The sequence below is a fragment of the Seriola lalandi genome, unplaced genomic scaffold (genome assembly GCF_002814215.2).
Source record: "Seriola lalandi dorsalis isolate HSWRI2012SDOR001 ecotype SW California unplaced genomic scaffold, Sedor1 jcf7180002054972, whole genome shotgun sequence".
Lineage (NCBI taxonomy): Eukaryota > Metazoa > Chordata > Actinopteri > Carangiformes > Carangidae > Seriola > Seriola lalandi.
In genome coordinates, this window is record NW_019525660.1 from 2,698,497 (window position 1) to 2,753,224 (window position 54,728).

General features: G+C 40.6%; 2 protein-coding genes across 2 annotated transcripts in view; both read right to left on the minus strand.

Annotated features, from left to right (window-relative positions):
- The window catches only part of spon2b (spondin 2b, extracellular matrix protein), a 7,512-nt gene extending 862 nt beyond the window's left edge, over positions 1 to 6,650 (minus strand). Inside the window, exons 1-5 of the mRNA XM_023397959.2 lie at positions 6,519 to 6,650; positions 4,969 to 5,238; positions 4,332 to 4,555; positions 2,554 to 2,745; positions 1,913 to 2,099 (exon numbers count right to left, since the gene is read on the minus strand). Of these exons, the coding sequence (XP_023253727.1) occupies positions 1,913 to 2,099; positions 2,554 to 2,745; positions 4,332 to 4,555; positions 4,969 to 5,203 (838 nt within the window). The 5' untranslated portion in view covers positions 5,204 to 5,238; positions 6,519 to 6,650. The remainder of the gene's footprint in view (positions 1 to 1,912; positions 2,100 to 2,553; positions 2,746 to 4,331; positions 4,556 to 4,968; positions 5,239 to 6,518) is intronic.
- Positions 6,651 to 30,164: 23,514 nt separating this feature from the next.
- Positions 30,165 to 54,005, minus strand: LOC111648237 (C-terminal-binding protein 1). The gene is made up of 11 exons (XM_023398072.2): positions 53,790 to 54,005; positions 41,844 to 41,998; positions 39,574 to 39,718; positions 38,254 to 38,357; positions 37,715 to 37,817; positions 37,124 to 37,248; positions 36,183 to 36,272; positions 35,512 to 35,642; positions 35,056 to 35,183; positions 34,468 to 34,582; positions 30,165 to 33,249 (listed from the first exon to the last, which is right to left on the minus strand). The coding sequence occupies exons 1-11, from the start codon at positions 53,827 to 53,829 to the stop codon at positions 33,054 to 33,056; spliced, it is 1,332 nt and encodes a 443-aa protein (XP_023253840.1). The 5' UTR covers positions 53,830 to 54,005; the 3' UTR covers positions 30,165 to 33,053.
- Positions 54,006 to 54,728: the final 723 nt, after the last annotated feature.

The window sequence follows — 54,728 nt, forward strand, 5'->3', positions numbered from 1 at the left end:
ATTCAAGGAAAGGCAGCTGCCTTTTTCGTTCACTTTTCAGGTAACCTGTTATGCAATCATTGAAATCTTATGTTATATCATGTTTTTTTCTTTATTGCTTTCACTCTCCCTTTCCAACATCGTGAACTTGCCGGGCTACCTCAAACAACCTTGTTGTGACCTTGTGTACAACTGATATGTTTCACAGACTTCACTGTGGGTTAAAGAGTAGAAAAGCAGAAGGATGGGAGGCGATACGGAAGCTGCATGGATGGACGGATGGAGGGGTAGGACATGCACGTCAAGTAAAGGCTGATTTTGACGTCTCTGTTCAGCTTGTGTGTCCATTAAGGACAGACAGAAGGATAACTTGATAAGATGCTGCATGAAGTAATGCTAATTCATCTTATTTTATATCAGTGCTGTGTTTCACAGATAAAATCTAAAGCAGGTGAATGCTAATCTGTAATGAAAATTTTTGTACAACCCCTGGGGAGAAGGCATAAAAGAAATGAAGGTTTTAATGGAGCGAGGGAAGGATAAACAGTTGGAGGGGTAGAATGGAGCACTGGGAGTAGGGCAGGAAACCCCAACAGATTCTTGGCCCCTCTCTGCTGTTTGTTGATGGGTAGTCAGGGGAACGGACTTGTAGTCTGTGATGCTGAGTCAAACCTTTACAGTCACTCTCAACACTGAATCTGATTACCGCACTGTCAGCTCTACTGCCAGGCTGACACGCTATCTGTTCCTTTTTTCCCCCCTAATGAAACTTTTTCCTGGTCGAGTCATCTATTTAGACTTTTTGTGGTGAATTGTGTTTTTATAAAAGGTTATTTTCCCTTCCTGTCACATTTAAGAACATCAGTCACACAGACAGGTTGTTTGACTACTGCATTGTTGGCCTTACTTGTAGTTTGACACACTCTTCATCTTTATTTTTCCAAGCTGTCTTCCTATTCGTCCTCACAGTTAGTCTGTTTTACTGTTACCACTAATCTGTACAACAGGGAGTCTTAAAATTTAACAGTCTGGGAACTAACATTAAGTAAATCCAGATTCAACTTATGGATGCAGGTCTTGTTAAAACATATGTGTCTGTATCCCATTTTGAGTCACGACCTAAACGCTGCTGTACCTAATTTTGACGCAGTTTTCTTAAAATGCTCTTTCACTTTCTCCGTCTCTCATCTTTAGACTTTTCCACTGGATGCCAGATGTGCCCCTGGCATTTTTTGATGCCCTCCACTCGCTTGGCTTCTCTGGTTTCTGGTTGGAAGTAATTAAGTTTGTGTGTGGCCTATAATGGTTTGCAAATGCTTTCATCTGAGTCAGCAAAAGAAACAAGTTCCTAGTATTGTGCACAACATAAAACGTATATCTTTTTTCCATTTAAATGTGTAAAGCAGAATGGAGAAAGGCACCTTAGGGTAGAAATGGTGGAATATTGCATGTATATTGTTTAACTGTTGATCTCACTAATCTATATTTCAGCATATTTTGCTGACTATGTATAAGAGCTTGTATTCATTTTTAGTTTTCTGTTTATACCTGAAAAATAGTATTTTAGTTTTGCAATTGAGCGTTTTGGTCTTTTCCTTAAAGGTGTCCTATATAGTATTAGCGGACAGTTATAGCTTGCTGTCTTCACTGCCTATGTTTGTGCGTTGCAATACTTCTTTGCACGTTATTGCCCCCAACTATTGAGTGCAATAGCATTAAACTGGTAACATACATCGCATTGCCCAAAGGCTTGTGCATCCTTTTGCCTATGCACAGTAAAGGCAAATGGGGACCCGCTCTTTGAGACATTGCTCCATAGCACAGCACATTAAGGCACCCACAGGGTGAGTCAGGCTTTGACTTTTTTCAATCAGTATCTAATCAATCACATACAAAGTTAGAGATTCAGAGTATTTGTGTTCTTCAGACTTACTTATGAGCTTGTCTTCAATCTCATTTCCTGTTGGCAGTTGGTTGGACTGGGTGGGCTCCACTGGCAGGCTCATGATCTGATTGGTTTTCTTTATCTTGGTAAGCGTTACCTTGGCGATGGGTGGGAGTTGCTTGAGGCGGGGGGAGGAAAAAGAGTTGGCAGGGTGGCTAGGGAAGGAAGCGGTGATCTATGGAAGGGGAAAATGGATGATGAATTACAGTTGATGATAAATGGAGATGTATTGGTAGAGATCATAAGGGGCTATCACACTTTATAGCACAGTGGCAATAGCAGTTAATAAGTTGATCCATTATAATGAAAGTGTTTTTTGATGTATGAGTAGTGTGCTGCAGTGCTTCTGCTGTTTATTTGTTATGTCCACAACACAAAGGGTGTGCTAACGGAGTGTTCTAATCTTTATTTAATCTTCTGTGATTAAACTTGATTGTCAAATTTCCCGAGTGACTTAAAGCAGCTGGCAGTTGAATATTGCATAATCTAGGTGATTTTAAAATCCTATAATAATCTGTAGGCAACATAATGTGTATGCACAATTTCAAGCTCATTTCTGTGTTCACAGTTGGTTTATGATTTGTGGGTTTTGATTCATGCAATGTTGTTCTTGGCTTAGATTGACCCACCTGTGTGATTTTGTCCTGCGGGATGGTCTCAAAGTTTGGAGAGGAGAAGGTAAATCCGCTGTCAGTTCCTGCATCATATGGGAAAAGCTCCAGCGACACATTGTCTTTCCAGTGGTCGCCATCACACAGGTCAACAGTGTCTACACCCACAAACCAGTCTGGGCTTGGAACGATACGCACGATAAATGAGAGCTGCAGATGGAGGAAGTAAAGCATGGGGAGGAAGATGGAGCGTAAAGAGAAAGAGGAGGAAATAAGGGGGTGGGTGAGATTGGAGATAAGGAGAGAGAAGAAAAGAAAGACATGGGAAAGAGAATGGAAAAGGGTTATTTTTATGTTGCCATATATGATTTGTTTGTCAGGACTGTGGGTTAACAAATAATTGTTGGATTCACGATGGAAAGTTAAAATATATTGATTTCGATGCAGACAGACCAGAGATATTATCTTTAAATATTATCATTCATTCTTCTCCCTTGTGAAAACCTGGTATCTATATTACCTACATTTCATCTCAACAGCTGAAAGTTTTGTCCAACATGTGGAAGTTTTATGTTAGCAGCGGCTAATATAGCTTTGAGATGCTAGCCTCAAGCAGAGCAATGCTACAGAGGTCTGGTGAGCTTGCTTCTTTCTAACGACACAACTGCAGATTATTACATTTTTTCTTGTAGTCTTACTTGAGGGGATCTGTCATACTTTGCACAGCTTCCTCTGGAGCCACAAAAGAGTTCTTACAACTTTTTTCACATATGATGTGTAAAATTTGTGGATTTACCAATTAAATCAACCATATGTGATGTGTATATCACATGACTAAGTATTTCACTGTGCTATAATGTTTTTAATTGGAAGCAAATATCATCCTTGGTTATTCGTAGTCCAATACGTCACCCATCCCCTTACACGCATGCTGTTATTTCAGTGCTAAAGAATAGTTTGTTTTGAGCTGGTGAACATCTTCAGTCTCCAACTGGACTTTTTCCATTTCTCTCACCTCCAAACCAAACCTCCGTTCCCTCTCTTTTCTCCCAACTCTGTCTCGTCCCTTGTCCAAGCCTAACATAGTGTCAAATGTGTCCCCAGTTTTATGACCTAGCCAGGGACTCATCAGCAGGAAGTTTAACAGCCAACTCCTACAGAGTTTTATATAAATTGTAGAGACATAAATTAGGCCTGCTACGTTTTGGAAGCTCTCTTTAAGCTGCAGCATATGGTAAAAACAGTCTGGAGCTGGTTTTATGGTAGTGTTAACAATTTTGCTGCACCAACCTAGTTAAAAAAGTATAATGTGCTCTTTCTCATAATATTACTCTTTTTATAACCTTCAAGTAGCGGTATTATAAATTATTGCCTGGCTAAAAAGAGACTTGTCCTTGGTCCAATTTTAATAGTTTTGGCTGTCATTACTATTGGTAATGATAATCATTTATTCAGTTATATTGTTGTGACACAGCAACGCAACATCCTCAATGGAAATAACCTCACCACACAGTTCACAAGGGCAAACACACAAGCAATCAAGCATATTTTAAACATATCTAGTTAAATCCACTTGTATAGAAAACTTATTTGAAGGGGAAAACTGAAATGAAGGCGCTCAAAATGTTGTTACTGTTGTAGATTGCGGAAGTATAGTAAATATGGAAGGATTCACAAGAAAACTTGTGACCCAGAGCATCAGACGACCTTATCACGCATACTGACCAAGCAAAAGGTGTCCGATGTACTTAATGCCCTGACTCAGACTGAAGGATTCCAGGTGTTGAGTGACTTACATAGGAGTGCCTGGCGAAGACCTCAAACTCAGTGTTCATCTGGCCTGTTCCTCCCACAACAGCGGGAGCGGAGAGGATCCCATAAACGCTCTGGATGCGTTCGCCGGCCGTCTCGACTTCCTTCATGATCGTCCAGGCCTCGCCTTTCTCAGCAAACTCCCTCACTCCGTTACTGGCAAACTCATTACGCTGCCACATGTGGTAGTCAGAGCTGTGGGTCACCCCTAAGAGCAGAGAGAGAGAGAGAGGGATAGGAGAGGATCATAGATAGATGTTGCAATTAGCAGTTTATGTATAGCTCTGCAGAGGGATATTAAAGGAAGGTTTTTTGATAATAACTAAGCCTTATGACTATATTTGTCCTAATGTTACTTGCATTATTGAGAAGATTTCCTTTGTAGCCTCAAAGCAATCTGATGTATCTTTTGTAAATTTACTAAAGGAAAGGAGATTTAATCTTATGCTCTTTTATCTCTTCAATGGCTTCTTCTGCTTTTAGTAATCAGTTTCAAGAACTGGGCAATGGGTCAGTAGGAGAAATATTTAGCTTTCTGTTACGCAACCAATCAGAATACTGTTCCACATCTGCTCCTAATAAAAATAATCTGTACAAAAAGCAGTTCAACTCTGCACTTACCAATGAGGTTTGACCACTGTGCAGGGGGACGGTAGACTGGATACTGCTTAGGGAAAGCTGCCTGATTCCACTTGCCGGTAAACGTTAGCCTGTACTGGGCAGTTTCTGAGGCCGTGCACATGGGGATATCAGTAGGAACAGGCATTGAATGAAAGCCTTGGCCCAGTGTCAGCATCATGACGATCAGATGGTAAAGTGCCTCAGAGATGGAGAGGATGTTCTTTGTGGTGTCCATGATAATGGGGGCTGATTTGGGGAAGGATGAAGGACCTGGATGAGATATATTTAAGAGAATACAAAGAAAGGAGAGAAGTAAGTAGTAACATCAAACTGAGTCCTCCAGCTGCTAATGTGTACAGTTGTAATCACCACATACAGTACCACATACTTATTGTTATTTGCTCTGCTGTTGCTGTGTCCCAAGGTGATCTGATGTAGAGCATTTTTACCAATATTTGCCATAAATGTCTTTATTCTAAAGATTCAACTAATAATATTTTGCTGAAGAGGTTTTTTTAACTCTTTTTTGTGCACATTCACTTCCTCCGTGCCTGTGCATGTAAAAGCTTTGCACTATTCTGATGTGCAGTTACCATTTTTCTTGTTATTTGACATCTGTGCTTGGGGTTGTCCTTTTCCTGTAAGATCTGGTATATGGCAAGAATTGGAGAAAAGGTCAAAGTGTCTGGCTGCAGCATCACTGCTGGGTTTAACAAGTGGGGCATGTGAGTCAGAGGGAATGTGTTTCACAGAAGTCTTTTGCACTGTTTATATTCCACTGTTTAAACTTGTAAACTCAAATTTAAGCAATGCAGGATTGGCAGAGGGAGATCTGACATCAGTTAAAATACAAATTGTGAAATGTTGTTGCTGCAGCCTTGTGAGCTCTACATTCCTGTCTCGATGATATTATTTAACAGAATAAAGCTATGCCATCTGAATTTTCTAACTTTGGATATCTCATCATATCTTCCTCACTATCCTGTATTTTCCTCTCCAGAGAGGGAGCTGTAACTTGGCATTCGTCTTGCCACCTTCTTGAACTCTTTCAATAACTCTTAAGTGATGTGGGTCTTCTCACTCAGTCCCTCACTTAGCAGTATTATCTTGACACTAATATGTGTCCTTGACCAATAAAGAGCCCCGATGTTAAAGGTTCCCCTGAGGGAAATGTACTATTTTAATGTGGAGCACACCCTTGCATGCTGACATATTAACACAAAAGTAGAGCCAGATGTGTTTAACATTTATCAGCAGATGTTTGCATTTTACTGCCACACTAATTCTTCCAAACTATAATACATGACATCCATATAAACTCTGTTATATCTGCACTTCACTGTCACATGTTTGTTTTCTCTGTTTGAATCTCTTGTCACTTACATGCGGTATGATTGCGTAAAGCGCTGTTACATGCAAGTTTGGTAACCTTCCGTAATATAACTGTCAACAGCCATCAATTTGTGCAGAGTGATGCAGTCTTCTAAATGGTAGTATATCTGTACTGTTGTGTAGCAAAGACATGATGGTGTGGTGCAGTAACTACTCACTGGTTTTGCTCAGGGTTCCAGATGAATGAAGGGTTGCAGCAGATGATTGGAGAGGAGGGCTGGAGGTGAGGAGAAGGGGAGAGGAGAACAGTGGATGTGGCTGTCGGGAAGAGTGACTGCGAGGCTCCAAGTCCTCTTTCGCCTATTTATGTCTTTCAGGAGGTTCACCCCTCGCTTTCCTCTCCCTCTTTCCCTCCTTTCCCCCGGTCTCTCCCCCCTTTCCCCCTCTTGCTCCATTCCCCTCCTCAACTTGCTAAACGCTTTCTCTCAGCCTCTCTATCTGCTCGTCAATGACTTCCCTGCCCCCTTCATGCCCTTTGACTTTGGCTATCCCTCTGCCACTCTCCTCCTCCTCTCTCCTGCTCTTTATAAGTACCCCATTAACTTGCTAATGTGTTCAGCAGTTCTGGATACACCGCCAGAGGTCCTGTGCAGCTCCATAGGTAGAGTGTCATTTCACAGTGTGATACTGTAGCTCTCTATACCTACAAATATGACTAATGAGGCTTATAATGTATTTCTAGAACTCTCTAAATGTCTCTTGGTGAGGTTTTTGAATTACAGCTGAGCAGCTAGATCCAGTCCCAGTGCTGTTTTTTAACTCATGTAGGAAGTTATATTGCCTATGACACAGTCGATTTGCATAACTCCTTTGATGTGTTTTTCAGGGGCTTATAAAGTCAGGCAAATTGAGGCATTATCCAACAAAATGTTGAGGAAGTATAGACTTTAAGATAGAAAGAAATGTTATGTTTGATGACACTGAGTCAGATTTTTGCAGAAAATGTAATGAACTTGGATTCTTACAGTACCTAAGCCTGTATGGGCAGTAGCAGCGGTGGGAGGCACCCCTATTTCCTGGAGCTTTTGAATATTTATTTTGGGTGTTGGGTTCAATCCTGAGTCTGCAGTGAATTTTGAAGTCCAAGACCTCAAGACTCCAGAGCAGTCATCTTACTTTTTTATGAGGCTCAGTGAATATTGAAGTCAAACACAGAGAGACAAAGGGAAGACTCAAAGGCTCCAAAAAATATAGCTTATAGCTGTCTGATCAAATGGCTCAGAGTGTTACAGGGCTGTTTTGAAATTTTGAGGTTGTGGGCTCAAACCTCAGGTAACTTAGTGAAGTTTGAAGTCCAGCTTCCAAAGGAAGGACACAAAAAGTCACCCTGCTCCAATGGCCATGGTCAAGAAAGAAGACTTTTGAGAAGTTTTGAGGTCAAGGATTTGATGATAGATGACTTGGTGAATTTTGAAATTCAACGACCAGATGAACTTTCAGAAAGGGTGGTCAAGTATCTCTGACCAAATATGTCCATATGTTAGAGAACTGCTTGGAACGTCTGAGGATGTGTGTGTGATCCTTATAAGGCTCAGTAAATTTTGAAGTCCAATAACTAAAGCTCTCAGCGCAATCAGTAGCGTAGTGGGTTCGTTTGTGACTGCAAGGAGTCAGTGGTTCAGTGTGAGTCACAAATCCCGCCCATTTTCTGTGCCACAGTGTCAAAACCAACCCTGTTGTGCAGTGCCCCTCTCCAAGAGAGTTAGAAGCAATTGGTTATGGATGATGATCCATTTATGAAAGGCATGAAGATAGCTTTGTGTCCCAGTCTGTGTTCACCACTGACTGGGACACAAGTACATACGAAGATAACAGATACAGATAATTCCACTACAGCTAATAGAGGTCCCCTCTTCAGGAGTTGGACATTGGCCAGGGTTGCAAGTCCCTTCTGGACAACTTACGCAAGCAGTTTTGTACTTCTATAACTAATAATTGGTCAGTATAGTATTGTGTGTGTGTGTGTGTGTGTGTGTGTGTGTGTCTCGGGGGGGTTGTGGGTGTGGTGTTTGACTTACTGAACCTGGAGGTGGTGGCAGTCAACATTCTACATGCTCACGTGCAAACACACAAATATGCCAGCATGCTGAATCAGCCCACATCTAATGATTTCCATATGGTCACGTTTCTTACAAACACAAACTAATACAAACACACACACACACACAGACCAGTTGCCCTCACTCAACTTCTTTCAGTTTCCAGGATTTATTGTTTGGACTTACAGTCTGCTTTCAGTCAGTGACATTTGAAAAAGGAAAGTTAACTCGTCACTGCCTTCACAACTCTTGCACACTGAACAGTGCTACACTGTGTTCAGTTTTTTTTATCGAGGGTAGTAGAGCAAAAGTGAGTGGTTTTCAGTTTTGCTCCCTATGGCACAGAAGACTGCTGACTTAATTCATGAAGTGGATTCACAGGTACCAAATGTACCTGGTATGCACATTAGCACATTGCATTATGACTTCATCCCTATATGCATATCACACCTTAAAAGGATGCACGGTGCCATGGTCAATAGAGAGATCCTTTATATCCCTGTGGCTACAGACATCCACACTGCTGCAGTGTCATGGATTAAGCCTCTGAATCTCAACCAACTCCTAGTCTGTTGTTTGTCTTTGACCTCTGGCCCTCATCCTCCCCAGAGAGCTGAACTGCCCCACAGGGATCAATAAAGTATAAGTAAAGTTATTACAAGTAGTAGCAGTAGTAAATATCTTAATTACATGTACAAAGATAGACCTGACAGTACACATAACAATCTACACTCAAGGTCCAGTTACACACTGCTTCTGGAGCTTTCAACTAGATGAAGTCTGCTCACTTGTCATGGAATTATAAATGTTTCAACTTTCTATTATTCTGAGCACCTTCAGGATTGTTTCTGTCATGTTGACTTTTTACTTTTGACCATATCACATACTCTTCATCTGTATATTCATCGGAAGTCCATATTTATTTTATCCCGTTTTCCTGTACAGTATCATTTCTGTACCTTTTTATAGAAATATTTAATATTTTGTAGTTTGACTATTGGTGAATGCTGCACTGGAGTGACACTTCAATACAGTTTTCTGCCTTGTCCCCTGTTATTGTTTGGGAATTCTTGGTGATGTAGCAACAGATGTGACACTCACACGCATACACTGTCCACAGCCTCAGCTTATGTTATTATATTATTCACTCTTGTGTTGCTGTGGAGATGAACCAATATCACACGTGCACACTGGCCTATTTTGCCTTATTTTTTCAGCACATGACTGACTGATGGTCTTGATTTAAAAACAAGGAGGTACCAGTTTGAGCTGATAATGTTTGTGTAGGAAAACGTTCAGTCATGTGTTTGAAAGGAAGCTGTAAATACCAAGGGAGAGGAGAGTCTAAGAGAATATAGGTCAGGAAACACCATGCGGGACTGGGGCCAAAGAGGCAAGTCTGGCACATGTCTGCCGCAACTGTGGTGGGAGTTGAGGATATGGGTACTTATTGTTGGACGGAGGTGGTAATACTGTCAGCATCCTGTATATTATCCTATATATTTCAGTTGTAATAACGACTGTGTGAGCAGAGTAAATCTCAGAAGAAAGAGGTCATATTACTTTAGTCATTATTCATCGATGTATCTGGCTTGTTTACAAACCGGTTTCCCAGTGTCTTTCAACCATGTGTTTATATGGGACATGACCAATTCTAGAAAATGGTTTTATGTTTTGTGTTTTTGAGGCATTCCAAGAAAATCAGACACTTGCGTCTTCACACCAAGAGACCAAAGACTGAACTAGCCCACTTGTCACAGTTCATTTATTTGTTGATCAACTAATTGATATATAAACTAACTGTTGCACCACAAAAGCAAATATGTCTGTTTTTTTCCACGTATGAGAAGACTTGTGAGTTTGTCAGTTCGGGAGCCAAGTCCCATCCTGCAGATTAGTTTTTGGTGATGGGTCAACACTTCTGTTTACATCACACATCCAGCCAACAAAGATTTAATCAGAGGTGATTGGCTGGTACTAAGATTGTGCCGATGGGCGATGTGATCGATGATTATGAGAGTGATTGCCGATAGCCTGTGCCTTTGCTAGTGTCAGGCTTGTTTTCCCATTAATGTATATATTTATTATTATTAATTATTATTATTATTATTAGTAGTAGTAGTAGTAATAGTAGTAGTAGTAAATTAATATTAAATTTAATATGCCCTGCCATAGTTTTACATCGGTATCCCCGTCGGTACACACACACACACACACACACACACACAGACACAGACACACACATGTTGAAGCAATGTTTGTTGTGTGTAAATGCTGCGCTGTGACGGAGGACAGAGATCGATAGACTGACAGAACACGTCACTTACTTCAGTTTGTGAATCTAATGCTTTTCATGGTTGTAAATAGAAGAGAGGGAGAGAACTGCAAACCATAAACATGTCATTTCTCTGCACCCACCCCTGCTGATTTTTGGGTGATTATTGTGAATGATTTACATTACATGTAAATAATTCATGTTTTGTATCTGATGACAATTTTGTTTAGTTTTAACATCAAATGTATCTGTCATCCTACTATCATCGCTCAGGGTTTCCGAGAAAGAGCTTCTGTACACTACCATCTGTTCCAATCAAGATTAAGAATGCTGGACACCTCCTCTTCAGCTCTTCAGGGGGGTGTTTACTGAGGATGTTTGCGTTCTTGCTTATATCAGAGTGGTCACTGAGTCATTGGTAACCTCCGCTTTAATGAAGGCCAGATGGCCAAACTTGTTGATGTGAATCAAGCATGGTGAACAGAACAGTATAGTACTTAAGTACTGTACACAAGTCAGTGTGAAGAAAGAACTACTTTATGTGCAAGTATTAAATGACTTGCATTAAAGTAGGTGTTCTTAGAGTTTCTTGCATGCTCACAACTTGATTCAGTCAGTACAATACTTGTCCTTTGCTGCACCCATTAGCCTCTCCTTTGCTTCACATCAGTGAAGGTTGTGAAACAGATTCTGTCTTTTTATGTGGACGCACAATCTTTCACTGTGAAGAAATATTATCCAAAACTGGTTTACAAGCTGGAATTGGCTTTGCTGCCAAGTAACATCATTGAACTTTCTAACAGAAAGTAGGAAGCAGGGCTGAACTCACTGATTTCAGTGACCGGGTGAATTTTAAGATGCTGAAGGCCGCAGAGAGGCCACCATATGTCTGCCCAATGGACCGGACAGCCTGTAAACAAAATAACAGAGCATGTTGTTGTTAGGTTAATGGCCAGTGTTGCCATGGTGGCAGGATGTGAGGTCATTGTTTTTACTCTCTGGCTTATTTTAACATACACACACACGCACACACGCACACACGCACGCACACTCGCACACTCGCACACTCGCACACACAGTGCCTCACATAAAAGCTCACACAGTAAATACAAGAAAAAGGACACATCAGTTAAGTCATTTATTATGAATCAGTCACTTTCACCCTGTCTCTCTTACTTTCTCTCATACACAAACACACACTTTTATTTCTTGCTGACACCTGGTCTTAACATTGAACCTTTTTCACGCTGTTCTCATCCCCAGCTTCCACTCAACATACCCCCTGGGCCTTGTTACTGCAATAATCACCCCTGATTTCCGGGAATAATTTCCTCCTCTGTGTGGGAGCAATCTGTGTGCATTTGCATTCATTTGCACTTTTCTGGACAAGTTGTGTGTGTATTTGTGTGCATGTGTGTCCCGTCTAATGGAAGCTGCAGGTCAGAGCAAAAACATGAGACAGCAGGCCAGTGGTGATATTGTATATCCATGCAGCACATGGATCACTCTGGTTTGGCAGAACCTTCACTCATGTTTATACTCGTATAATGATCCTGTGTTTGCTTTTGTGCTTCTTCGTTCTATGATAAAGGAATGTTTTGTAATTTGAGTGTGACGATACTGCTGGTTTCACCCATATAGACCTTAATATTGGCTTCTGGATGTCAGTCATGTAAACAGTGTGACCTACCTCAACCCTGTGATGATACATTATCTGAGTCCTACTCTTTGACTCCACAGAAACAGACTGCTGGTATTGTAACTCACTTTGTTGAATGTTTGTGCCATCAATCATCAAAACCCACCGCAGCCAGACAAGCCAATATTAGATGTCGGGACCAAAGCGATTTATATCTGAGAATTATGGATGAACAGCTCTGGTCCAGGGTATTAGGTGACCGCAGAGTATTAAAACACAACGCATATAAATTCACCATTAGGAAATCACAGCTGCTGAGTCTGCTGTTCTTGCTCCCTCTCACTCGCTCTTATGTCTTTCATAATGATTGGCTGAGCAGTTGGCAACTGGATTAGCAGAAAGACTTTTAAAAGCTGCACAAAGCAGATTTGCACATGGGTAACTCCAAGTGGCATGTGGGGTCATCTGGAAGAGAGGCAACAGTTCTGACAGAGGTGAGTGAGCCATCACTGTCGTTTAGTTTTGAGTGGCCAAAACCTTTGCCAGATTTCACTTTGGGAAGCTTGGCTACTGCAGCAGGAAGGCTAATAATTTGACCATGCATTTTTCCTAATGTTCTTATATTTTTAAATAAGTTTTTCTATGTTTCATAGTCTGACTCTGTGAACCTCAACTGAGATAAAAATTGAAACAACTTGACAAATCGGTACCATCAAATGTATGCTGAATTTGCAATTAGCAGCTCCAATTTGCACAGACAAAAACCTAGGTGGAGCACCTTTTTTTTTATATATCTAGCAGCACTAATAGCAGTAAGTTATGGACCATTATTAGACATTTTTGTCACAGCCACTGCTGCTCCAGCTGCTGACTGTGTTGGTTAGCAGGCCAAATCAGCGGGCACAACTACAATTGCTTACCTCCCACCCACCTTTCCTCTCAGCATGCACCTGTGCCTGTCCCCCTAACGCAGAGTCTTTGCCTCACCTCTCGCCCTCTGCCCCCCCCCCCTTCAATTCCCCCACACCCTGGGGAGGCCTCTATGCCATTAAATTGGTCTCAAAACTCAAGCATGCACATGAGATTAAGCACACAAAACAAATTGGCAAGCACAAAACTATCCTCGCAAACAAACATTTCCGCCTTGGGATTGCACGGAACAGCAGCCACGAGCTTGACAGTGTCTTCGCGAAGGAGCATTTCTGCTACGTGTACGGCGATGTGCATGGGTCATTGATGTAGTGACTTGGTGTGACCAACAACAAATACGTGTTAACACAAAATACGCATTTATTTAATATTCCTCAGTGACAAAGATGCAGGGACATATTGCTCCTACCACACTGGGACCTGCTGCTTCAGCCTCTCCCTCAGCTGCCTCATTATCTGTGCCAGCAGCTTCACTGACCACCGACTGGAAGTGACAACTGACTTGTCCGTTCAGTATCCACCGTGTCCGCGTCTTCTACCATAACACCGTGTCTCTCCCTCTTTCCCACTTTCTCTTTTTCTGTTTGTCTTTGTGCGTTAACAGAACAAGGAGGTACAGGGGAGTGAGCAGAGAATAGTTAATCGCGGATAGCGTCGTTATGACGGATTAAAAAACATACAAATGTCAAAATGAGTCGACAAATATACTTGAGCATCTATTAATATACTATGTGTGGGGAAACTCTATACTGTGTTTTTGTGTTTAATTCAGTTTTAATTACTTTTTGTGCTGTTTTTGTGCCCTTTTGGCTGTATGGAGTTGGCTCTTATTTTTATTTGTTTTACTGTGGTTTTATGTCTTCATATTCTTCTGTCTTTATTTCTATTTCTCTGACTATATTTCAGTATTTTACCCCCTACTGTTTGTATCTCTTTCGTATCTAGTGTAGACAGCTCCTCCTACCTCCTTCACAGCTCCTCATCCTCTTTTGCCCTTTTCCTTCCTCTCAATCTCTCTCTCTGATCCACTAAAGTGAGATCGCATCATGTTTTTCCCATCATGCTGTCCTCCCACCCTGCGGCGAGGCGGTGAACCCCCGGCCGGAGGTATAAAGGACATGATTTACAGGGCCCCTTCACAACAAAAAAAGGGAAGAAGAAAGAAAAAAAAAACATGAAATGAAAGATCAGTTTTCCAGCACAGTAGTGTTGTGCTTCAGTGCGGGTTTCACTCTTCAAAATTTTGACTTGAAATATTGTGCTCCAACCATGACACGGTGTGGTCCAATTTTGTCAGGTTGCAAAAGTGCCGAAATGTATTTCCACAAGAGGAGAAAACAGTGATGAAGCCAGAGTCAGTTCTCTCCATGCATGTTTTCTTGACATGTCTGGATGGAGCGATCCAAATGAGGGAGGTGGAAGCAACAGTTAAGCATTAAGGCCTGAGGCTACTGACACATTGTAATGCTGTGTTTTAAAAGATAGCATGGGATGTAAAGTCCCAATTAAATTAATTATGGCTTTTTCATATTGTTGGCAAGTTGTTCGGACAGTTTAAAGCTGAAAGGTGCAGCCCACTGCACGTTGCTGCAGCTAGAGGTTAATGGAGTCATGTTGGAATTACAGAAAGATGATGGTGTTGTTGTGGAAACATGCTGTTGGTTTGACTCAGCCATTAAAAAACTTGTGTGATGTGATGCTGTTGGGCTGTTGTTGAATCTGAAGCAAAAAAATCAAACTCCTCAGGATTGCATCACTACCAGTGAGCTTATTTTGTTTTGAACAGATTTTATTGGCAAATGGTCAACATGACCAAGTGTCATAAGTATGTCAACTTTCCTTTAAAGCAAGTATAGCTGGACCAGATTTCTGATTCTCTGCCATACAGATGGATATTTTGACTGAGAAACATTGCACAATGGCCGTTTGAATAAAAAATATGTTTGGATTACTGCAGCAATACCCCAGCAAATATTTCATTTCTCACAGGGTTTACATCCATTAGCTTTTCAGCATAGACTTCTGCTATTGACCATACTCAGCAGAGCTAAGTCAAGTTGATCACACAAAACCTCTGTGTTCTGAAACCACAAATGTTTAAGCCTTGTGTAACCTTATGTTTAAGGACATATGTTTGTTTGGGAATCCAAGTGGGTCTATCTGCCAGGCAGGTTACCCGGTTGCAGAGTCCTCGTCAGCATCTCACATCTGCTGGGAGTTGAAAACAACACTGCCCAGATAGACACTCCTCCTGTATCAAAACATTGTCAGGCAGTGACAGGCGAGGCCCATAAATTTCACTGCTGGATACACATCAGTCCATCTGTGCTTCAGTGTCAAAACAAGCCCATAATATAAATAAGGCTTATTACACTTACTTAACCACAAATGAGAATAAAACTACTGTATGGCTGAAATGTGTTTTTAGAAACTGCACATTTATAAAGTTAGTGAAACTTCAATAAAAACAAAAACAAAAACATAATAGACTAGATGAGAAAATGTGGATTTGCAGCACTGTCAGAAACCTGACGTTCCTTTGAAAGTTTGGTTTGAATACCTTCAACTCCACAAGCCAGGGGTGCGCACAAACTGTTTTTATGCTGCTTGTTACTTGGAGTTCATGCCACCTTTGGCTGAGACGTTAAGGGCAATCGGTGGACCAACAGCCTGTACACTAGAGGGAATTCCTGTTAAAACTTGCAGCGCCTGCAAACTGATCATACTAATATGTTATTGAATATTCTGGTGGAGTTACTCTCTCAAACTCCAACAAGCAAGGTCACATGCATCAGAGGAGACGGATCAAGGGATGAGGAAAAGAAAGCCGGTCTTAGAATGAAACTTAAACTGGAAAATAGACATGGATCACTCTCCTCTGTCATCCCCCGCAATGTCCAGTCCCTCAGAAATAAGACGGATGAACTTCAAGCAAAGTCGTATATGCATGAATACAGAAATACTTCCCTCCTGGCAGATGCGGAAACATGCCTTGACATTCGCATTGATGATCATACGCTCAATTGATGGTTTTGCCCCCCCCCCCCTGTTAAGATGCGATGGAGACAGATAAACTACAACTACAGAGGCAGAGTTAGTGTCACTCTTCTGTGAAAGTTGTTGGGTTTTTTTCTTATGAATTCTGATTATGTAATTAAAGGATTACAGCTCGAGTAGACCAGTGGCTTTGCTTTCTCTGAACATGATGTGGTAAAACAATCAGGGTTTGTATGTACTGCACACAGAGGCCTTGACTGGAGTTTGCCTCTTCATGATGATTAAATGCTGGTTTGAGGATTGAGGGTAATTATTAACATTAAGGTTTGAACAAAACTTCTGTGCAGAGGTTTGTGGAACTAAACAGGAAAACTAATGGTTTAAACACTCAGCCTCCACACAGGGATTTCCATTCTTTATATTTAAAGATTTTCAATAAGCATCTCAATTATTTTACCATTTTGTAGCTTTTGCAATATTTGCACTTTGAGTTATTGGAAATGTAAGAGAAATGAAAAAAGAGTAAGTAACCTTTTGATACTAATGGCATTACTGAGTTGGTGAAAACATGGCAGTCAGTTAGTCCGTCATATCTAGACATCTGGATTCAGCTGAGCACTCAACATGTCGTCAGTGAGGCGGACTGATAATGCCTCAAAAACATACATTTGTGAAGTGGGCGTGAATTCACATTCTGTGCTGTGAATCCAAATAAAAATCTCTAGAAGAATGACAAATGTGTCACAGTGACATAGACGGTAAACTCAATCTTTACAATACACAGGATTGTGACAGTTTCTCTCTCAAAGCCACCTCTCTCCTAGTTTTTAATTTATCTCAGTGAAATGAATGCAAATTACCAACTGTATTACAGAATACACCACTTATATCTAAGTATAACATCACTTTTGACAAAATGTTGGAAGAATCTCACTGCTCTGTGTAGCACACGCACACACACACACACACAGACACAGTGATGGTAGATGACTCTATTTTTCCACATAACCTATAGATGTATGGGAAGTTGTTATGCTGTCATGTTCTCATATACCTGTATTGTAAAACCATCAGGGGTTACAAGTAGAGGCTTTTATATGATGATAGAACACCTGCAAGACGCTTGAGATTTATTAGTCATCATCTGTAATGAAACATGATTCAAACAGGCTCAAAAAACATATTTTCCACACTCGGTAGGTGAAGTGTGGTTGTCCAGAAACATCTAATTTCAAAACAATGGGTATTAATATGCTGCTGTAACAGCCTTGGGATAGATTTTGGAACGTGGCTGCAGAGATTTGCACCAATGTTGGGTGATGAGGCCTTAATCAGTAGGTGTTCCAGTTCATCCCAGAAGCTGCTGGATGAGGGTAAGGTCTGGGCTCTGTGCAGGCCAGTCAAGTTCTTCCACACCAGTCACAGAGACCATTTCTTTATGCACCCTGATGCATGTGACACTGTCAGTAGTCCCCCTGCTTTTGGTAGCAGTGCTCACTGACTGTAGTCATAAGGCTAATATGGGCAGATAATAGTTTATCAACGCTACATAAGGGTTTCACTTTTTTCACAGATTGAGGAGCCATATATACTCAATTTCAGATTGAGTAATTTCACAGAGAAGAAATTTACCACATTGATATTTAATGGAATTATTAGACAAGCCTGATTACAAACGTAAAATTAAATATTAAATACCATATTAATTCCATTAAAGCATAATGAAATCCCAAATTTGTGTAGCTTGTCTGTCAGTCAGTCCGCACCCACTCTCACGTCAAGCTCTTGGAAGCAGTCCAATGATTTTCCCTCTTCTCTTTTTGAGCTATGGCACCGACAAGTCTTTGCTGATTGACGGTGGATTTGGTCTCAGGTTTGTTTTTGCAGTGAAGACCTCAGGAGATACGTTCAACTCGATTTCACCCCTGAATTTATTTCCTCAATGGCAGCAATACACATGGAAATAGCCCTCAGAAACTCCCATAGGGGCTGACGTACGCCAAAAGACACGCTTTAAATGGACCTCAAGTAACCTGTTAGCCTAGCAACAATAAGGCTACAAACAAAATTACGCAACACTCTGTAGGAGACTTTTTCCACTTTAAAGAAAAAATCTGATGTTTTAAATAATACATAATGTTAATTGTATAGTCCTGAATTATAATTCAAACCCCCTGTTTTATAATTCAACACCCATATTGTTTTATGTTTGGACCAATACATTATTTTTATAATGCCTTAGCCAAAGGACAATCAATAGATCCTAAAGTAATACGATCAAGTAGGGGGAAAAAAATATCAGGTGTGTGTCCAGGTAGTAATTGAATAATCTTGTAAACCCAGGCTACATGTGGGCAAACGTGATCAGAGTTTATTAATTCGTTTTTTGTGCACTAAGCAAGTAAAGAAAACAAATAAGCATGTCTGTGTGGGTCCAGATTTTTGAAAATTTTTGTAGTTATCTGTATATTCATACTTAGGAATAAAAAAAATTACAATAGTATATATTTTTTCTGTACAATGCAGATATCAAAAGATATTGCGCTGTTACAGACGTATGGTTTGTGATGGTACCCTTATTTTATGTGTTCAGTTAAAATATCAGATCTGTGCTTTGAGAAATGCTGTATACAATAATTAAAACAGGAATTAGAAAAATGAACATCAGTAATCAAGGAGTAAATGGAAATGAAGGCAACTTTAAAAACGTAACATTTGTGGTAATTGTGCATGGATTGTTTTCATAAGTGTCCATCTCACTAAGAGGAAGTTCATATTTTCAAACAGCTGTAGTGGAGCTGCTCAGCAGTACGTACTCCAACTCATATTTTTTTTTCTTTTTCTTAGATGATAGAATAAAAACCAGAACTGGACATTTTATAGCCAGAAAGGTAAAATGAACATTGGTCGCTTGATCTTTCCCCTAATTGGGAAATGAAATAAAATACTTGATACTGAGGATACCCTGAAAAACCAGCCAATGTGAGGTCCTCTGTTCTTTGACTTGTTATTGTTGGAATGTCTTTCAGTGACAGAGAGTAAGAAAAATCTGTTGGACAGAAGTCTGTGCAGCTGTCAGGCTTCGATACAGATGAGTTACTAATAGTTTGGAAATGAAGAGACAGGGGAAGAAATTAAATTATCACTGCAGTCAAAATCTCTGAAGACGTACACTTTTATCCTCACAAAAACAAACAAAAAAATCTATCTTGAAATTTTGTTTTCACTTCAAAAAAGGTGAAAATGTGTGAGATAATTTCACAGGTTCCCAGTCCAGATTCAAGTATATTCTGAAAAAAGTGACGACATTGTGAAATAATGATGTTATTGCTCCAGAGATATCAAGATAACGTCACTTCAAAATTGCTTAAACAAGCCAGTTTGCTTCAGTGAAACTACCTCACCCCTCTGGCAGATTTTGTCTCCCTTGCTTTTAGAGAAATAATATTTTAAGACTCAACACTACACTGAATGACTTGTCAAGATGGATAGCTTTTGCAGCGCAGGAGAAAGAGAAAAACGATTCTCATTTCAAGGTGACGCCAACGGATTTTCAAAAAATTCCACAACAGGTTCGAATGGTTTCCGCAGGCATAAAGGTCATATCACTCCCTCTGCATGTTGGGGGATGATGTCAGCTTTAAAGTCAAGGTGAAAATGAAGCAAAAGCCAAAATTGACCATGAAAGATTTCCACACAACTGAAGCACTGCATAATGATACTTGGACAGTGATGCTTTGTTCTGAATCCCCCCCAGTGGCGTATGAAACTCTGGTCAGTTAGCTCTGAAAATTAAAGCCTGACTGATGGCCTGTTGAAGTTACTGGGATAAACGCGCTTAGATGTCATTGGGCAAATGACCATGCATGCTAAACAGTGGGTATCATTGACTTTTCATGCAGTCACAGTGACACAACTGCACTCATGAATAAAGAACAGGATGAATGAAAATGCAAGAACACATACAAAAACCCTCAGTGAAGATGCGGTTTGATATTAGACCAGATGTCTGCAGAAAGAAGAATTTATAGACTTTCTGTTTTTCTTCTTATGTGAAGGGAGAATTGTACTGTAGAAAAAATACACCATCACACAAACTCATGAAGTCTCATAAAAATACAGACATTTTTTCATGGCATTATTGCAGGACAAGACCCAAGAGACTTTTAATACACAACATAAACATGCACACACCAAAAGTATACTGAAACACTAGGTACTCTCACATACAATCACGCACCTTATCAGCTTTCACAAAGTCAGCCAGAAACATCATCTTGTGTTTCCCGTGTCCCTCTCTGTTCAGGGATTTACTGTCCGTCTCTGAGGAACTGTTAGGTAATGCTGCTCCGCTGCCCAGAAATCCTGCAATTCTAAAGAACAGAGCTATACACCAAATGCAGAAAAAAAAACCTATCAGGAACACCTGCTGTTTCCATGAACCTGACTGACCAGGTGAACCCAAATGAAACCTCTGATCCCTCACTCAGCTCACCTAATAAATCGCCCTCTGTCATGAAGGATTTGGACAGGTGGAAAGAGGATTTTTGAGCCTTAAGACAATTCATACATGGATTGTGTCGAAGCAGGTGAATTCAATATCACAGTCACCAAAGCTGCCAGGTGCAATAAGTATCAGGGGATTTGTGTTGGTGACATTCAGTAGAATGTCATATGAGGTGCAAAAGGGTAGTGCAAGGTATTTGAGAGACAGTAGACGATACTTGTCACTCTACTGTTTTGTATGTAACATTTATTATTAAACCAACAGTATATCATTCTATTCGCCTGTGGCTCAAGCATAGATGGTATTTTCTGGTCGGTTGTGTCTGCTATAAGCTTCTGAAACAATATTTTGAAGCCTGGACCATTATTTTTAAAAATGATGTCATTCATAGCAGTAGATCTTTTAGCAGAATATCCTCTATATTAGTGCAAACTAAGTAAAAATTATGCGTCAAATAAAAAAATCCTCTTTATTGTGGCGTACACTAATTCATTAGTCCATTGTATTATAGATAAGTTTGAAATATTTTGTACAATCACTGCGAATGAACAAAAGCACTGTGAACGATACAGTAAGACTCTACAGCAGGCCAGACTGTGTTTAGGGGTCAAACGTTTGATCACAGATTTAGTCACATGACCTTTCAGCCACAGGTTTCCCCTATTAACTTCAGCATGCCCCTAACAATTGAGCTAACGTTACTTTCTCATTTTAGTGGGTGTAGTATTGCCAGAGTTGGTTCAGGCCAATTTCTTTTGTAACCTTTTTATGTACTACTGAGACGTCTTTGTGCCAAAAAAAGCATTAGCCTTGATTCATGTTGACATTTGAGGAAAGTTCAAAGGAAAATGGAGTAAAAAGCTGCGAGTTCTTCAAGGTGCACCCTTTATTAGTGCTAGTATGCTCCTTGAAATATTTTTTGTCTTTACTGAACAAAAAGAGCTACATTAATAAGAAGTAGAATTTTCCTCATTCGGTCTTTGAATAAACAACTTAGCATATAACTTGTTTTATATATGAGAACCCATCACCCATGTTGGTCAATTACTAAAATAAATGTAGTTTCCTTTCCCACCCTGCCTTTTCCAGTATGAAAGTGTAAATCACTGCAGAGGGTTACTGTAGGGTTTTCTAAACCCTTGCTCTCGCCAAGGCTCATATATCACGCAGTGTAAAATTATATCGTATTTATGACATTGTTCACAAAGTCAAAATAACTTAAAAACATTAAGTAAAAATCTGATATCCTCACACTTTTATGTAACTGGAATTTGTGAAAGGTTGCAGTATGATAAGAGTTATTATATTTTAATGAGATTACTGTAACACCATAATCTGTTTCTTCCTACCTCTGGTTTCCTGTGACGTCTTGACAGAGTAATAAGGTCCACACTTTGTTTTCATAGGTGTGAGCAGTTACTGCACAATATTCTGTGTAAATGACCTTGCCAGCCGGTGTCTCTCAGGTTTCTCTTTTAATGAAATAATGATGATGGATGTGAGAACTGCAACCAGACATCTTGACAGATGAGGGGGGTGATTGAGAGGAAGACTCAATACCTCTGTTTCTGTACCTGTCTGTCGCTTCCTCTCTTTGTCTGCCTGAGCCATGCTGGGATGTTAATGAAGACAGGCAGAAGATACTGCAGCACCACACATGACGATGACCTTTAAACAGCAACTGTTTGCTCACATTTTGGTGTATACACACCCACTGCATGTTTTCTGAACGTGCTGTAGGATGTAGTTTTGGATCTGACTGTCTGCAGCGGCAGACTTATCAGAATCTTTGTACAACTCTACATAACTCTCCCTCGGTCAACAGCATGTGCCCATTTCGGATCTTATAATCACTTGGGCCGATTCTCTTGAAAAATGCCCAAGATACAAGATCAAACTCATTCACATACACACATATGCTAGTTATTTGCTGCATCATTGCATCTGTGGACATTACAGCATCTCACTGTTGGAAAGAATCATAATTTTCATCCATTTGACGGTCATTAAATCCAGAAGTCTAACCCAGATAGAATGCTGGAGAAAAGATTGAGTATTTTGCATAACATTGTCATCACTTTTAAACAAGGAGATATGTACATCTGGCCTACAGAGCAGCCGTGCTGTTGGAAACTTCACCATAAAGCAAGCCTTTATATCAGATGCACTCTTTGCAAGCAGATTAACGTCTTCTTTTTCTCTCATTGAAAGATTCTATGAGCTAAAACTTCAAGTAAATGAGAATTGTATTGTGTAATCTGAACATGCTCTTTCAACTTTCATACAATTTTTCTGCAAAATATTCAAATGAGGTGTGGTTGTTATGGGTGTAATACAAGAGAAGAGAAGTCATAGAAGTAGATCAAGTTTTCCATAACACGTGTGGGATTGCTGTTATAGCATCATTATCGGGATCATCATCCCTGTCACATGAATTTGAAACCTCTGTATTTGTCTTTCAGCAGAAACAAACCAGTCGGAGTAAAAACGGACAAGAGAAGATGATGAGAAGAAAAGTTCTTAGACTTAATATGCTGCATTGGCGTTGTAGGGATGGAAATAGTTGTAATCATGGACAAATTCGCTTTAATCACTCACAGTTGATGTCTCTAATGTGGAGTTCAAAGTACAAAACCAAAGCAGAGAACCAACCCTTTTATTTCTGATCTCCTACTCATCTTTGTTATCAAAAGTATTTAGACAGTTACACATTTTTTGTTCTTCAGATCTTTCAGCACGTTCAATTTGAAACAGAATGATAGATACTACATTAAAGTGCCAAGTTTCAGCTTTAGTATGAGTTGGTTAATGCCAGTGTAGAAAAAACTGGGTGGAAGATACAGCTCTTTCAACACAAAGTGCCCAGAGTGCAGGGGCCTAAAAGTAATTGAACACATGGCTACTAAATGTTTCCTGGGTAGCTGTGTTTTGATTCAATGTTAATTCATGCACAAAAGATCTCACATGTGACTCAGAGTTTGTTGAGAGTTGAGAGTTGCCATTTAGATTGAGGCAGAGTTGTCTGTCAATATGAGGAGGGGATAGGTGACCATGCAAGTGAAGAACAAACTAAGAAAATCCACCTGTTGGAGTGGTCCAGTCAGAGCCCAGACCTTAACCCGGTAGCTGTGGAATGACCCCAGAGAACCGTTCACACCAGACATCCTAAGAATATCACTGAGCTGAAGCAGCTCTATAAGGAAGAATGGTCCAAAATTTCTCCTGGACATTATACAGGTCTGATCAGCAGCTACTGGAAGAGCTTGACTGAGGGTATTGCTGCCAAAGGAGATTGGACCAGTTATTAAATCCAAGTATTCATTTGCATTTTCCGCCAGCAATTGTTTTTGCGATATTAGCTTAAGAAGATTGTGTTTGCAAGTTTGTACAATTGTGATTTACATGAATGTATTGCTCAACGTCACCCTCTGCCACAGTGTTTTGATTGTGGTTGACTCTTAAATTCATACACAAGTTGCTGTAACTGACCAATGGGGCGACTTTGCAGCAAGCACAGGAGAGATGGAACGTAGCTGTTGGTGTTGACTTAACACTGACCCTGAAAAAGAATAAGTAAGTGAAACATCAACAATATGATTTTAAATTGTATTGACCCTGCAGGGACCTACTGTTAGATAATCTGGCTGTAGAGGCCCCATTGCAATACTGTTGCAGGATAAATGCATAATCCTGGTTCTCTACAATTACTGGCATGCTACCAGTTATCCTGGCTATATGCCTGTCTGTCTACTTTATATATCCCTGTGTCTATAATATGCCAGATCATCTTTGTTGGCCTTTACACTCTAAGTCATGTGAAGGAGTCGTCTCTGAAACAGCCTTCTGGATCAAGGTTTGGAAAACAGGCTGTTATTAATCTATGACGGCATGAAGCACTGCCATGTGATCTGAATTTATTCTCCATTCCTAGAAGAAACCTACTCTTGATTTGTTCAGACAATACTGGGTGCTTCTGCAGATGGTTTCTTGGAAATATCTCATTTGGAAGTTGAACGAGGCTGGCGCGCTTTTACTTCGGGAAGACAAAGAGAGCCTATGAAAACAGGCTGTTGTTTTGAGGCATGGGTTAAGTTGCATGTATGTGAATTAAGCCAAAATGTCTTTAAACCTCATGTAAAGTTTTGATACACCCCAGCCACTGCTATTAAGAGTGCGGTCCGACTCCATAGCAATTGTATTTGTTTCTTAAACAAAACTTTGGTAATATCATAAATAGCAAAAATCATAATAGCAGCCACAAGATGGCCAAGGAGTAGGAAAAAAATTACACCTCTAGTTGGAGAGTTTTTTGTTGCATGAATCTTGCTCCAATATATTTATATCTTTTCTCAATTTTTGTTTCTTAGCAGAGGAAAGGTGAATATGGAGTTCAGACGTGTTTTTTTTTTTTGCCTTCATTTCTATGTAACCATTCAGATAAAGGTCACTATGCTTTCAAAAAAGTGCTTGTTGGATTGTCAAACAGCATCTGAAACCCGCTCCCTCGCCTTTCCAGTAGTGGGGGGGGGCTTGTCTGACAGTTTTGGTACCTTTCCAAAACCAACAATCCTACAAGCGAGCCCACTTAATGCAGACGTTGGCCAGGTGTGCAGCGTAAGCAGGTTTTGAACATCTTTCTCAAGCTCTCATTTTTCATTCTCACAACTTCTGTCCATTTTTGTCAATACAAACAATCGCAACACTATGAAATCCTTTAGGAAGAGATTGTGTGAAAGTTTCCCAAGTGAATGTATGCAGCTCTGTATTGTAAATTTAAGTGGTAGCTCATACTGAAGCAGAGGAGATTTGCTGTGAGAGTCACTGATTTAGGACGGCCCTTGATATGACAATACTCCATGAGAAATCCCCCGCACTGTCAACAGCCAGGGGCTGGATATGTGTTTGGGTTGTCCATCCGTCTGTACGTCCCTCCGTGCCATTCTCGTGAACGTGATATCTCAATAACGCCTTAAGGGAATCCCCCAAAATTTGGCACAAATGTCCACTTCGACTGAAGGATGAACCAATTAGATTTTGGTGGTCAAAGGTCAAGGTCACTGTGAGGTCATGGTGACCTCTCAAAACATGTTTTTTGCCATCATCATCATTTTAGGTCATTTTAGGTCATTTTAGGTCATCTTTCACACCAACAGTGAAGTCTCCATTAAGACTGGAGCAGAACATATTAAACATGGACCGAAAACAAAGAGAGTCAATGTTTAATGTGTGAATGTAAACACAGCAGGAAACTCGGATTTATCATGTATTTGTATCATGTGTATGTATTTTTTTCACCCTTTCAACCTGATATTTTGATGCATGTGTATGTGTGCATGCATATAGTCCTACATCTACCTGTGTGTTTTTCTCCATGTGTGTGTTCATATGACCCACATGGCTTTTGTCAAGTGTCGGCTTCTCCCACCTCAGACACATTCGGGGCTGAAAAAAAGACACAAAAAACCCCAGAAACCTTGCTGCTGAAACTGGGTCACCACCCTCACAGACTTGTTTGGGAAACACACACAAACACACACAGTCAAAACACGTTGAGGGGAAAATGTGAAAACGTGACCAGGACTCCCACTGAAAAATGTAAACAAAATAATTGTAAAAAGCTGATATTCAAGTTAATACAATGTGTTGTGTTGCAATAACAGAAATTAGTAGAGGAGCCTTTGTCATCTCATCAGTCATTCTCCATCTTTTTCAGTTTTACATACTTTTCTTCCTCTGTCTCCTCTTGCTCCCCTCTGTTTGTATCTTTAGCTGTCTTTCTCATAATCTTAGTCCTCTCATTTGATTGTCTTGCGGTTTCTCCAGCAGTGTGTGCCCTATTCAGCAGTCTGTTTATTTTTCATATAAACTATTGCACAGTGTCTTCCAGCATTGTATGGGTAATCAAAACCCATTTGGCCAGAGATAACAACATAATCTCCTTTAACAGACCCAGTTGTGGAGTTATAGCCAGTCTTTTTGCCTTGTTAAAACTGCAGAAATTGAATGAGGCATAAAATCACCAAACCCCAGTGAGTTTGGCGTTGTGGTCGACAGCTGCAGTCAAAGGGTTTAAATATCTCTTGCAGGAGCTTTGTGCTGCATCCCCATATCATCACTTTGATAACAGATGGTGCCAGAAGTCGTCAGAGGTCAAAGAAATTGGGGATATTAAAGCTAACTCTCATTCGTTGTTGACATCTTACACTTTGTTTTAATAATGCAGCTTGGCTCTACTGCCACTAGATATTTTCTACATGTGTTGTGGCCAGTTATTGTAAGAATTGATAAATTGAGATAAAATAGCAGAGAAATTGGAAGTGCACCATTTCTGCTCGCCATCAACAAAATAAGAGTGACCTGCCAAAGCAGCCAATGGAGTTAGTACCTTTCAGACAGCAGCCAGCATTTACAAGCACATGTCTGGTGTTTATTAACCACCAGACATTTTTCTTGGCACGGTGGTAGGGCCCCATGAAACAGTATGTGGACCCATTGGACACTGAAACCTGCCACTGACACAAACGCTGATGGAAATCCTGCATTTGGTGGGGAACTCGTCTCAGCAGGGTGCCTCACCTTCACAGTGTTGAGGAGGTCAATATATTCCACCACATTTTTGAGGATAATAATCCTCTGTTTGGCTTTATTTGGACTGTGCCCAGTTGAGGGGAGAAGAGAGCAGAACAGAGAGCAGAAAAGAGAAAATGCAGGAAGAAGAAACCACATACAGGTGACAGGAGATGTGAGAGGAAAGGCGAGAAGAGCAGAGGGAGAGGAAAAGGAGATGCAAAGAGGAACTGTGAAAATCCACCCATTTCCTCCAAGTCCATCATCGACCAATTCATCTGTGAAAGCCTGGACCCACCTCATCCACACATATGTCTTTGTCACAGTCAGTACTTTCAACTGAGAGTGTACAAATCTGACACAACGAGGAACTAACATATCAATCTGTGTGGTCTACAGCTTGTACGACATTGTGTGAAACTTAGTGAATTGGAAGCAGCAGCAGTCAGAAGGTTGTGGATGCAGGTTGGCAGGTAAACTGTCAAACTGTCATTTCCCTTTCTTGTTCCTTTGAAAAAGAAATCAAGGCATCTGTAGTCTTGTCATTCTTATCCATTGCACATACAGTAACTACTTTGTCCTAACCTTCCAGTCAGATAGACATAAAAAAAAAAACACAAGCCTTAGTTCATTTTTATTTATACTTCTTCCGCCGCTGGTTATTAGCTCAAACAATAAGACATTTTTGAGTATTTGTTTATAAACCTCGGGCACAAATTTTCAAATTTGCAAGCATCTTATAAGCGGCCAACCAATGACAGGTGGATCAGAGCAATAAAGTAAGCCTCCAACAATCAGTAGGAAAACAAGCAGTGTATCTTATGTTGTAAGTGGAAAGTTGAAGTGATAAAAAGAAGAAAAATGAATTACCCTGAAGAAAAAAATGTTACCATCAGCCACTTTTTCTAGCATCCATTAACATTTCACAAGTTTACTGTTTGGAAAAAGCCTCTTTCTGTACTTTGTCCAATTACAAGAGCTGTTTCCTTTCAACTTACAGTTTTGTTCCTTTCATGCCTCAGACTGTCTTGTCTAACAGCCAAGGCTTTAACAAGCACGAAAAACCTCAGTCCTACTTGAACCCTGAAAAACTGTATTTTGCTATAACATGGATTAATATTAAATGCCTTGCCCAAGGGCAGCTTGAAGGTATTTCCTGAAGGAGTGGAGAGTGTTAGTCATTCATCTATCCTTTCCCCAAATTTTCCCCTTCTTCTAACTAGCCGTCATCTCTTAAATCTTCAAGCTTAGCCGATATTCACAATGGAAGATGTGACTGCTCATATTTAACATTGCACAATGTCTCTAACCTTTGAATTTAAGTATGATGATGGTCAATGCTAACACTTCTGGTCTTGAGGTTTAAGCAGACACTTATTTCCTCTATAAAAATTCTAGGAGACTCATGAAAATTGCTCTTCCCCTTTGCAGAGTGCCCTTTGGAGGTCCCCATGCTAATTGAATAAAACGTGCCCCCTTCATTTTTTACTGCATCTGGTTCCCATCCTGCTCCCTGATATTTAGATTAAACCACCTTGAGTTTCCAGCTGCTGGAGCGCCTGTTCCAGTGGCTGTTATCCTGAATGGATGAACCAGAGTGGGAGAGAAGAAAGTAGAAGAGGCAAAGAGTGCAATGGAGAGATTTTGGGATATTTAGGGAGCAAAACAGAGATAGAAAAAGAGAAAAACAAAGACAAAGAGATGTAGTAGAAGTCTTTCCATGTCCTGTGTCTGAAGTCAGCTATGGTTCAAGATGAGGTTTCACATGATTGGCAGCCAACAACTGTTTTCACTGCTCAAGCAGACAAAGACAGCAGAAGAATAGATTTGGCTCCTGTCTCTCAAAATTTCAGCTTGATTCTTGAATATTTATGTTGTATCTTATTTCTACATAAAAAGCTTTCATAATAACTTGGGTCACTTGGGCAAGCAGTGATCTATAAAACAGTATAATCTAATTTATATTTACCCAGTATAAGTCTCTAGTTAAGTCCCGGTGGCTCTCCATTCTGTGTTGAGTGAACTGACTTCATATATGTATAACACATTTACTTTTCTAACTAAAATCAGACCATATCCAATTGATTTCCTCACTGCAAATATCTGCTCGGAAGAACACTTACGTAATTGGAAGTTCTCGTTTGTTCAGTCCTGTGATTTAAGCGATTTGGATTACATTAGATTCATCTTGAGGCCTTCAAATCATTGTTTATAATAACCAGCTCTACACCACACACTATAATTAATTTCCACTTCTTATTAATATTTAATGTTATGGATGTTGTGTTTATTGTATGAGGTCTGATTTGATGACAGTAGGCCTCACATTTGACCAGTCAATAGCTCAGTGTATGCTGACAAGTATGTGCTTTACTGTCACAAGAAGTGTTGACAGCCACTGTACTGCTGTAACACAGGTGCACTGTGTATGTCTGGAGGAACACACAAAGATGATTATAAATTTATTGCATACATAAATTAAACTGGAAAACCAGATGCAAGTAGCAGAGCCAATGCAGATTCCTATGTCAAAGTTGGCTTGCATGTCTCCACAGCAGGAGTGCAGCAGCTGTACTGGTGACACCTGGTGGAGTCAACTGGTAACTGGCACTTATCTTGGGCAAAACGACCATAAGTAATTGACCAGGTAAAAGAACAGGGCTTGAACGCTGAATAAATTTACTGCAGTTTCCTATGTTGTTGATGGACAATGGAGTACCTGAAAACATTTCAATAAGCATTTGACCTGTGGTGAAACGTAATACTTTGTTTTACTTAAGTTGCCAAATTTAAAATGTGGTTTACCTTTTAAAAATAGCTACCTCTAAAATAAGATTAATAAGACACACATTTCACCTTTCCACAGTTTATTTCCTTTTAAAATAATTCATACAAATGCATACAGTCACAAACATATCTTTGTCAGGTTGTCAGTTTTGACCAAAAATAATGATATTTACTGTAGAATATAGAATATGTATACTGTATATTGCTACGCCTACTACTTTACCATAAAGGGGACCAAGGTAGGCAACAGTGGACTGTATGTTACTACCAGGGATGGAATTTCAAGGAGCACCTCGATACTTTAAAAGATAGTCTGCTGTTTTTACTTGTGGCATCCATCAGTTTGAATAAGGAATGCTTTGAGTTTATATTAGGAAGTGCTAGCAAAGAGTTTCCCTCCCCACATAACGACAGGCATCTGGTGAGGAACGCTTAAGAGTAAAGTTCAAAATATTTCAGCATTCCTTTTAGGATTTTGGGGCTTTAGCCTGACAGTGATATTTAAATGTCACCTCAGTCCTAGACACCCCGCTTAGATTTAGGCCAGTGAGAACTGGACACTGTAGCCTGGGCTGCGAAATACTCACCAATGGCTAGTGAAATTTCCATCCCTGATCGCTACGCTTACTACCTCACCATGAAGACGACCAGGTAGGCAACAGTGAACTGTTTTTTACTACTCAGCTGCTGGTAGAAGGGGATCGAGAAAGCACCGTCACTTAGCTGGCCCGCTAACATCAACAACACGTGAGCTGGAATCAGTAATAAATATTCCTGATAGCAAAGAGTTTCACATATTTTACCCTGTTGCTTGTATTGTGGGGTGTTGTAACCAGTAGAAACTTGGATTACTGGCTCAGTTTGCTACCTTTTTATCTGAAGCATTTTTAGCTTGTTACATAGTGTTTAGTTGTGTATTTAGATGGCAGTCTTTGTAAGGATGCCTTGTGGAGAGTACTAGCCACCACCCCTCCTCCCAGTGCTGCTTTTTTTAGACACAGATACAACCAAGTCACATTGACACAGGCAGGCAGAACACCATATGTACACATAGACACAGAGGCCACAGAGGGTGGCTAAACGGTATACTCAGGTAGGAGCCATCATGAAATGTTAAAGGGATACTAGACTGGAGCAATCCGTACATTTTGACATGCTATCATTAAACATCTTTACTTCATTGTGCATATATGATGTCTCTCAAGTTTCTGTAAAACCATAGTTTTTTTCGTTCACATATGCAGGTTGTTCCTCTTTTCGACAGCTGTTTTGACTGACAAGCCATAAAGCATTTTTAAAAGTCTTAAAAGGTCGACTTGGGAGCAAATCAAACTTTTGAAAATTTGGTTTCACCCAGCTTCAAGCACACACTTCCTCCTCCTTCATCAGTAACCATTAACTCTCCTTAACTGAATGTGACATCTGTACATGTGAGTTTAACTTCAAACAGGATCCAAAAATGGTTCTGGCAGAAAGAAGAACAGTTGAATAACTGTTGATGTTTTTTGATGCAGATATTCTCAAGTCAGTTTGCTGCTGAGTTGACAGATTCAGAGCTGGAGGGGCAACGTCAGTAAAATACTGATTTAGCAGCATAAAACAACACACTGATTCATCAATGTTTTGCGTATTCGTAAACCTTGGTGTGCTGAACTCTTCATGTTCCATGAGCTGGACAGTTACTTTGTGATAGTGGAAGTACTGGTTTATCAGACATGAAGAAGACATAAGTACCTTTTGTGAAGCTGTGTCTCAAACTGTAAGCTGCTACAAACTCCTGTTGAATCACCTTATAGACAACCTGCTTTGTTTTACAGATTAATTAATGCAACCACTCTATTTTGCAATTAATAATCACGACTAGGGATGAAGTCGCCCTAGCCAAGCATACCATTTTGCCACCTTCCAACAGCCTTTCCTCCCACAACCCCCTTCATTTGGGTCAAACATTTACATAAGTCATAGAGCAAAGTCATATGCCCCTTTAACATAACGAACGAAAGCAAACATTAGATCGACTTTAGCTCTTGTTAAAGTTCTTTTCTAATGTAGCGGGACACGAAAAGGCAAGCAGGTAGAAAAACAAAAGCACTAAGTGGCATAAAAAGGAATTTTAAAACAAAAAAATTTAAAAAAAATAATATACCAACTGCGGAAACTTAATTTCCTGAGATGGTGTGCAAAAAGCTGCCTCTTTTTTGGGGGGGCTTGTTAATTTGGGGACACATTGAAAAAAACAAACAGATATTGTATTCTCAAACCAGTTTGGCTACATAGAGAGATCACATAACTCTTTTTGTTAAGACTGGAATACAAATATCAGTATTTTCTTTCTGTAAGTCTAAAAACTGTACACTGACAGGTTACATTCATTTCATAACCTACTACGTTTGCTTGTACATCAAACTAAGGAAAGGACACAGAAAAAGGAGAGAAAGACATGAAACCCGCTCCTCTAACTTTGGACACACTACAGTCTAAGACAGCAGAATTTGATTCAGTATTTTTTTCTTTCCAAATCAAGAGATCGTTATTGTTTGTTTTTTTACTTCTGGCAGAGAAAACTATTTAAAACTCGGCTAAAGTTGTTATGTGAAGATCAACCTGCGGACCTTGAGTTTTACAGTCTTTCTCAGGACTTCTGGTTGGGGCAGAGGACAACTGTTTTGTGCTTTGATTAGAGCATTTGACAGCTATCCGCTCCTCCTCCTCATCCTCTTTATCATCATCCTCTTCTTCTTCCTCTTTGGAGTATGAACTGGCTGCTGGGAACCAATTGCCAGAGAGTAGTGGAATCGATTGTTTTTGGGACCTCAACTTGTCGATCTGACACTGAACCTGTCTGATAACAACTTGTCGCTAGGGAACATACTGCTTTGACACCGGTTGCCATGCCGACCTCCTCCAGTTACCAGACAACACGGACAAGCCTGTGTGTGTGTGAGTGTGTGGCTACAGTTGGTCATTTGGATGCTGCTCTCTGTCGCCCTCTGGTGGCTTGACTGTGTTTTGTCCAGGAGATGGGGCATGAGGAGGGTGTGTGACAGCGGGCGGGAGGGTGTGTGTGATGGGCACCGCGCTCGGCACAATGCCTTCAACTGGAGGCGGGAGGCCACCAGCTGGCAAGCTCACAACTCCTGGGGGATACCTAGAGGGCAGAGAGAGCGATACGAAACTGAAGTTCAACTGAAACTGCAGTTGCAAATATGTGATACTCGATCGGTCACATTGTGCCTGATCACATTAGATCTACAATAACATTATGGAAGCCAATCCAACTGAAATATTTTGACATTTCCCTCCAACTTAATTACCAAAAAAATCTAGTGGTATCTAGCCATGAAGATTTTATCTGTGGTGCTTGCATCTAAAATATTAAACAGCCCTATCTTTTTCCCGAAACGATGTCCTCATTACTCTGGTTAACATGCTGTCAACTGTTTTCATAGGGGCTGTCTCTACAATGGAAAGTGAGTCCTATGACATGCTGTTGCTGAATTTTTAAAATGACGTTTTTCAGTGCTGGCAACCACCAGTGGGGTACTGGCACAATCTCAGAGAAGTAAACCATCTTCATGGCAAGATTTCATGAGGGATATGTGAGAAAATATATTAATTCTTTTGTAATTTGAGTAAATTGACCTTTACAGAAATTATAGCCTGCATCAAAGCTTTTTTTATCGCCCTCCCGTGACATTTTGTACAGGGTCCTGCAGTGTTTTGCACAACGTGTGGAGAACAAAGGATTCATGATTTGTGTCTTCGTCTGCAGCATCAACTAAATACTGAAATGTCAGCGCAGTTTTAGTGTTTTAACTTTTTTGACAGATAGCCGCCACAGCACAATGGGTTACAAGATCAGTAACAGATCAGGCTTCGTAGTAGCAATATTAATCTATTAATAATGCCTCAAACTGGTGCTGCAGATCAGCAACTGAAATCCCAAGTGACTGACAGGCAGATGAAAGAATAGTTAAAGGTGCGGAAAGATGCAAGCTGTGCCTTGATGTTGATATTTGTTTGCTGTCACTGAGGTATCGGTGGATGCTAGCAGGGTGTATCCTTGCCCACTGTGTTGTTGTAGCAACTATAGGTTTCTGTGAAAGACTGTACCTAGCACCGCTAATCTAATAAATGTTTTATTGGCTAACAGGGGTGTATTGCTGGCTGAGTTGTGGACATACAGAGACACTGACTTATAAATATCCAACAATAAATGTATTGAATTATCTTGCATCATCATGTCATTTATATCATTGTAAACAATTTTTACAGCCAACAAAGAAGTAAAACACTTGTACTTGTTCTTCCAAGAGATCGGTCAAACTTTGCATCAGTCAATGAGTTATCCTTTTCGTGTTGTTACCTATAAGCCCCGTTTAGCTCGGGGTGGACGGTAGCTGGGTCAACTCCTGCCCAGTGGTTGTTCTGGGTGAGGAACTCCTTATTCACACAGTTCTTCAGACTGTCTGGGATACGACCTAAAAAAAAAACAGAGAGAGAGAGAGAAAAATATGAGGTGCTCAAGTAAAAAAAAGGAATACCTGAAATGAATAGTGCAGTGTTCTCTAAGGCACACAGGGGAACTAGTTGGTGTTACTGCACTACCTTTTTTTTTGTTTTTTTTACCTCTCCAACCCACTTTTTGCAGAGACACAAAAGGTGTGCAAGAATTAAGATTGAACAGGCCGAGCCACCGAGGAAACCGCAAAACCAGAGGATGGAAAAGAGAGAACAAAGAATGAGAAAAAGAGGATAGAACGAGGGAGGTTCTGAGGAGGAAAGAGAGGCACACTCTGAAAGGCCTTTTAGTCTCTCTCGGCTAAAAAAATAAGGATGGTTTATGCTTGACTGTACCAGAACACCTAAAAATATCTCTTTTCAGACTTGTGTTTACATTTTTCAGCGTGTGTGTGTGTGTGTGTGTGTGCGTGTGTGTGTGTGTGTGCACTACCTGTGACGGCCCTTCGGATCTCCCTGGCTGCCTCCTCTCTCATTTCCAGAGATGCCTGTTCACTGTACCAGGCAGCATGTGGGGTGCAGATCAGATTGGGAGCATCCTTTAACGGGCCCTGACTGAAACTGAAACAAAACAAACAGTGCAACGGGTTACAGCTGCAACCAATGATTTCATTCACCACTGAATCATATTTTTAATTATCTGGTTAATTGCTTAGTCTAAATTGCTTATTTTGTCTGAACAATCAAAATCCAAAGATATTCCTTCAAACAAAAAACCAGCATCATATTTGCGATGTCCCCTAAAACTAGAATGAAATGCTGTCTTGGTTTTATAACCACGTTCTGCATCTCTGATGGAGAAAACATCACCCACTGATAGATATACATTTCCAGTGTGGTGGGGATTACAGATAACAGTTCATGTATGCGATAACAGTGCGTTTCTTACCTGAAAGGCTCTGTCTCATGAACGTCTAGAGCAGCTCCACGTATCCTCCCCTCCTTCAGAGCCTGAGCCAGGGCCTTCTCATCCACCAAACCCCCCCGGGCTGTGTTTACCAGGAACGCCCCCTGGCGCATCTTCAACACACATATGCACACGTATAAGTGATTTACTTTCATCTAATAAGATAACAATTTAAATTTTTTCTTGTTCTAAGGACATTTAAAGGCATAATTAAATGAAATATTAATTCTTCTCAATGTTGGCCAGTGGTCTTTAACATGTACACGTACAGGGACATAACAAAACACTTGTTGTCCCTAAAAATATTCTACTCACGGTGCAGAAACTCCCAGTGAAACTTAACCATAATGATAAATATGTAATACTGTATTGGTTCACATTGTCTATTCCCCTTCCTTCCTTCAGCAAGGTCAGAATTGCTTTAGAGCTATAATCCTGCGTCATCGACAGCAAATATTTCCCGAGTGTATCAGTCATCGTATGCAGCTCGTGCAGTACAGAACCTCATTCATCTGTATGTAGGTAGTGGACATCTATGGGTATCCACTTAATATTTATGGCTAGTTGATGTAGGGATAAATAAATCATTCAAGTCAGTGTTGGTGTGTGTGTGTATGTGTGTGCGCGTGCGTGCGTGCTTGGCTGTCCCTCACCTGTTTGATGGTGAAGTCGTTGATCAGGTGGTGGTTGTGTTCGTTCAGGCTGCAGTGCAGAGAGACACAGTCAGAGTGGAAGAGCAGGTCCTGAGAAGAAAGACAAGACAAAGAAGTGCCAGTAAATCCCTCTCCTCTGTTTACACTTACAGTCACTTTACAGCAGACAAATTTCACCAGATTCACGCTAAGACGTGAAGCTAAATTAAGGGGGGGTGCCTCCTTTTTCCACGCACTTTAAGTAGGCGCAGCAACATACCGGTAAATACACATTTGTCATGGTGGATGGTGAAGAAAGCACTGTTTTGTCAGCAAAGAGAAAAGGAGACAATGGATTTTTTTCCTCAGTAAAAAGAAGATTTAGTGTGAATCCATTTAAATGCTATTCCAGTGCTGAGTTCTTACAGTCCTAGCAGGAGTTCAAATGGTACTGTGGTGACAGTCAAATATCACTGTCATGGGAGACATTCTTTGCTGACACTGGTGTTACATGCAGAGAAACTTAATAACAATTCTTACAGCTTCCCTCCCTATGAAACTAGTGTGAGACTCAAGCAAAAACAAGACTGGGACTTCCATCCCTGATAGGAACCCTGCTGTAGCTCTATGATAAAGTAATATGTGTAGCAATATGCTATGAATTACCTTTTTACTTAATAGGATAAAAACCGTGGACATGGCATCATGGCATCACCACATTCATGTTGGTGTGTTAGCTGTTATAGTGAAAGTCAATGAAATGATCATTCTTCAAGCTGGATTTAAAGCTGTACAAGTGTGGAAGGATTTCTTTTGAGTGGAGGCATTTTTCTTTTCATAAAACACAAAAGTGCTGGAAACAGTCAGGTCGTTGCTGAATGGCCCAATGCTGTGTGTGTGTGTGTGTGTGTGTGTGTGTGTGTGTGTGTGTGTTTGTGTGTGTGTGTGTGTGTGTGTGCTACCTGTAGTGTGGTGACCCTTTGTAGTCCCAGGGATCTTTCTACTCCATCAGCCAAATAAGGGTCATAGAAAATCACATTGAAGCCAAAGGCCTTGGCTCGCAGGGCTACAGCCTGGCCCACTCGACCTAGAACACATGAATACACACAGACACACTCATTAGTAAACACACAGGTGCATTTAGACAAACTCCATACACATGAATACTCATTCAAATGGAACATAAAAACACAATAGCTGCCATTTTTGTGCATCTAATATTCCCCATTTTTTTATTTTTGCCTCGTACAAATTACATAATGCTCTGGCTGCACACGTCTGCTCATTATTGCTGGAAAACGCTCAGACTGTACAGGGAAGAGATTTGCATTCTACCTCTGGTTTAATCGGCTTATATTTTATTGGCAGTAACTCCTTGGGAAGCCAATTTAGCTGAGCTAAGGACAAAACTTCCCAAAACGGAAAAAAGAGAAAAACGGTCTGATTAAAAACTTGATGGACAGTCCGACCATCAAACCAAACTGTGTGCACAATATAAACACGTCTCCTGCAACAGTATGCAGAGTAGATGTCATTGACAAGGCATTGCTCACCGAGCCCTATGAGTCCCAGTGTCTCTCCTCTGATCCTTGCCGCTCCTGAGGCCACCTCTCGGATCTGCTCCACGCTCTGAACCCGCGTGCCCTCCCGGAGAGCCTGGCATGAATATCAATTAATTATTACATGCAAAAATGACACAGACAACAAAAACATTACAGCTTTACATGATCCAGGTGAATTTCATAATGCCAGCACTTTGCACTTAATGACCACAGTCTAAATCCTTTTAGATATCAGAATCATGGTTATGAAATATGTCTAAATAATAATATAACTTATAACTGATTTGAGGAACAAATCATTTTACTGTACCTTCTACATCTTACATCAACGTCTTTCAAATACAGCAACATTCTAAAGGAAACGAAATGTTTCAATTTTGCTGATTTGTCAGTAGACGATTATTAGTAACTGTCCAAACTAAAATAGTGATAACCAAACGTACACCTCTAACCAATACATTTAGAATGAGTTCACATTCAAATCCAGTTCATTTCATTCCCTTTTATCAGCCACACAAGGCTACACAAACCTGATGCAGCCAGGTGGTGCGTCGGTACAAGGTGAGGATGTGACACAGCGTGGAGTCCGCCGTCTCCTCCACTGAAGCTGCTGGCATATTACAAACTGCGATGCCTGTTGGACCAGAGAGCAGATAAGGATTAGAAATAGCTTTTTGGGCCCTTTGAAAGAGATGAAGTTTGGCAAAAGCTATTTTGGTGGAGAAGTGCAGGCTGAAGGTGCGATGTCAGCAGTTTTCTCCACAAACACCGCTGGCAACTTTCAAATGCCAGAGCCTCTTGTTGCAAGAAGATAGGGGACGTTAGTAAAGCTCTGGCTGCTGCAGGAGAGAGATGAGTTTTTACAAAATGAGTTTTCTTTTTCTCCACAAATATCATAGACTTGTTGTAAACATGGCTGCTCATGGCAGATAGCAATGAAAAATGTTTTGGGAGAATAATAATAATAACTTTATTTATATAATACTTAGTAACAGAGTTACCGAACAACACCTAAAACCAACGGACCAACAGTAAACTTTAAAAAGGCTAAATTATTTAGATTAAATGAAGAAAAGTACAAGCTCAGCACAGAATACAGAAAACAGTAAGACAATGAGCAGAGAATGAGATCCAAAACAGGAATAAGACCCAAAAAGGATTATAGACTATAGATCAAAGATTATTTTGTTTCTTGTCTGTCTGTTACACTTGTGATAAATTATATTACTGTGAAGCTATTGTTATTTAAAAAGTTAGAATAAAATAAACAGTTAGTAGTTGAACTTAAAAATAATAAGTGGTCAAATATGACAATTTCATTTAGGATATAGAAAAACTACGACTGAAAAACAGCCTTTTGTTTTGAACTACCTGGAACTACTTTCTCTGTTTTTATATATATTATATATAAATAATATAATAGTTACAGTTATGATATTAACTGTAACTATTATCTGTATTTACTTACTGCTTTTTCAAAACTTTTGAAGCAATAGGCCACACAATAAAAAATTTAAAAAAAACTTTAGAAAGTAACTTTTGTCAGTGCTAGTGACACAAAGCAACAAAGTTAAACTTGGCTCAACTTCTGCGGCAACACAAGGCAGAGGATTGTCAAATTGTGTATATGCAAGCACACATTCCTGGTAGATCACTTTGTAACATGAACGCTGGATTTGTACTGTTAACTTGCAAATATCTTTACAAAGGATAAAATCTTTGCTAGTGATGAATTCGGTTTTTAAAAGTGTAAAAAGTTAGAAGCACAGTGCAGCACAGTATTACCAGCACACACTCACTCTTCTTCTGTGTGTGTGTGTATATATGTGTGTGCATGTGTGTGTTCTCACCCAGTTCCCCAGCAGATTTGATGTCAATGTTGTCGTAGCCGCTGCCAATGCGGACGATGATACGCAGGGCTTTAAACTTCTCCAGGTCTTCTCTCATCAGAGTGATGGTGTGGTACATTAGAGCTCCTACGGCTTCATTCAGCACCTGAACACGCACACACACACACACACACACACACACACACACACACACACACACAAAACACATGGTTACTTAAATGACAGAGAGGTAGGAATATCTGTTAGTGTGTATTTATATGAAATAACAAAATCTGCATACTCTTACTGAGCCACCTGTCTGTAGACAGCCATGCAAGGGTGTCTCAGGTAGTGCTTCATGGTACAGTACATACTGTATATACAAAGACTATAAGCCAAGTTATCAGCATGTGTTTGTGTAGGTGTGAGCACAAGTCAAGCATAGCTTTGCAGAGAGCAGCCACAGTTCACTGAGTTCACTGTCACACTGTTTTACATAAAGTATCTCCATTAAGGCTTTTTCTGGAGGTGCTGTTTATATCATCCTCATATCCTGTTTTTTTTTTTTTTTTTAAATATTCCTGCCTGCATGGAATAACGCCATTTCCTGAATATTACCATGGAAACGAAGTTTTTATAACCACAGGAAACGAGATGAGGTGTCTCTAACGAAACTAATATCAGCCGCAGTCTCATTCTCATGGGATTTTTCGGTGGTTTCTAATCAGGATGACGGCTTAATGCCTTAATGGACAATGAAATATGATGACTCAAAAAGCTGATAATTTGATTACCATATAGAATAGGAATATATGGGTCTGTGTGAAAACCATTTCAGTGTCAGCTGTCACCTTTTAATTGATTCTCAGTTAATCTTTCAATCTTTGCCAGCCCTCCTCTTCATGTGTGCAAGAGAGGGTGAAAATGACATGCGGTTCAATTACAATAAAGAAGCCCTTTTAATTACACAATGAGGTTGCTGCTTACTAGAGAGCCAGAAAGAGAGAGAGAGAGAGAGAGGGCAAGAGATAGATAGTGAGCGAAGGAGAGCCATCTGTTTCTCCCACGCTGTGGCCTACTGAGCGCGCTCACAGAGAGAGTGTGCCTGGCAGACACCCAGAACGAGACGTAACCCTGCCAGACATACAAACCCATTTACAATCCATAGTGGCTGTGGCAAGATCCGAGCCTGACCCACATTTTTAGTTTACTCTCTGTACTGTACTTTATTCTTCTTCACTTATTTTCCTGTCTTACTTTAACTAAAGTTATAGCTAAATTATAACTATAAAGCATCCTAAATGCACAGCCAGTATTGTTTTGATAACTTCAGACCCTCACTTTTCTAATGATATCTCAAGTGCCAATGCTGCATTCATGCAATGTGGGAAGAATGGAAATACCAGATAAACCTTCTGGTTTTCCCTAACCCATCCACAAAGGTAATCCCCACTGTTATCCTTTTAGTCACATTATTTAAATTGCCTAAACTGGCCACTTGTCTTGTGTTGTGTATGCATGCAGAGAAGTTTAATAGTGAAACTACATACAAAAAAGAAGTGTATACTCCTTTTAAATTAGCTGAATAGATTATATTGTTGTTTATATTGCATTTTATTTAGACGTGACTGCCAATGATGGAGGCTTTGCAGCCATTTTGCTGCTGTTTATTGACACTTGTCTGTGTCAGAGTTGCACTGTAGGCTGACAGCTTTGACTCATTAGTTGTAATGACAGTCTGAATGATGTGATGTGAATGTGGCACAAATGGTAATTTTTCCAGATCAGAAATCACTTGCAAATCAATGAGGCAATTCCGTGTATTGTAGAAAAACACAGATGCAGCATCTGTTGCCTGACAGATTTGTCAAGGTAGAATTTTCCGCTTGGTGCCATTTCTTGCACAGTTACTGAAGCCCCCCAAAAATCGAAATTTGTGCAGTGAAGTGGAGTTTGATTGGAAGAGCAAAACCACCCTGAGATTCCTGAGATTAATGTGAATTAATTTTTTACAACTGATCAATTAATATTTGTGTAATGCACAGTGGGATACAAAAGTTTCAGTTACAGTTGAATTAAGGTCTGATGTGTTCATGAGCGTGAGCTTTATTAGGAGAAGCACTTGGAGGGCATGAGGGTCTGTGTCTGAGTGCAGGGAGGATGCTGTAGTTACCAGGGTAAAGATAAAACCAGCTGCATACAATAAGTGAAAGTTTCCAGGAGTGTGTGTGTGTGTGTGTGTGTGTGTGTGTGTGTGTGTGTGTGTGTGTGTGTGTAGTTAAGTGTGTTACCTTCTCGTGGATCTCCTGTGTGGACTGAGCGTCGCAGAAGGCAACAGTAGCTACATCTTTCAGGATGGGCATCTCCACAGTGCAGTCACGCCCGTCCAGCAGCGCCACCAGGGGGCGTGGGTGCATGGGCCCGTTCATAATGGGTGGCCTGATGCCTACACACACACACACACACACACACACACACACACACACACACACACACACACAAAAGAAAAGGTGTCAGATGGGCAGAATGAACGTGGCAGTGAACAGGACAGAAGATAGACTTCATTGTCAGATGTGGTAGAAGTGTACACATGCATCTAATTAGTGGAATTTCTTATTGTAGGAACTAAACACCTACAAAGCAACAATCACACAGTCAAAGAAATTAGGAATCTTTCATCGCAAAAAAAGTTCTTTATCAGACCTTTAGACATGCATCATTTGCTTGGGCATTCCTTATATGTCTGAAGATATGTGGCTGCTCCTGGGCACATATGAGGTCCTGCTTCAACTGCATCCCATAATGCTCCTGCTCCGGACTGATGCAGTTACTATGACAACCATGACAGTAAGCGTGGATGGAAAAAATTAAATTCCCGGAGCAGCTGTCTATCTGCTGCACAGCTAATTCTGTTGAGAGAAGTCATGTTTCGCAGCTGTTTTTCTCCTTATTGCGTTTAAACATTTCTATTGTTTCTGTTTAATTATTACTTTTGTTTGCTGACTCTTTGAAACAGGCGGTAATTGGGAACATGGATGAGTTAGGCCCTGAAGTTAGGCTTGTAGAAAATAGTACAGACTTCAAAAATCAAAGAGACTGCCCTCAAACGTTCACAATATCCCTGTAGAACAAAAAATCAGGAGGAAGAAAACACCAGTATAATTAAAGTATCCTTTTGTGTTTCATCCACCTCACATATTTTAATTGAGTTGTCATATATTCATGGTGAATGCGAGTGCTTGCCCCTGTGGACAACTGAGAGTGACTCTTGGGAGCAACTCACTTGGGAAAAAATGGGGCAGTCTTATCCAGAAAACAAGTGAGCGTGCAGCCTGAAGCCCTAGATCATGTCTCAATTGCTCAATTATCTAGCACACAGGGTGTTAATTTACAAATACGCCACAAAAATGTGATATTTCATAGCTCACTGAAAATGATAAAAGTCAGTTGGGTAAAGAGGTGCAACAGTTCGTATGAAGGGGTGAGATCTGTCAATGAGAGAGGGTCAGAAACTGAAATCTTTAAATAACTACTAAGAGTAGCAAGAGTAAGAGTGAGTCCCCCTGCAACCTTCCTACTGGATGTTTTATTAAATCATGTCCTCAGATTAAACCATTAGCCTGAGAGTACAGCCAGGCCGCACAGGAGGATAAGTAGCGTTTAACAAGGCAGATCCTCCAGACGACCCCACTAGTGGGCCTTTGTTCAGGTTTAAGAAGAGCAGTGGTCAAGAGAAGCTGCATTTATTAGTTCTCCTTAACTAACCCTCCCACTGCAATCAAATCCTGGATCTATGGTTCATCTCTCCTCTCAGGCAACTGAAGGGTTAATCATTTCAGATCACCGACAGACGTACCGATTGAGAACCAAGACATCTGAAGGATGCACAGATGTAGATTCAGAAGAAAATCTGAGACATTGTGTCAAGTTTTGACACCCCTCCAAAACACTGTAGATGAAATGAGTGCAGAGTTATGCCTGTTTCTGCTGATGCTGACTATTCTCATCACTCATTCCTGACTTGTTCCCATCTGAGATGTGAAGGCCCACATCTCAGATAAGCAGCTGCCTCTGTCATTTCTCTCGGAATATTTCTCCTTAAACTTTTTTTTTGCAGCTCAGACTTCCAGATGGAGCTTGTTTTCCAGCTGCCTGGGCTAACATCATGAGAAAGTAGCTGAATGATTAAACCAGTCATTTCAAAATCACCATTCTACTGTCTCTACAACATTTTGAATGCCAAGGATCCCTGAGAATCAGATTTGTGGACAGATGTTTGGCATCTTCAGTCCCGAAAATTAGTTTCGAAATTTTGGGCAGGGATACTAAGCAACGCTCTTTCCTCCAGAGCTTTCATTAAATTGCCCATAAGCAAAATAAATTACAGGAAAAGTCCCTGCTGGAATGATGCTACCAGTTTGTCTCATTAATGTCTGTTTGTCATTGCTTTCCAGTTGTGTTTTTGTAATGAAGTATTGTAATTTATTGTTTTTTTACCGGTTATCTACTTTATATTTCTATGTCAGTAGTGAGTTTTTCCCAGAATGCCTGCTGACAATCTTGAGAAAAGAGGTGTGGAGATGTTGTGTTCAGCTTTTAGAATGATGCAATTACAAAGGGATTTTCTTGTTTTTTAAATCCCCAAAACCTTTTTTGCAAATGCAACACATCTTGTGATTGCATCACTAATGGAAGCTGCTGTTGTTGGAGAGATGGGTATATTGACCTCTCCTGCAGTCGATTGATTTCCTCTCGTATGACGACTGTTACATGTTATATATTGGATAGATGCCATTGTATCTTTTATTTGGAGGGATGTCGAAACCTGACATTTAGCATTAATGTTTTAATAACATGTCAGCATTTAGAAATTAGTGTTTCTGTGCTGTTCCTCCCATTTGTTCCAGTGAAACAGCTCAGTGACCAGAAGGTGAGCACTGTGTTGTACTGGGCAGCTCCCAGAAGTGAATAAGTGTAACTATAATTAAATATGAATAAGAAGCAGGGAGGTACTGAAAGAAAGCATGAAATAAACTTCCTTGGGCAGAGGCAGATGGTTGAGCTTCCTCTTTCTCATATAAATTGCTGTTGCAGCAAGCAAATACGTGTCTGAAAACATGCTGCTCAGTCTTGAAACTGTGGTGAATTTTTTTTTTCCTTGCGGACTCTCAGTTGTTCTTTTTTCTTTGTTGACTGAGCCAATGTGCATGCATGGGGAAATAATGTATACAGTGATTACATGCATTTCTGGTTCATGCTCCACTGTGCTGCAGCGTTCAGGGTTTGGTTGTGATGGACTACAAGTGTTAAGAATCTGTATCTAGAGAACAGACATGAGGTATCTGTATTCAGTCTGTGTCATATTGTGATACATCATTATTAAAATTTGAGGGACTGAATAGACTACTTCCAGAATACAGCCATGCTAATTAAAAACTCTTTTTTTTTTCAAACCGCATACTCATGAGATAATTTTAAACTATTCTGCACATACTTCTTCCTGCATCCATCATGCAACAGGAGTGCAGTGCATGTATAGTGTATGTGATGACACACAGGCCCATGTTACTGTAAACATGGAATTAGTGCATACAATTAGGATCAGGAATTAGAACCATGATTTTTTTCACCTACAGTCACAGCTTTACAGTGTCAGTTAAATGTCTCTCAACACATCAACACATCATTGTCTCATTTGAACCTTAATGTATATGTAAAAACTGAAAGATAATAGACTGCGTTTTTCCAGCACTCAAACTGCACTGAAACAAACAACTTAGTGCAATCCATCACTCAATTTTCTGTATTGTCTTCTTATCTCCATCGTCAGATTACAGCATGAAACCTGATCTGATGAAGCCGCCCCACAGCACAGTAAGACCAATAAAGTGAAACTCAAATCCTGCTCACAATGCCTTATGTGGCCTGGTAAAACATTAGCTTTCCGTAATAGGATTTGTCTGGAGGCCATTGCACTTACACATCAATACAAAATCAATGGTGCATAGCTGAGAAATTGGAATTCAACAAGAACAAAAAGTACTGTGAGGCTTCAACACAGCCCTCATTGTAACTCAGATGTAATCATAAGGAGCACACTGGCCTGTAGCTGCTTCATTGTACAGCTTTTTTTTTTTTTTTTGGCCTATAGACTCATCTTTTAGAAGATTTTAATTTGAGCTGAAACAGGAGCAAAGTGTGATTTAGAGATGTATGTATTTACACAACATTAAACATGGTGTTCCCACGAACAAAATACTGAAATCTGCTCAGTCTAGTCAGTTCAGCAGAGTGGTGCTTTTGGGAAGTACCAGAGATTCCAGACATTTCTCCAGCTCACACTTGGTCAAAGTGAGGGAGGAAATAGCTCTCATTCCAGCACCAAGCATGACCTTGGAAAGACCGGTACCACTGACTGCTACTGAGTACATTACATTTAAATTTACTCACTTGGCTTTTATCCAAAGCAACTTACAAATGAGGAACAACACTCAAGCCTCAGTACAGTAGGAGGCCTTAGAGTAAGCACTAAGTACTAAATCTGCTCAATAAGACGCAGTGCAAGGAGATCAGGTAAAGAAGTGCATAGTAAGTACGAGTTTGGCATGTTAGGGTGTTGGAGGTGAAAGAAGGGGAGGTGCTCTCAGAGGAGATGAGTCTTGAAGACAGAGAGGGACGCCCCCGCTCCGATGGCAACTTGTAGCTCGTTCCATCAGGGAAACTCAAATGAGAACAGTGTGGACATGTTTGATAATTAGGGTTTAAAATCAGGATGATTGCGACTGTGATTACGTCAGTCCTGGAGCAGCTGAAGGTGTTGCCAAGGAATGGGTAATGTTTTGGAGGTGAAAAATAATTTCTCATTGTTTGTGGTAATGCTGATCTTATCACTGTAAAAAGCAGTTTTGGCAGCACTGATGCCGGATGAGGGTTAAGATAGGAGCAACTAATAGTCTTTGAGATCAGTGGTGTCACTGGATTTACGCTGTTTTGTCCGGGCGGCTTTCGGATGGTATCAGTCAGCCATGGGTGACGCAGGTTAGAGGTTTGGTGGATAGAGGACACAGGCTATCCAGACATGAGCTGGAGTCAGTGTAAAGCAGAGAGACTCTGAGGCCTCGTTGACCTTTAGTGATGAAAATGTGCTAAGAGGAGGTGGAGCGGAGGTGACCACTCAGGAAAAGTCGCCGCGGAGGTTGCAACAGAAAGAGACCAGAGATGGTGGAACAAAGGGCTGTTCCTGGGGGCATACAGTGAAGCGAATGAAATAATGGTCAGCGAGGTGCGTGACCGTTGGCGGCTGTTTGCGGCACAGTTTTGAATGAGAATGAGGTCAAGTTCTTTGCTGGCTTTGAGAGTCGGACGGCTGCAAACTTGTTTTAGGTCAAATCAATATGTATGAGGAACAGGAAGTCCACAGAGCTCAGATTGTCCAAGTGGATGTTCATAGCAATAGCAACGGTTGAGTGAATTTCTATTTGTTGGAAATTAATAAGCCAGTCCCACCCTCTTGCTCGGACAGACAGGAAGTATGGGAGAGCGTGTAGTTAGTGGAGAGCGCAGCCGCAGTGTTTTCTGGTTTGAGCCAAGTCTCAGTGAGAGCCAGTAGCTCAAGGGATAGCTGGTTAACATAGGCAGGAATGACATCAGCTTTGTTAACTGCAGACCGGCAGGTCTACAAACCAGGTGAGCCACATGTGGGTGAGGGTTGTTGCGATGAACGGAGCTCAGCCAGATTTCTTTGCCTTTTGGCGCAGTGATACATTTTGTTTTTACTGGAGACATCAAGGATGGAGTGGAAGCAGCTAGGTTATAGTGCTGAGTACAGACAGTTTGCCTCGTCAGTGGACTCGCACAGGTACACTTGCTGGTCTTTACCCAAGGAGCACTGTCCACGAGCGCTGACGCTTCACCAACAGTTTCCGTTGAGTCATACTGTTCTTTATGATAAAACACCCATCCATACTCTCTCTCTCTCTCTGTCTCTCCCATACACACAAACCTAAACTCAACATTCAATATAATAATTTTGAATAATTAATTAATAATTAATAATTAATCATTTGAATTCTTAAATCGAACAAACTCAAATGGCCATTATCTCCTGGTCTCTTTTTATTTAATGTATTTTCTCGCTTTCCTGTCACATGAAACACTCATTAAATTCTTCATTATATTAAATAATTGCCCAGACTTTCCGCTCACTCTGCTCAATTCCTAAACTCTAAAACCTCATCCATCTCTTCCATCTCCACTCTCCCTTTCTCATTATATTCAATACTTGTGTACACACACTCTCTCTCTCTCTCTCTCTCTCTCTCTCTCTCTCTCTCTCTTTACTCCCCCCCCCCCCCCCCCCCCAATAGCCCCAGGGGTGGGTGACTGCTGGGAGCTTTCACAGTGCAAACAGGCCTCTTCACAGCCAGCGGGGCCAGAGCTCCAGCTCTGCTCTTGCCATCTATCCAGGGTCTCTCTGCAGCTACTCTTTGATTCAAATTCATTACTATATTTGGTAGACATTATAAGGTGATGCAAAAAATCTGAATTGGAAGAAAAGAAAGTTTTATTTGTGATAATTGTTCAGTTACAACATGAACCATCTGCATAGTAACGTCCCCGGCTGTGCAGTTAATGCCTAAGGGCCTGGGATACTAAATGACATCCCCCAATATGAAAATTGTCTCCCGGAAAATTTGTAATCAAACCAAAATGAGGCTAACGCCGTTTGAGTGACATGTAGAGATGGAAAAAGCATCTGCCAATGACTGCTGGGACTGCGGCATGAGAGCCAGTGGGAAAGCCCTGCGGCCTGCCTGTATCCAGCTGTCACTGACCCGCTCACAAGAACAGCTGGATTTTGGTCTCTGAGGAACGAGACAATGTTTTCAGACTGTCGATCAACAGAGACAATATGAAAGATCAGCAATTGTCATGTGTTTTAAATGTGCGGGTCACCAGGAAGATAGTGATCTGCCGAAACAAGCTGCGAGTGCCTGGTTTTGACCGACACAAGGGAACGACAGCACCGGTTTGTTACCACAAACTCTTAAAACAAGGGTTTCTCATTTTCAGAGCATCTGTGGGTTTAGTTTGTTGTATCAAACTTTAAACTTAGAAAAAAAACATGTTCAACACGTAAATCTGCAGGTTTTGCTAGTTTCAGCTTCTCAAATGTGAGAATTTTCTGTTTTCCCTGTTTTATATCATTGTACTCTGTTGGACTGTTGGTTGGACAGTTCTGAGTTTCAAGTCTCTTTTTACAATTTTTTTTTTTTTTTTTTACCATTCTCTGACTTTTTATAGACCAAACAATTTATCACTGAATCAAGAAAAACAATTAGTCGATTAATCAATCATGAAAATCATAGTTGCAGCTTTACATAAATCTTATTTATGTATGATGTGTTGGATATGACACCCATAAACACCTCTCACTTTCACAGCCATATAGCACATAAACCTATCAGATGTATTAGGATCAAAGCCAGCGTCGATTCAGCTTCATTTCAGTCTATTTAAACTACAGTTCACATTCACACCTTTACAAACCATTTTCAGTTATTGCCAAAGAACTAGCAGCTGTTACATGTTTTTCAGTTCTGAAATAAGGTCAGACTTCTTGAATTAAATCTCTTTTCAGTCCCTCTCCGACTAAACTGAAAATGAACCCTGGCACAAATGACACTCACATTTCAGCTGCAGTGTTTGTGTTTTGCACTGTTCAGAAGGGAGAAGAGAGGAAAGTGTTGGTGTCGGCACCTGTGATCTGTCAGTCGCCTGCAACTGTAGCAACCAACCATCGAGCCACAGCACGGCTGATTTATAATGTTACTGGCCCTTGTGGCATGCAGCAACATGACGTGGTTAAAAAGCCCCCATATCTGTCTTTCACCCCCTCAGTGTTGATCCTGCCATCCCTTCATCTTGTGTTGCCTCATTTTCAGATCTCCATCTCTAATTTCAGTCTCATTTCCCCAGGCTTTCTTTATCTCCTTCGCCATTTCCTCTTTTCTTCCCCCTGTCCCATGTATCTCTCTAAGAATGAGAAAAGCCATGTTTTATATCATTACTTAAAAACGGCTGAATGTGCAGGGACAAGGTGTTCAGGTAGCTTGACGTAAACACACACACACACACACACACACACACACACACACACACATCCTGCCCCACCCACATGTACAGAAATACAGGTGCACACTCAGCACACCAATCCATGCAGGTTGACATAACTAATATGCAGTGATATATGATACATCAAAGTGCTTACACATAGAAATGATCACCCTGCAGGTCTCCTCTTCTTCCCTCTCTCGCACACACTGACTTGTATACACACAAACATACACACAAAAACAAGGTCTTAATTTGCTGGTAGTGTATCAGCGAGCCAGTTCAGGTTTGTCAGCTTTTTGTTCCCATTACTAAAACACCAGCAGCAAAACACACAAGGAGATACAACATTTGGCAGCAGCTTAGTTGTGGCGACCGATTCAAAGTCAAAGTTTGAAGAGGCAAATCTTAGTTAATTCACCTCTGTATCTGAGCAGGGTCTGACAACCTGCGTATATTTACTCATCTCTAAATTTTATAGCAGTTCTACTTCCTCTATGTGCAGATAGAAGGTACATGGCAATCAGTTTAGGTTTGAAAGGACAAATTACAGCTTTACAGTAACCGCTGCCTAGGTCTCGATCAATAGATCAATAAAGCTATATAGTATTAGCCACTATAGCCACTACACACACCCCTGCACTGAATCAGAGACCACAGGAAAAAAAATGGAGGCTGGATATGCAGGTTAGAAAACACACATCCTCTATTAAAAATGAGATTTTATAGCAGTTTTATGTCAAATAATTAGTTATTTTCAACCCATAGGCCTCTGAGAAGAGAGTAAATGTAACAACCCGAAATGAGAAAACTAGCTGTATTCCACTTTGAGGGGTGTCACCAATAGACAATACCGATTTGTAAGATGCCACAAACCAAAAACGTTAAGTACTAACTTATACAATACTTGCACAATAGGAAATACTACATTTAAATTCTGGCCATAACTGGATTATTGTATGGACGTTGGCCCATTATATTGGATTAACTGTTAATATGCAGAAGAAAGTCACAATCGCTTTCAAGTTTCAATTGGATTGGGGTCAGTCTGGATACTCTGGAGTAAATGTGCCCCATTAATGGATTATTAAAGCTATGAAACGTTTATTGTATTTAGATTAAGGGTTCCCAAACTGGTGTCCAAGGACCCACAGGGGGTCTTTGAATGGGTTCAAAGGCTTTCCCCAGCAAAATTAAATATTGTTTCATTTCACGTATTTCCTGTTAATTAGAGTTGGCCTATTAATCAGTAGCTTATATGACAGTTTATTGTTATTACTGGCTCATAAGATCAAGCTGAGAGTATTTAGTATGCCCAGATTTATTTCATCCTCAATTATCTGTAGATGACCACAGCAGATCTACAGTCCGTCAGTGGCAGACCTTCATGCTCATTTAGCCGACCACATTTCTACTTTTTTCAGATCTTTAATTTAAACGCAAGGTGCTGATTTTAAACATTGAGACAACCAAAGTTGCTGCCACTAATAAATATTGCAATAGAAGCCTTCTAGTGCAGACAATGACCGTAAATTTGTATGTGATGACACCAGTAGAAAAACTGTGCAGGTGCTGTCCTGCTATCCCTGCTTCGGATAGCAGCTGCCAGCTGAGTGAGTTCTTTCAGCTGCAGGTCTTGCACTAAACAGACTCACCTGACTCTGCTGACATATAAATTAATAACAACAAGGCATGTTCCTGAGTAATGAGTGCTTTTCATTAAGGGCTCATAAGTTGAATTATAGCCTGTCTACTAATTGTTGTTTTGGGATGTTACATTGCAGGCCAGTTATTTTTTCTGTACATGATGGCACTGTTATTTAGCCACCTGTCTAGACTGATGTGCTTCTCAGTTACATTTCCCTTTTTGATGATCATTTCTTAATAAAATGAACAAATTGTTTCAATGTAGTCAATTTAATTGGTAAGTTTTATATTAGCTAACCTTCACTGCTGATATCTCACCTTAAAAAATGCTCAACCTCTCAGCAGTGGCTGGTAGATTTTTCACTGCTACCTCTCTTTTTATCTCAAGCATTGTATGCATTAGACATAATAGCCCTAGCCTCTCAGTGGTTGTTACTACATAGTCTCCTTGCTCAGCACTTCAGGCTTCATAGATTTCTAAGTGCTGTCAATTATACCTGCATCGCTGTCTATTCTTTTAGACTAGTCAGGTTCATGAGTCCCTGCTTAAATCAAATGCTCAACTCAAAATCCTCGTCTGTGATGGTGAAAGCATTTATGCAATATAATAATTCAGCGAATGTTTAAGTGTGCATTATGGTAGATGCAAATGTGTTAAAACTGAGATGACTAACATTCCCTAAACTGATTTGTAGTGTTTTGGATGTGTAAAGCTTATAAAAAGCAAAATTTTTTAACTGTTAATCCATTAAAACCAGGTGTCTGTTCATTGTCATTGTAGCCTATATTTAGTCTGTCGTGCAAATGTGTTCATGACTTGTAAACTAATACTTCCAAGTGACACTGAGTTGTGGTTTTCATCAGTTGGCAACATGTCACAACATGAGCCGTTTCCTTGATTTTATCCTGTGGTATAATAAGACGACCTCACCTCCTGGTGGGAAACTGCCTGAATCTATTACGCGCAATCCCATTATTCTTTACCACAGCTTTTAAGATCATTATGTAAATCAAATGCACCAGTCAAATTAGCCAAATGAACAATAAGATTACACTTAAGGTTTTTATCCAGAAATGTTCTGATTTTACAAAGGATGTATGAAGTGTGTGTGTGTGTGTGTGTGTGTGTGTGTCATTAATCTAGGTCTTTATAGTCAGATCAGACATGACTCAACAGACACAGATCAGAGGACCCCTGCCTTCCAAAACATGAGTCGACATATCCATCAATCAGCAGGGATGACAAACAGATTTTAAAGCAGACCTTCAAAGGTTCACTGAGCTTCACTGTGTGCCAAGACAGATCCTATGATCGGATCAGTGTCATGATTATTGACTAGTGGTGATTTGTGTACGAGCATCTTAAAAGGGCAAACCTCCCTGAACCATAATTCACAGTCGTTATTCCTGTGACCTTGGACTCTTGAGCTGTTGGGACATAGTTGAGGCGGATATGGAGAAGATCTCTCCCGAAGCGAGAAAAAAACAGGGGGGGGGTAAGGAGGAAGGGAGGGAGGGGGGAGCAAAAAAGATCAGAGCTGCAACTTTAATCTTTGATGTCATCAAGAGACACAGCCCGCAGCCTGTTGATGACATCACGTTACAATCTCTGTTTTTTCTTTTGGGAGAAACCGCTTCACAAATCCAGATTTAGGTGACCACAGATACAATAATTCAGCTTTAGGGTGGATGATCGTTTATCCTCACACCCTCCTCCTCTTGCTCTACACCCCCCCCCCCAACCTTCTTATTCCTTAGCAGCCCTACCTTGATCCCATTTTCTAGAATAGTCTTCTCTAGACCTTATCATAAGGTGCATCTCTCACCTGTGTGTGAGTCCAGCTGTGTGTATGCATGTGTAAAATTTCAATATTTTTGTCCGTTGAGTTCCCTATACATATGTGAGTATGTGTGCGCATACATGCCTGTGATTTGTATTTATGTGTGTGTTTGTGTGCGTGTGTGTATGTGTGTGTGCTTCAGTGAAGGCAACCGCTCTCCGTAAAAGAAGCACAATGAAAGGGAAATATGTGTCATGTCCTTGCTAGCCCTCGAAGGAGAGAGAGATCTATTTCTGTCGCCACAAATGGAGGTGTTCAAGCAGCCTTCAATAGCAGAGATTTGCCTCTTCACACACACACACACACACACACACACACACACACACAATTACACACACACGCACACACATACACACTCACACACACTCACACAGAGCTGTACAGAAAAGGCTAACCATTCTTGTGTGGCGAAAGAGAGGCTGAGCGATAAAAAAGATAATAGAGTGAGAGAATTAAGAAGAGAAGGAGGAGACGGAAAAAGGGAGAGGAAGAGAGAGAAGGGGGAGGGGAGGAGGAAGGCAGAATAATGTACACTGAGTTCACAAATATTGGCACACAAACACACACACATTCACACACACACATACACACACACACACAGTTCCCCCACATAAAAGCAGAGTGCTGGTTGTTTACCTAGAGGCATGCCTTTGTTGAGGAGATGTGAGCTTCCCATGGTGTGTTCCCCAGCCGGCCAGCACACAACAGAAACCTACAGTCTTCACACACCAGACATGAACAGGAATCCAGTCAGCATATGGCGGCTGTGGCCAGCTACCTCGCTTCCCTTAGTCCTTCTCCCAGCCCCTTAGTGACAAGCATACACATGTGCTCCCCCTCTTTTCTCTCTCTCTCTCTCTCTCTCTCTCTCACGCTCTCTCCCCTCCCTTCCGTCCCCTTCGCTCGCCCGCTCTCTCTATCTGTCTTACCCCTCCCTCCCTCCTTCCCTCCCTCCCTACCGTCTCTAGCTACCTCCCTCCCCTCCCTTTTCTCACTTTCTATTACAGAAACACTCTCTGTCTTTCCGTGTCTTCCTCTGTCTCTGTCCCCCCCCCCCCCCCCAAAAAAAAAAAAAAAAAGAAAAGAAATAAATGTGCACACACACCGAATGCAAGCACTGCTGCATTTGTGGGAGCAGGAAGGCAAGAGAGTGTAAAAGAGAAAGAGAGCAGAAAGAGTGAGAGAGTATGTGTGTGTGTGTGTGTGTGTGTGTGTGTGTGTTTGTGTGTGTGTGTGAGACAGAGCAGGAATGGGGAGGAGCTAACACCGGCCAAAATTCATCTTTTGTTTCCTGAAAGACGACAGGGAGGAAAAAAAAGAGAAAAGACAGAAGAGTTATGCAATGACACGGCTGTAGCAAGAGAGGAAAAACTTGTTCTTCCTCATATCTTGAAAAAGAAATTACAAAGCTTGTAAAACTTCACTGTAATAAGCAAGAACTTGTTAGGACACTATAATCAGTGTGTACTTTTTAAATAATAAATAATGATATACCCTGCAAAAGAGTCCCCAAGACCAAACCTAATTACTGGTTTGGTTCTTTTACTGTTAACTCTCTAAGTTTAACTTTTGCAA

Bases quoted from the DNA above. Each gene is read 5' to 3' on its own strand.
- LOC111648237 (XM_023398072.2), bottom strand. From the start codon at position 53,829: ATGGGAAGCTCACATCTCCTCAACAAAGGCATGCCTCTAG. The intron at 38,358-39,573 runs GTGAGAACACAC...CTGGTCCAACAG, and splicing joins CAAATCTGCTGGGGAACTGG to GCATCGCAGTTTGTAATATG. The intron at 33,250-34,467 runs GTAACAACACGA...TCTGCCCTCTAG, and splicing joins GAGCTAAACGGGGCTTATAG to GTATCCCCCAGGAGTTGTGA.